The sequence below is a fragment of the Scyliorhinus torazame genome, chromosome 11 (genome assembly GCF_047496885.1).
Source record: "Scyliorhinus torazame isolate Kashiwa2021f chromosome 11, sScyTor2.1, whole genome shotgun sequence".
In the NCBI taxonomy this organism is placed as follows: Eukaryota; Metazoa; Chordata; class Chondrichthyes; order Carcharhiniformes; family Scyliorhinidae; genus Scyliorhinus; species Scyliorhinus torazame.
Window position 1 is genome coordinate 4,170,520 of NC_092717.1, and position 72,089 is coordinate 4,242,608.

At 48.7% G+C, this 72,089-nt stretch overlaps 1 long non-coding RNA gene across 1 annotated transcript; it reads left to right on the plus strand.

The window, feature by feature from the left end:
* The first annotated feature begins 13,521 nt into the window (after nucleotides 1-13,521).
* On the plus strand, nucleotides 13,522-26,428 carry LOC140385971 (uncharacterized). Its single transcript, XR_011933495.1, has 2 exons — nucleotides 13,522-13,651; nucleotides 25,695-26,428. It is a non-coding gene; the product is annotated as an uncharacterized lncRNA (long non-coding RNA).
* The last annotated feature ends 45,661 nt before the right edge of the window (nucleotides 26,429-72,089 follow it).

Here is a 72,089-nt window from a genome sequence, read left to right on the forward strand (position 1 = left end):
CATGGATCCCTGAAAAGGGCCTGCGAAATCTGCATGTAAGCGTGCCCAAGGCCGCCCTGGCCATTCCCAGTGATGTAGGGGCGCGGTCGGCGGAAGCTTCTGATGCTCCTGGCAAATGGAGCAGTTTTGGGCCACCTTCTCAATGTCGGTGTCGAGACCTGGCCACCAGACATAACTCCGGGCCAACATTTTCATCTTGGTCACGCCCGGATGCCCATTGTGCAAGTCTGATAATATCAGCTCCTGGCCTTTTTCCGGGACAATCACACGCGTCCCCCACAAGAGGATGCCGTCTTCCACGCTGAACTCTGACAACTTGGAGGAAAATGCCCGCAACTCGCCTGGGAGCTGTCTATGCTGCCCACTATACAGGACTATGTGCCGAACCTTTGACAAAACTGGCTCCGTCTGGGTCCACTCACGGATCTGTGATGCCGTGACAGGCAAGGTGTCCATAAAATTTAGGGTTGCAACCACCTCACCGGTCGTGGGGGTCGACATGGGGCCGGTCGATAAAGGCAATCGGCTCAGTGCGTCGGCATTTGCTATTTTCCACCTGGTTTATGCTCCAGAGAATACTCATATGCAGCAAGCAACAAAGCCCAGCGCTGGATCCGTGCGGAAGCAATGGGCGGTATCGGCTTATCCTCGCTGAAGAGTCCCAGCAGAGGCTTATGATCAGTCACGATAGTGAAATGGCGGCCATACACGTACTGGTGGAAGCGTTTCACCGCGAAAACCACTGCCAGGCCCTCCTTCTCGACCTGCGCGTACTTCTTCTCCGCTACAGTCAATGTGCGGGAGGCGAAAGCTATCGGTCGCTCGGCCCCGTTCTCCATCTTGTGGGACAGGACGGCCCCAATACCATACGGGGATGCATCACATGTGACGAACAAAGGCTTTCCCGGATCATAGTGGGTTAGTAACCCAGACGACGGCAATTGTTGCTTTACCCGCCGGAAAGCGGTTTCTTGCGGCTGACCCCAAACCCAGGTGTGATTTTTCTTTAGCAGCAGGTGTAAGGGGGCCAGCGTAGTTGCCAGATTGGGGAGGAACTTCCCGTAATAGTTTATGAGACCGAGAAAAGAACGAAGATGCGAAGTGTCAGTCGGGGTGGGGGCATGTTGAATTGCACGCACCTTCTCTGCGACGGGGTGCAAACCCTCGCAGTCCACCCGATAACCTAGGTAGACTTGTTTTGCCTGAAATGCGCACTTTGTGTGACGTAAACGGACTCCAGCCTCCGAAAGGCGTTTAAGGACAGCCTCCAGATTTTCCAAATGCTCTTGCTCCGACGTCCCTGTAATCAACACGTCATCTAGGTAGGCAGCCACACGTGGTAAACCTCTCAAAATGCCCTCCATAACACGTTGAAAAATTGCGCAGGCAGAGGATACTCCAAAGGGCAACCGTGTATATTCATACAGGCCCCGGTGTGTGTTAATTGTTACATATGGTCGGGAGGCATGGTCCAGCTCCAACTGCAGGTAGGCGTGACTCATATCTAATTTTGTGAATGAGAGTCCACCTGCAAGTTTCGCGTAGAGATCCTCTATGCGAGGCATTGGGTATCGATCGAGTCGGGAAACTGTATTCACTGTAAGTTTATAGTCGCCACACAAGCGAACTGTGGCATCTGGCTTCATTACTGGTACAATTGGTGCTGCCCTGTCAGCAAAACGGACGGGCCTGATAATACCCAAACTCTCCAAACGAGTGAGCTCCTCTTCTACCTACTCGAGCAAAGCGTAAGGCACTGGGTGCGCCCGGAAATAGCGCGGCGTGGCTCCTGGTTCAACTTGGATACGGGCTACGGCCCCTTTTATTTTCCCCAAACCAGGCTGGAATACCTCTGGGTATCGTCCTAGCACCTCAGTCAACCCTCCAGAAACTGTTTGGAGGATGTGCTGCCATTGCAACCGCAAATGGCGCAACCAGTCCCGACCCAACAGGCTGGGCCCATAGCCACGCACTACGATAAGTGGGAAACGCCCCTCCTGGCGTCCATAGACAACAGGGGTCATTGTAGTTCCTGCAATGTCCAGTGGTTCCCCCGTGTAGGTGGCCAACCTGGCCTGTGAGTCAGTTAATGTAAGGGTCTGTATACCCTGCTTGATGCGGTTGAATGTCCTCTGGGCGAACACGGAGACCGCTGCGCCAGTGTCCAACTCCATCTCAAGCGGGTGGCCATTGACCTGTACTGTCACCTTAATGGGGGCCACACGGGGAGCTGCCACACAATGCAGCTGCAGGCAGTCGTCCTCCGTCTCCACGTCCTCAGGAGTGGTCGCCGCAGGTTCATCCACATGGAAGGTACGGCCTCTGGGCTGGTCCCAGTTTCTGTTGGAACGACGGCGCCTCTGGCGTCCCCAGGACCGCTGTCCGCGACGGGGTCGGCGCCTACAAGCCTGACACGGACATGGCTCCTCATCCATTGGCTCTGGAGAAGGCTCCCTTCGGGAAGGAATGTCCGACGGCCACTGGCGTCGGTCCGGTCGTTGCCTCGCCCAAGGTACCGCAGGGGTGCGGGGGGACGTTTTTGGGCGGAAAGGGTTGCGCCCCAAGGCATGCACTTCCATTCCCTGTAGCTCCTGTACTCCTCGCTCTGCGCTCTCTCGGGACAAGACTATTTGTATTGCCTGTTGAAAAGTCAATGTTGGCTCCGCTAACAACTTTCTCTGGGTTGCTGCATTGTTAATACCGCAAACCAAACGGTCGCGTAACATTTCTGACAAGGTCTCACCATAGTCACAGTACTCCGCAATCCCGCGTAGCCTGGATAAAAAATCGGCAAGGGATTCTCCAGGGGTCTTCTCAGCGGTATTAAACCGGTAACGCTGGACTATCGTGGACGGGGTTGGGTTAAAGTGTTGCCCCACTATATTCACAAGTTCGTCAAACGTTTTGGTGTCCGGCGCAGCTGGGTACGTAAGGCTCCTAATCACCCCAAACGTATGCGGCCCGCAGGCGGTGAGCAATATGACCACCTGGCGCTCGTTTTCGGTGATATTGTTTGCCCGGAAATAGTAACGCATCCATTGTGTTCCAGCGCAGCATCAAAAACATCCAAACGTCCGTACAGAGGCATGGTATAATAGAAAACAACTTCCAACCTGTATCCAACAAAAATCCAGGGAGGTGGCTTCAGCAGTGTAGACAGCTATTCACTTTTACCTTCATCGCCAGTTTTGTATAGGGCCACGAAGAATCCAGCACGAGTTTTAAGGATACAAAATAATAACGTTTATTTACTATAACAATATATACATAACAGTGGCAGTAACTTCCCTTGCTACCTTCTCCTTCCTGCTGGTTCCTGAACTGGCCAGCTTATTTATACTAGGAGTTTCTCCGCCCCCCTCATTGGGGAAGTTCATACTCCCATAGGATTGTGGGATAGTCATTAGTCCCCAGCCAATCGTAAGTAGGCAGGTTATAACAGTTGGGTAAATGCCACATTCACCACTGAATCATCTCTTGATAGTTTTTAAAAAAAGCCACATTAGATTTCTTGATCGATGTGCTCAATCGCAATTGGAACATGAAAAGTATGAAGAGTGGCCTGCCCGCTCGCTCCTGACTGAAGGACTTCTCTATCTCATTCCTCAATAGACTCTGAATTGAATAATTGGACACGGAAACAGATTTGTCACATATTTGGATACCATGTTCTGCCAAGCCAATGCAATGCAGATTTTGCTAATGGACCTAACCATAGGTCTACATAACTTATTTCTGAGTAATCAGTAGTCATACCCATGTCACTTCTTTTTTTTTTTAAGTATCCCCCTATGGGGTGCTGTCACCATCATTCGCTTCTGTTTCAGCAATTTTACAAATATTTCCTCGTCAAGGAAGTTCAATCAATGTCAATGGTACATTGGTGTTGATGAGCTGTGCAGAAAACTGTACGCTCTGGTAAGGGTCAGATCAGGTTCCTTTTCCAGAACATGGGCATTGTACAACATTTACCGGGGTGGGGTGGTTTGCCAGCGTAGAGGACTCTCAATAAGCAGAGTGCAGTTTAGGCTACTGCACCATTCACAGAGAGTGTAAAATATTGTCAGTGGGGAAGGTGGCAATAGATTTTGCAGATTGACCCATTATTGAAGTTTAAGAACTCCATGGAGAAATAATTGGTATTGATATAGAATCTCTTAATGTGGGAAAACATCACAAGGTGCTTCACGAGAGTGCTGCCAAGCAAAAATGGATTCTGCAACAAATAAAATGACATTGGGAAGAGGTAACTCTAGGCCTGTTCAAAGAGGCGGGTTTTGAGAAAGCTCTTCAAGAAGGAGAGAGAGCTGCAGAGGTTCAGGGAAAGAATTCCTGAAGTCTAGAATGGCCAAAGACACGGCAAGCTGCCAATGGTGCAGCCATTTCCCAGAAATCTGGTTGCCATTTGCTGTGTGTATGCAAGCTGTGTGTTAACATCATGAAACAATAGAGACTGAACCTTTATTTCATGCTGTTCTCTCACTCTGAACATGCCTCCAGTCTCTCATTGCATACTTATTACATATTTCATGAAGTAAGAATCCCGGACATTGCCAAAGCAAGAGTGACCTGTCAGGTATACTGGTCATTACGGTTGTGTCATATTTGGAGAAACCTGGGGTGGGATTCTCCACTCCCGCGCCAAAGTGCCCACTCCGTCGTGAACGCCGTCGAGGTTCACGACGGCGCGAAACGGCCCCTATCCTGACCGATTCAGGCCCCAACAATGGGCTAGGATCGGGGCCGCGTCATCTACCCGCGCCAGGCCTTGTCGCCGTGTAAAGGCAGCGCCGCATAGATGACGCGGCCGGCGCCGCATAACTGGCGTCACCCGCGCATGCGTGGTTGCCGTCCTCTCTGAGTCCGCCCCGCAAGAAGATGGCGGATGGATCTTGCGGGGCTGCGGAAGGAAGGAGGTCCTCCTTCAGAGAGGACGGCCCGACGATCGGTGGGCACCGATCGCAGGCCATGCCACATTTGAGGTACCCCCGGTGCAGGAACCCCCCCCCCCCCCCCCGCAGGCCGCCCCCCCCAGTGTTCTCGCGCTGTTCCCGACGGCAGCGACCAGGTGTGGACGGCGCCAGGGGGAACCCGCCGTTTTGGCCTGGCCGCTCGGCCCATCCGGGCCTGAGAATAGCGGGAGTGCCGGAGAATCGCCATTTTGGGTGTCTCCGGCGATTCTCCGGCCCGCGGCCCGCGGAACTCAACGGGGCCGTTCCCGCCGCTTGGGAGAATCGCGGGAGGGCGTCGGACTGGCGTCCCGGGAAATTTTGGCGGCCAAGGCGATTCTCCCAACCGGTGCGGGAGTGGAGAATCTCGCCCCATGTCTATGATCTCTGGGCCACACAAGATGGGATGGACTATATTTGACGTCTGCAGTCAGATTGCCCAGTTGATGTAAACTCTTCTATTTTAGTTCAAGGCAGCACATGGGATGATGCAAACATCTTGATACTTTCTTTCTCATTTGTTCACTCACTAGTCCAATATCTCAACCTTACTTGGCTAAGGGGAAAGGTCCCACAGTCAGTGGAACCAATGTGGCCTTTTGTACAAGTGGTTTTTACACAGCGGCAATACATTATTTGTAAGTTTGCTCTGTTTTCATTTTGTGGGACTGAACCATTTGCAAAGCACTGTATTCCTTTTGTTAAGGATGAATCCTAAAGCCATATGCCAGGAACTATTGACACTGCATTTAAGTTATATGTAGTTTCCAGGAATATGTAGTTAAACTTTGTATGTGGCCTTAACTCTCCATAGTGCTTTATTGGGTTTTGAAATCTAACCAGTTTGATTGACACATCGACCTTCCATAGTCATGTGACTGTGCCATGCGGCTGCCTCTGGAGGCAGGCATTTTAAGCCCAGGTCAACAGACAAGCAAAGAAAAAAGATGACAGAGATTTTGAAAGGCTTGTGTGCATATTTTGAACACTGAGTGTAAGTTACATATGAATGTTATGTATTCAACACTAGAGTTCAGAGTGAAAACACGATCATTTAAGTTACGTCACACAGTAATGCAGCTGGAATTCAGGTGAATTCAGACAGCTAAAAGATGACCTGATTAAAGATGGATTGCTCTTAGGCATTAGTGACGCCTCAGTGGGAGCAAGCTTACTGAACAATGACAAACTGACACTAAAGAAAGCAATAGACGCATGTGAAAATTGCAGAAGATGTGAAACAACAGGTAGAGCACATGTATGATAGAGCAGACCAGGGGATATATTTTGCAGAGAGACATTCCAAACCAAAAGAGTGCAACAATTGCAGACAAAGGGCAGCATGCTCAGAGTAAAAGGAAAGATTGTCCAACACGTGATTGAAAAGGGAGTGTTGTATCCTTTTGAAATGTAACCAGTCTGATTTACACATTGGCTTTCCATTCTCATGTGACTATGCCAAGAGGCTGCCTCCTGAGGCAGACATTTTCAATTAAGAATCTCACTGAGTATGCACACTGATTAAGACTACAGTTCTTGTACATGAAACAATGACCATTCATCAAGATAAAATGTTAAAGGACAATGGAGGTCAGGATGGTCACTAAAGGACAGTGGGGGTCAGGGCATCACTAAAGGACAGTGGGGGTCAGGGGGTCACAAAAGGACAGTGGGGGTCAGGTAGTCACTAAAGAACAGTGGAGGTCAGGGAGTGGTCACTAAAGGACAATGGGGGTCAAGGAGTGGTCACTAAAGGATAGTAGGGGTCAGGGCATGGTCACTAAAGGATAGTAGGGGTCAGGGCATGGTCACTAAAGGACAGTGGGGGTCAGGGAGTCACCATTAAAGACAATGGGGGTCAGGGAGTGGTCACTAAAGGACAATGGGGGTCAGGGTGGTCACTAAAGGACAATGGCGGTCAGGGAGTGGTCACTAAAGGACAATGGGGGTCAGGGGTGGTCATTAAAGGACAGTGGGGGTCAGGGCGTGGTCACTAAAGGACAATGGGGGTCAGGGGGCCACTAAAGGACAATGGGGGTCAGGGTGGTCACTAAAGGACAATGGGGGTCACGGTGGTCACTAAAGGACAATGGGGGTCAGGGGGCCACTAAAGGACAATGGGGGTCAGGGTGGTCACTAAAGGACAATGGGGGTCACGGTGGTCACTAAAGGACAATGGGGGTCAGGGTGGTCACTAAAGGACAATGGGGGTCAGGGAGTCGTCACTAAAGGACAGTGGAGGTCAGGGTGGTCACTAAAGGACAATGGGGGTCAGGGAGCCGTCACTAAAGGACAATGGGGGTCAGGGTGGTCACTAAAGGACAATGGTTGGTCAGGGTGGTCACTAAAGGACAATGGGGGTCAGGGTGGTCACAAAAGGACAATGGGGGTCAGGGAGTCGTCACTAAAGGACAGTGGAGGTCAGGGTGGTCACTAAAGGACAATGGCGGTCAGGGAGTGGTCACTAAAGGACAATGGGGGTCAGGGGTGGTCATTAAAGGACAGTGGGGGTCAGGGCGTGGTCACTAAAGGACAATGGGGGTCAGGGGGCCACTAGAGGACAATGGGGGTCAGGGTGGTCACTAAAGGACAATGGGGGTCACGGTGGTCACTAAAGGACAATGGGGGTCAGGGGGCCACTAAAGGACAATGGGGGTCAGGGTGGTCACTAAAGGACAATGGGGGTCACGGTGGTCACTAAAGGACAATGGGGGTCAGGGTGGTCACTAAAGGACAATGGGGGTCAGGGAGTCGTCACTAAAGGACAGTGGAGGTCAGGGTGGTCACTAAAGGACAATGGGGGTCAGGGAGCCGTCACTAAAGGACAATGGGGGTCAGGGTGGTCACTAAAGGACAATGGTTGGTCAGGGTGGTCACTAAAGGACAATGGGGGTCAGGGTGGTCACAAAAGGACAATGGGGGTCAGGGAGTCGTCACTAAAGGACAGTGGAGGTCAGGGTGGTCACTAAAGGACAATGGGGGTCAGGGTGGTCACTAAAGGACAATGGGGGTCAGGGAGTGGTCACTAAAGGACAATGGGGGTCAGGGAGTCACTAAAGGACAGTGGAGGCCAGGGTGGTCACTAAAGGACAATGGGGGTCAGGGAGTGGTCACTAAAGGACAATGGGGGTCAGGGAGTCACTAAAGGACAGTGGAGGCCAGGGTGGTCACTAAAGGACAATGGGGGTCAGGGTGGTCACTAAAGGACAATGGAGGTCAGGGCATGGTCACTAAAGGACAGCAGAGGTCAGGGTGGTCACTAAATGACAGTGGAGGTCAGGATGGTCACTAAAGGACAATAGGGGTCAGGGAGTGGTCACTAAAGGACAATGGGGGTCAGGGGGTCACTAAAGGACGATGGGGGTCAGGGTGGTCACTAAAGGACAGTGGGGGTCAGGGTGGTCACTAAAGGACAGTGGAGGTCAGGGTGGTCACTAAAGGACAGTGGGGGTCATGGTGGTCACTAAAGGACAGTGGAGGTCAGGGTGGTCACTAAAGGACACTGGAGGTCAGGGTGGTCACTAAAGGACAATAAGGGTCAGGGAGTGGTCACTAAAGGACAATGGGGGTCAGGGGGTCACTAAAGGACAGTGGGGGTCAGGGTGGTCACTAAAGGACAGTGGAGGTCAGGGTGGTCACTAAAGGACAATGGGGGTCAGGGTGGTTACTAAAGGACAATGGGGGTCAGGGTGGTCACTAAAGGACAATGGGGGTCAGGGAGTGGTCACTAAAGGACTGGAGGTCAGGGTGGTCACTAAAGGACAATGGGGGTCAGGGAGTCGTCACTAAAGGACAATGGGGGTCAGGGTGGTCACTAAAGGACAGTGGAGGTCAGGGTGGTCACTAAAGGACAGTTGGGGTCAGGGCGTCATCACTAAAGGACAATGGGGGTCAGGAAGGTCACTAAAGGACAGTGGGGGTCAGGAAGGTCACTAAAGGACAGTGGGGGTCAGGGTGGTCACTAAAGGACAGTGGGGGTCAGGGTGGTCACTAAAGGACAGTGGGGGTCAGGAAGGTCACTAAAGAACAATTGGGGTCAGGGTGGTCACTAAAGGACAGTGGGGGTCAGGAAGGTCACTAAAGGACAGTGGGGGTCAGGAAGGTCACTAAAGGACAGTGGGGGTCAGGAAGGTCACTAAAGAACAATTGGGGTCAGGGTGGTCACTAAAGGACAGTGGGGGTCAGGAAGGTCACTAAAGGACAGTGGGGGTCAGGAAGGTCACTAAAGGACAGTGGGGGTCAGGAAGGTCACTAAAGGACAGTGGGGGTCAGGGGGGTCACTAAAGGACAGTGGGGGTCAGGAAGGTCACTAAAGGACAGTGGGGGTCAGGGGGGTCAGTAGCCTGACTGATTGCAGGTGGGATCAGTGAAGAAAATCCCAGAACTGAAGTCTGTCTTGATGGTGGGAGCATTGGGGGTTGTGAACATCTGCCGGGGCGTAAGTTGTCGATTTAGTTGCTTGATTGTTTGAAATGATGGAGTCTAGGGCAAAGAATGGCCAACAATTGTGTGAAATTCCCCTAACTGACCATGGCTTAAGGCTTTTCAGATTTTCAGGAATTCCAATATCTTTTCAAAGGTGGGGATTGAAACATTGTCTTGTCCAGTTGATTAGTTCAGCGACTGGGCTTTGATCCATTGGTGGTAGAGATGCACATTGAATTTATTTAATTGTTCCGAACTCCTAACCTCCGTGGGTCTGCGGCATATCAAGTCATGAAAGAAAATTCTGATTTTCAGGTGTTTTTATATGGAAAGCATGAGGCCTTGTCTAGCTCCTGAAGGATGTGATTTAGTTTGGTTAAGGCTGTGCTGATTTCCTGTCCGTACATATGGAAAATCAAATTGTAACAAGCCGAACCCAGGCAGTGCAGAACTCCTGAATGTCACGTGAAGTCTGTCTCATTATCTCCAGCGCAGCCGCCTCCTTTGGTATTTCATGAACGTATTCCTGTCTCTATCAGGATTGGTTTCTCCTGCTGACGACTTTCCTAGCTAAGAACACCAGCCATGGAGTTTTACAGTTTCTGACAAACAGCTAACAACATTTCGAAAAAGCGTTTTCAATTCAGTTACTATTTAACTTTTTATTTTAATTCTTGCAGTCCAGTTCTAACATTGTGTTCATACAAGAATCTTAGAACTCCTGCAGTGCAGAAGGAGGCTATTCTGCCCATTGAGTCTGCACCGACTCTCCGAACCATTACCCTATCCAAGCCCGGTTCTCCCCCCCCCCCCCCTCCCTATCTCCGTTACCTAACCTGCACATCCCTGGACGCTAAGGGGCAATTTAGCACATCCAATTCACTCCTAACCTGCACGTCTTTGGGCTGTGGGAGGAAACCGGAGCACCCGGAGGAAACCCACGCAGACACGGGGAGAACGTGCAGACTCCGCACAGACACTCGCCCAAGGTCGGAATTGTGAGGCAGCAGTGCTAACCACTGTTCCACAGGTTTGTTTTTGAATCTCTTCCACCCTCACTATCCTCTGCAATCTCGCTGCGACGCCCATTCTGGCTTCTTGACTATCTCTGATTTGTAATCGTTCACCAATAGCTTCAGACAGAGATGAGGAGACATTTCTTCACCCAGAGAGTGGTGAGCCTGTGGAATTCATTCCCACCGGAAGTAGTTGATGCTGAAACATTGAATATATTCAAGAGGCGGCTGGATATAGCACTGGGGGAGAATGGGATCAAAGGCTATGGGGAGAAAGCAGGATTAGGCTATTGAGTTGGATGATCAGACATGATGGTGATGAATGGCGGAGCAGGATCGGAGGGCCAAAAGGCCTCCTCCTGCTCCTATCTTCTATGTATCTGTGTGTGTATGTCAACGCCCTGGGATTCCCTCCCTAACCCTTTCTCTTAATGGCCTTAAAATCCACCTCAGCTGACCTGTCCCCTTACGTGGTCCAGTGTCAGATTTGCTTCATCGTGCTGAGGTGGGGCACTTTGGATGTTTACCATGTTAGAATTCTCCATAAATTCAAGCTGTTACTGATCTTAATGCACAAAAATTCACTTTCCCTCACAGTGCCCCCCGATTCAGAAAAACTGCAGTCTGTGTGAGGCGTAGCTGTGCAGATATACTCTCCATAATGTTTTAGTACAGCACAGACACCTATCTTCACACTGTTAGAGCATTGACTCCGCCAGGCTATCACAAGATAGACTAACATTTCTAACATTGCAATCACAACCTCAGGATTTTCTAAAATTCTTTACCGCCAATGAACCATGTTTGAAGTGTTACAATGTGGAAATGTAGCAGCCTATTTGTACATATTGGAATCCTGCAAATGTAAGGCAACGCGATAAATGATCAGATAATCAGTTTTACTGATGTTGGTATTGCGCCCAAGGGAGGCTCCCTGTCCTCCTTCAAAATGGGGCCATGGGATTGTTTACTCCTACCTGAGAGGACAGACAAGGCCTCGGTTTAGCATCTCTGACCATGCAGCACTCCCTCAGTGCTGCAGTGGGAGTGTCAGCCAAAATTTTGTGTCCAAGTGTCTGTAGTCAGACTTGAAGCCACATCCTAGATTCCAAGGTGGGAGCACCACTATTCAACTCCACGACCTGATATTGAAAAACTGTTCAAGAAAGCACGATGGTGCAAGTGATTCTGCCTCACAGAGCTGTGGCAAACTGAGTGGCTGGGGTGCAGCTTTACTGAAATTGTTGGTGTCTCTGCTTCCGTCGGTGCTTGGGTCAAGTTATCTCCTGTTTGTAGCGGCTGTCGGGGCCTCTTCATCCCGATCATCTGCGATGGGTTCAGCCCCAGCCTCGATGGAGTGTGCGATCTCTGGCCGTGGCCAAGACAAAAGACAGGAGGCCCTGCAGGAATGGCCATTTGCATTAGTCTGGGAGATCAGGTGATCCCTACACTGCTCACCATCATGGTGATGTCACCAGTATTGTGATGTCACCATTATTGTGATGTCAACATTATTGTGATGTCACCATCATGGGGATGTCAACTCCTCTCTGTCAGACAGGATTGAGGGGGGTGCTGTAAGTGAAATGTCCACTACTTGTAGGTAATAAATTGAAGTGTTGTGCGATCATACGGTACGATTGATTTTGGAAAATATTGCAATGGATATGATTGTCTAGGATGTGATCTCAAGACGGTATTGAGGACCCTTTCCATGTATGGAGAGGGGGAAGTTTATTTTCCTCTTCTCATTCTCTACAGTGGGCCTCACTGGCTAGGCCAGCATTCATTGCCCAACCCTAATTGCTATTGAGGAGGTGGTGGTGGGCTGCCTTGAAACCACACATGTGGTGCAGATACATCCACAGTGCTGTTAGGAAGTTTAACCTAGCGACAGTGACGGAATAGCGGTATAATTCCGGAAGGTGTGTGCCTCGGAAGGGAATTTCCAAGCGGTGGACATTCTCAAGCATCTGCTGCTCGAGTTGAGTCTTTCTAAGTGGTAGAGGTCGCAGGTTTGGAAGGTACTGTTCAAGGAACCTTGACAGGTTGCTCCAGTGCTTCTTGTAGATGCATACACTGCAAACGCTGGTGGAGGGTGTGAATATTGAAGGTGGCGAATGGAGTTGTTGGTTCAAATTAAGCGGGCTGCTTTGTCCTGGGTTGTGTTAAGTTGCTCTAATGTTATCAGGGCCACGCTCACCCAGACAAGTGGAGAGTATTCCATCACACTCCTGACTTGTGCCCTGTAGATGATGGACAAGCTTTGTTGGGGGGGGGGGGGGGGTAGTCAGAATCTCCAAGTTACCAGAACCCATTCTAGTTTACTCCTGAGTCTCGTAGCTATGGATTGCGTGCGATACGGCTGCAAATGATTTTTCCAATGCTGTTGTGCAAGGCAAATCCATGTGCTCTCCCCTGCTGTGCCTGCTGGCTTCTTGCTTACTTTTTGCTCGACTATTGGGCACATTCTCTCTTTCTCCCTTTCTCAACCACCTTAAACTCCCAGAACTGTATTGCCTTTTCTCTTTCTCTCTCTATCCATTTCCTTATTGTTTCCTGACAGTGTTTCCTCTTGACAGATCCCTACACTGCTTTTATTTTTATGAATCCCAGTGTGATATCAACTCCTGACCCGTAACATTAATGTCGACAGTCTGTCTTTCTCTTTAATACACGCCCTTCCCCAAAAATATGACTGCCGAATATGGGTCGGATTTGCAAAAAATAAAAATCGCGTGACATGACTGCCCAAGCTTACTGAGAGTATTAATAACTCCACACCAAACACTAATGAAATATTCCATGAAGCACATTGGTGTTGAGTTATTGTAACACTAGAAAGTGCAGACATTTCTGCAACTCTAGGGGTCTATTAGCAGACCGAAAGGATGAAGCTATTTTCTTTCTTGTTGGACTATGTGAGCTAAAATTTGAAACTAAAGCCAGGGATAGTATTACCCTTAAAAACATCCATTTGGCACACAGGCACACATCGTCCTTGTAGTGCGTGCCACAAGAGGAGCATGCGGGAGGGGGGCTGGGGGGCCGGGGGGGGGGGGGGGGGGGGCTGCTGGGGGGGGGGGGTTTACTGGATCGCAGTTCTAATCCTTTATAAGGCCACGACTACACTTGAGTCTGTTTATTTGGACGACGATTGATGTGCGTGCGTGTCTGAATCGTGGGAGGAGCAAGCAATTCTCTTTCTCGACGTGTCACATCCCCCTCAGCTGCGGAGTCATCATTTTGTTGTGAGTTTTGGTGAGTTGTCTCTTCGCCGATGAACGATTAACTCTTAAAATGCTACCTTTTTTTGTGGCCCGTTGCTAGTTTATCAACATGGTGGCAATTTGTGGCCATGTTTAAGATCTTAATTCCACATTTTGGCAATTTTGGATCTTGCCCACTCCTGATGTTTGTCAATTTTTTGTGATATTTTTCAAGAAAAATGTAATTATCCAATAGTTTGAATGAAGTAAAATAAATAATGTGTCAAAGTAGAAATGGTCCTTGAAGGAAAAATAACTCTGAGTGAAATAGACTTGGCTGCCTTAACAGAATTCCTTTCCTAATGGAATTGTATATATTTTGAAAAATATACTGAATTTTAAAATGTTATTTTATAAAGTGTTATGTTTCAGTTGGATTTCATTTTGAACGTTATTTATATTGAATAAGTGAGACTTCCCCCTGTACTGAAGCTTCCTGAAGCTTGAAGTCTTTAGTTTGCTACAAACTGATTGTTGCTATTTGGATTTAGACCCTATTGCTCACAGTGCTTGTAAAATGTTTATTTTGATATCATAACTGGTCTCGGCAACCAGTCCAATGAGGAATGGACTTAGCTTCAATTTTTTGATTGGAAATTTTAATATTACCGTAATTTCAAGCAAGAATTCTTAAACATCCTGTGGTTAATGGCCTGTCAAACCTTAAATCGAATCCAGCACTTAGAATCCACTTTAATATCCAGTCCTTGGAAAATGTTCTTTTTTATTTGTGCGCTGGATGAGGGCGTCGATGCGAAGGCAGTTCCCTGATTTCTGTCAGCCTGACCTGGCTGCAGATTTTCAGGATGGAGACTTGAGGCTGAGATATTTCTGCTCCCGGTTGGGGAAGGGCGTCAGGGCGTCAGGGCGGGCGCGAGAGCTAAATCTCGGGGGAAGGCCCAAAACTGGTTTTACGATGACGTGAACCGAGCAAACGTTTGTACGCTTCGATGGTGGGCCACGTCTCTTGCTGGCAAAAGTGGTTAGCATAAATATAGATCTCATAATGATGCCTTTTGCTAGAATCATTCCCCCCCCCCTCCCCCCGCTGGACTAAGAACACACCCAGGTGTGGAAATAAACCAACATGAGCTGGAATCTCCGTCGGCGGGACCCTCCGGCAGCACACTCACGCCCGCGGATGGGCATGCCCACATGGGAAACCCCATTAGCCGACTGCCGGAGAGTCCCACTGCCGGCGGGGCGCGACGTGCCCGAGATCCCCGCCCTATGTACAGCAGGGATTTAACCTGCAGGATCGCAGCACTGTGGCTGGGCCTCCAAGGTTAGTTTGCACACCTGCATCAAGCAGCAGCCATGGGAATCAGATCCAGGCTTCACAGGCCGCAGTGCATCAGTTTCGGGGGGTCTTACGGGCAAAGTCTCTACAGCCACCACACAAGGGCTTTTACTGGGCTGCAGGGTAAGGGCGCCACAGGGAGGTAGGGGCCGGACAGCAGTGAGGGAAGGGAAGAGGGTGCAGAGCAAGGGCTCCGTTGGGTGTTACGAGCGGGGAAGACTGCAGACAGAGACACACTCTGCCGCTGCCGGTGAGCATTCATGCACACCCCCAGTTGTGCACCAGGGCCATGTGGAAAAAGGCACTAAGGTGCAATCAGATGATTCCTTGACTGGGAGTGGACCTTTGGAAAGGTGTCTTCACACTGGAGCCGGCCTCGGCTGAAGAGAAGGTGTACGCCATGGTGCCCAGAGATGGCTGAGGCCCTGGCGGGGCTGGCCAATCAGATGCAGCCTACCTGCGAAACAGCGTGTTCCCCGTAAATGAATAATGAATACAGTTCGAAGCACATGGTGGTGAGGAAATCTGCCATTGCGGCTGGCAAGAGGAATACTTTTTCCTATGCCCGCTAATGCACTTGGAAAACCCTGTGTTTTTTTGTGGGTTAAGGAAATTGAGGGATCTGGAGCAAAGGCAGGTCAATGGAGTTAAGATACAAACCAGCCACAATTTGATTGAATGGCGTGACAGTCTCGATGTTTTAATTGCCGTTTTGTTCCCTTTTTGTCCCTGGCACCATTTCGCCCCAATTTCAAGCTTTGGTACCTTGGCATTTGGGATGGTTTTAAAGTTGGAGTGAATTACTTTGTTGGGCCCTTTTTTAAGATGGAATCGTGGCCAGAATTCTCTGGCTGTTCGGATTCTCAGTTCCCTCTGGCAGCGCACTGAGATCCCCCAGATCAACTGGATTTCACTTGCATGCCCTGTTCTTGTCTCCAGAAGCGCTGTACTTGGCCGTGGCGAGGCCTGGGTGAGGATGGTCTGATTAGTTTATAACATTAACTTTATAACCTTTTTTTTTTTTGCACGATAATTTGAAGCAAAGTGTTGAGACGGTTGTTTGGAGTATTAGAACAACTTGGAAAAGTGAGGATCGTTTGTTTCAACCAGTTCATCAATTTTCAACAACGTTTAAATACAGCACAGAACAAACTATAAACTTATTAATAGATTTATTTTTATTTTGTTTATCAAATTTCCATTTGTTATTTTAATAACCCGATGCTGTGAAACAAACTCTTGTGAGCTGTAATTATGTTCCATGCGCCCAGATTAAAATAGTTTACAGTTGTGTGAAGCATTGCCACTAACTGGTTCAATGTTGAGTTTGGGAGAGATTCCACCTCAATGTGGTGAGGATGTGGAACTCGTTGCCACAGGGATTGGTTGAAGCAGAGAGCATTGGTGTGTACAAGGGGTAGGTTGGCGTTGATGCATACATCAGAGCACATGGGGGGTAGGGAAGAAGGAAGATCATGGGGAGCTTAAATACTGGCAGAGCGAGGTGAGGCTCAATGGTCTGTTTCTGTGCATTGATGAATCACATTCGAGTGCTCAGATACAGGAATCTTGTACCACTGAGCTCAGTCTCAACATGAAATATCAGATGTGGATAATTGAGATTAGCCCTTGTGCCTGACGACCCAACCTAGGCCCTTGACATCTGTCAAAAGATTCATCTGATCCTCAGGGAAGGAGGTGAATTTCAGCTTTGTGCAGAATAGCTTGGTTTGATATTAAAAAGCCAAAGTCTGGTTCACTGCAATTAGCTTCCATTCTGGGCAATCTCGTATATTTCCTTTTTACACGTTCCAGGAGTTGCCCAATTCTCTGTCTGGGATCTGTACCTCTGGAAGGTGGTGAGCAGATGAAATTTCACTGTCTGAATTCCTCAAGGTGTATGCTTCCTGTGGTAAACCACTGTATTGCATTGTGTTGTGTTGTTACAGCCTGGGCTTGTCCCGGCTGGCTCCGCCTGTGGCTCCTCCCCTCGGCTCATGTATAAAAGTGGCTGGTCCCCGCCTCCGACCCAGTTCGGGTCCAGAGGCAGGAGGCTTGCTGTTTAGTGTATTAAAGCCTCAGTTGCGTTCATCACTCGTCATGTGTTTATTGATGGCATATCGCTTCCGTTGCATTGTTACATAGAATTCCTGTAAACCTTACCGGTTGGAGACTGCTACAGTCTGTGCAATGTGGGTTGATTAATGGTTTGTCAGCTTGTGTTTTTGGTGTTAATTAAATACAGCTAATTCACTAATGTCCCTTTTGGTGACGGGGGCTGAGGGGTTGGGGGGGGAGAGGGGGGAGGTGATTGGTGGTGGGGGGAAAGGGGTATGAAAACCCTGCCAATCTTACCCAGTCTGCTCCAGTCACATTAACATGGTTAACTGCCCTCTGATGTTGTCTATCAAAGTCCTCCACTGTATTGGGCAGATCATCATTGTCTTCTCGGGGTGGCTAGGGGGTAGGCAGAAGGTGCTGGTTCCAATGGTAGCCTCATCCCAGGGGTGAATTTTTCTCACAAAGAATCACCAACAGATTTATTCTCTTTCTGAGATTGGGGAGCATCCTGTGAATCACCTGGTGTTGTCAGTCTTCACCCTGAACCCATGTGCTTGAAAAATCTTCCATTCATTTAACTGCCATGGAAACGTGCTCACTGAAGCTGCCCCGGATTACATGGGTCCCACACCACTCACTGTTCTTTCAGTCAATGCAGCAAGTTAGAAATGTGCTGCTGTTTCACAAAAGATCCGAGTTTTGGTCATCCCCCCAGTTGGAAACATTGTCTTTTTCACATTTGTGTCAGTTGCTCACTTTTTTACCGAGAGAAGAGAAGACATAGAACGAATGGCAGAAGGAGGCCATTCGGCCCATCGAGTCTGCACTGACCCACTTAAGCCCTCTTCCACCCTATCCCTGTAACCCAATAACCACTCCTAACCGTTTGGACACTACGGGCAATTTCTCACGGCCAATCCACCTAACCTGCACATCTTTGGACTGTGGGAGGAAACCGGAACACCCGGAGGAAACCCACGCAGACACGGGGAAAACGTGCAGACTCCGCACAGACAGTGACCCAGTGGGGAATCGTACCTGGGACCCTGGCGCTGTGAAGCCACAGTGCTAACCACTGTGCTACCGTGCTGTCCAAGATCCTCGTTTGTCAATTTGACCCTCATGGGAATAAAGACTTGCTGATCAATGTATCCTTCCTTGCAGTTCGCAGATAGATGGCAGCCGTGGCCGTGAGTAGCATATTCTTTTTTTGCAAGTGGCTGCACGCCCCACTGCAGTGACTACAGCACCTACACTGCAGGGCCTGCTGTCATTCAGGGGATGTGGAATGGAGGCCGTGGCTTCTCTCAAGTGGATATAAAAGATTCCATGGCAGAATTAAAAGAGCAGGAATGTGTCGTTGCCACCATTCCTTCCTTGGTCAACTTCTAAAACAGCCTATTGGCTCATTTACCACATTGCTGGTTGTGGGAGCTTGCTGTGCATAATGCCACATGTCCTTGTTTCTCGCCCTTACTGAATTGAATCTTGCTGGCACTCTGACCTGTGTGACAGAGCCTTGGCCTGAGCGATACAGTCTCTACGGCCCTAAATCACTACCATGAAGTTTGCAATTTATCCAATTTGTCACTTCCCAGCATCCAGCTGTCCTCCACTCATACTGAGTGAGTCGAAGGTGCCGTCCCTTGGATGTGAGATTAAGCTCAGGACCCATCTGCGCTCTCGTATGTATAAATCCCATGACACTATTTCTAAGACAAGCAGGAGACTTCTCCCTGGGGCCCTGGCCAATATCTACCCTTCAATCAACATCACAAAACCTGGCCTTTGGATCTTGCTGTGTGCAAATTGGCAGCCCTGCTCCAACATTACTACAACAGCTTGCATTAAGCTTGTGTCTCTGTGCTAAGCCCCTGCATCTATCCTTTCAGACAAGTTAATGGGTCACTCTATGGTAAATGTTAATTGTACTTCGTGCCTCGGTGATGTGCAATCCTCTATGTGTGCAGGGGTTTATTTAAAGTTTGTGCACATGGTTCCAGTTTTGTTGCTTCAGTTTAGTTCAGTTTCTCTGTAATCACAGCCAGGCGCGACTATCAGCACAGCGAACAATCAACAGACATACATAATCAAACATTGAGCAACTGAATACATTACTATTCGAATAGAGGGTGCGAGGGGTGATTTTTTAAAACCATTAATGGCCCCATAAAACACTCACCCTTTGAGGGATGAATTATTCCCATGTACCTTGTCTTTTTAAAGTCTGACTTTTCACAAGTCAGCGTAGGTTTTGACGCAATAGTCTATGAATCCTTAATCATTTGGTGCTGTGCCTTACAACACAACAGCAAAATCTTGCAGGTGCTGGAAATGTGAACTAAAACCATAAGACATAGGAGCAGAATTAGGCCACTCGGCCCATCGAGTCTGCTCCGCCATTCAATCATGGCTGATATTTTTATCATGCCCATTCTCCTGCCTTCTCCCCATAACCGCTGGTCTCCTTATTAATCACGAACCTACCTATCTCTGTCTTAAAGACACTCTGATTTGGCCTCCACAGCCTTCTGCGGCAAAGAGTTCCACAGATTCACCACCCTCTGGCTGAAGAAATTCCTCCTCATCTCTGTTTTAAAGGATCGTCCCTTTAGTCTGAGATTGTGTCCTCGGGTACTAGTTTTTTCGACTAGTGGAAACATCCTCTCCACGTCCACTCTATCCAGGTCTCGCAGATTCCTATAAATTTCAATGAGATCCTCCCTCATCCTTCTAAACTCCGAGTACAGACCCAGACTCCTCAACCATTCCTCATACGACAAGCTCTTTATTCCAGGGATTATACTTGTGAACCTCCCCTGGACCCTTTCCAAGGCCAGCACATCCTTCCTTAGATACAGGGCCCAAAACTACTCACAATACTCCAAATGGGGCTGACCAGAGCCTTGTACAGCCTCAGAAGTGCATCCCTGGTCTTGTATTCTAGCCCTCTCGACATGAATGCTAACATTGCATTTGCCTTCCTAACTGCCGACTGAACCTGCACGTTAACCTTAAGAGAATCCTGAACAAGGTCTCCCAAGTCCCTTTGTGCTTCTGATTTCCGAAGCATTTCCCCATTTAGAAAATAGTCTATGCCTCCATTTCTCCTTCCAAAGTGCATAACCTCACACTTTTCCACATTGTATTCCATCTGCCACTTCGTTGCCCACTCTCCTAGCCTGTCCAAATCCTTCTGCAGCCTGCCTACTTCCTCAATACTACCTATCCTTCTACAGGGACGGGATGCTCCGATAATAGGGCTAAGAGTTGACGCCGTCGTAAACGCTGGAGCGTTTTACTACGGCGTCATCTGGCCGCTAGGAGCAGCGATCCCCCAATGGGCCCCAGCATGGCCGGTGCGGATCCGCGCATGCGCGTGGGTTGCCATCTCCGCGCCGGCCCCCGGGCAATATGGCGGAGCCTTACAGGGCCCATCGCGGAGGAACATAGGCCCCTCCATGGAATAGGCCCGCCCGCCGATCGGTAGCCCCCGATCACGGGCCTGGCCACTGTGTAGGCCCCCCCCTCCCCTGGAGTCAGATACCCGCTTCCCCCTCCCAACCAGGATGGTCTCCGCAAACAAAACGGCGAGGTCCCGCCGGGTAGGACCACATGCGAACAACGCCGGCGGGAGTCGGCGGGCACTCGGCTCGTCAAGCGCGGAGAATCGCGGGGGGGGGGGGGGGTGGGGGGGGGGGGTGTGCATAGTGGCCCCAACCGGCGTCACGGCCTGGCGTCGGAGCATCGGCGGCCTGGCGTTGAAGCGGCGTCGCGGGATTCGCGCCCCCCCCCCGGCGATTCTCCAAACCGGCGCCGGATCGGAGACTCCCGCCCCAGGGCCGGGATTCTCTGCTACCTGGTGGGGCGGGCTGTCCCGGCGGCGAGGAGCGGCGTGAACCACTCTGGCGTCGGGCCGCCCGGAAAGTGCAGAATCCTCCGCACCTTCCGGGGCTAGGCCGGCCCCGGCGGGGCTGGCGCCGTATCAACTCGCAGCGAAGGGCCTCCGCCGGCCGGCTGGAGTTGCCGCATGCGCTGGAGCGCTAGCGTGTACTGGCGTGATCACAGCGCATGCGCAGGGGGTTCTTCTCCGTGCCGGCCATGGCGGACCGTTACAGCGGCCGGCGCGGAGTGAAAGGTTGCCCCCGCGGCACTGGCCCGCCCACAGGTTGGTGGGCCCCGATCGCAGGCCAGGCCATCGTGGGGGCACCCCCAGGGGCCAGATCCCCCCGCGACCCCCCGAGGACCCCACCGGCCGCCCACAGAGCTAGGTCCCGCCAGTAAGAACCAGGTCTAATTTATGCCGGCGGGACTGGTCAAAAACGGGCGCCCACTCGGCCCATTGCGGAGCGGAGAATCGCCGGGGGGGGGGGGGGTCACTGCCTCAGGCCCCCGAGGCGATTCTCCGGCCCGGTGGGGGGGGGTTGTCGGAGAATCCCTCTCCGGACCTTTGTATCATTTGCAAACTTAGCAGGGTTTATCCTTGATTATTAAACATATTCTCCAGCTACGGTTAGTATTCATATTCTCTGAGGCCTCCTCGTTCGAAAGGGGAGCTCCTCCTCGTTCAAAGGTGGGGACCACGCTTCACTGCTCATTAAATCGGTATCAAGATAATCGTCCAATAACTGGGACCGTGCAGTGGGATCCTCATCCTTAAACTAGAAGTCTCTGATCTCTATTTAAAAGTTATTTTAATGGACTGTGTCTGTCTCGCATTCATTCCCAGATATTAAGTTAAATGCAACACACTAATAAGTGTCACTGATGGTGGGGTTCATTGATGCTACTTTGTTCCTGTCCACGCAGTGGTTTGAGTCTGATTGAAAAGCTGTCTGGCTGGTTCATGTATGGGATGATTTAACCGATGTCAGTAATTCAGCTGACCGATTTTGAACTGACTTTTCTGTAAAAAATACAACATCCTGGGAAATTGTCCCCAATTAAAAATTTCACTCGCCTGTCTGAGGGGAAACGTGGAGCTGGATTTCCGTTCCAGCGGCTAAGTGTCGGCTTGAACGGAGAATTCGCAGCTGTTTTACGATGCACAAATCGTCACTGACCCTCTGGGACTGGTGATGGGCGAGCAGCGGCGCCGGGTGAAATCCCTGGCTCCCCTGCCGAAAACGGCTGGACACTGGCCGGGTCTCTGGTCGTGCATGCGCACGGTGACGACCTGCATCGGTTGCGCCGTACAACATGGTGCCAGCCGTGCGCGGACCTGACCCGCCATCCGCGACCCCCAAGGCCACCCCATGGCCACCCCCCCATCAGCTCCCCCAGCCCTCACGGAAGCCCCCCCCCCCCCCCCGGCCAGCGTCATGGATCCTGGCCGAGTGTGGTGGTGCACGACAGTCCGCAGCCGGCAAGCCGGGTACCTGACCGCTGAGACCACACGTGTCCCGCGCCGTCGGGAACTCGGCCCATTGGGGCGGAGCATTGTGGCAGGGCCTGCCGATGACACGCCAACATCATTGCAGCAGCGCGCGACACGATGTTACCATGTAGGAGTGGGAGGAGCAGGGCTGACCGGCGCACAACCGACACGGCCCCGATTTGGGCGTCGGAGTCGATTCTCCGCCCGATCGCCGATTACAAAATCGGCGCTGGCTACGGAGAATCACGCCCATGAAGCGTGATTCAGAGACCGCTGTGCGCCTGGTGCAGATCCGCGAGCTCCGGGTGCAGATCCGGGAGCTCTGGGTGCAGATCCGGGAGCTCCGGGTGCAGATCCGGGAGCTCCGGGTGCAGATCCGCGAGCTTCGGGTGCAGATCCGCGAGCTTCGGGTGCAGATCCGCGAGCTCCGGGTGCAGATCCGGGAGCTCCGGGTGCAGATCCGCGAGCTTCGGGTGCAGATCCGCGAGCTCTGGGTGCAGATCTGCGAGCTCTGGGTGCAGATCCGGGAGCTCCGGGTGCAGATCCGCGAACTCCGGGTGCAGATCCGCGAGCTCTGGGTGCAGATCCGGGAGCTCCGGGGGCAGATCTGCGAGCTCCGGGTGCAGATCCGGGAGCTCTGGGTGCAGATCCGCGAGCTCCGGGGGCAGATCTGCGAGCTCCGGGTGCAGATCCGGGAGCTCCGGGTGCAGATCCGCGAGCTCTGGGTGCAGATCCGGGAGCTCCGGGGGCAGATCTGCGAGCTCCGGGTGCAGATCCGCGAGCTCTGGGTGCAGATCCGCGAGCTCCGGGGGCAGATCTGCGCGCTCCGGGTGCAGATCTGCGAGCTCCGGGTGCAGATCTGCGAACTCTGGGTGCAGATCCGGGAGCTCCGGGTGCAGATCCGGGAGCTCCGGGTGCAGATCCGGGAGCTCCGGGGGCAGATCCGGGAGCTCCGGGTGCAGATCCGGGAGCTCCGGGGGCAGATCCGCGAGCTCCGGGTGCAGATCCGCCAGCTCCGGGTGCAGATCCGCGAGCTCCGGGTGCAGATCCGTGAACTCCGGGTGCAGATCCGCGAGCTCCGGGTGCAGATCCGCGAGCTCCGGGTGTAGATCCGGGAGCTCCGGGTGCAGATCCGCGAGTTCCGGCTGCAGATCCGCGAGCTCCGGGTGCAGATCCGCGAGCTCCGGGTGGAGATCCGCGATCTCCGGGTGCAGATCCGTGAGCTCCGGGTGCAGATCCGCGATCTCCGGGTGCAGATCCGTGAGCTCCGGGTGCAGATCCGCGAGCTCCGGGTGCAGATCCACGAGCTCCGGGTGCAGATCCGCGGACTCCGGGTGCAGATCCGCGATCTCCGGGTGCAGATCCGTGAGCTCCGGGTGCAGATCCGCGAGCTCTGGGTGCAGAACCGCGAGCTCCGGGTGCAGATCCGCGAGCTCCGGGTGCAGATCCGCGAACTCCGGGTTCCAGGATCCCAGGAAGATGAGGGCCTACTCCTCACGTTTCCGTGGAGCTCCATTACAACATTGCAGCAGATGTCAGTGTGAGAGCAAGGTGTAGAATTAGAACGACAGACTGCTGGGAGCTGAGGGTCAGGATTTACTGTAACAAAGATGTTCTGCAAATTGGCCACCCCGGGAGCTAACGGTCAGTCCAGTGCTGTGCCGAGTGCCGGTGACGCTGTTTTAGCCGACACTTAACTCCTGACCTGCCACATCTGGTTTGCCCGTTTACCTAAGGGCTGGAACTGTTGTTTATAACTTCCTGGGGCTGGAGGGGAACGGAATGAGAAAAGAAACGTAAAAAGAGATGGCCAGAGAAAGTGAAACATCTTGTGATGTTGTTACATCAGCAATTTAGTATTGGTGCTAAAGTTATCAGATTTGGTCCATTCCTTGGTTGTGCGTAAAGTTATTCCAATTGGATTGGCCGACTTTTCACCACATATGTGTTCCTAAGCCACTTCGGACTGAAAGGCCGCAGCTTGATTCTCACTAAATAGGCTGATCGTTGTATCAGAAAGTTGCGATGAATGTAGAAATTGATATATATTATATTTCATATTTCATATTCGTGGCAGTAAAGTTATTAAAACCCTAGTTTAAAATACATACAGGCAATGTGTCTACTAAAGCTGTAATTAAGGAGTCATAAAAGGTGAGGTAACGATTGATTTTTTAACCATTTGTTTACAGACAGGCAGCTAATGGGATATTGTTTTGATTGCTGGAGATTCCCTGGAGTGTAGATAATTTATGAGGGATTGGATCTCGTCCTAGCTAGGCCGATGAAGGAACACCTTTAGTGGGATACAGATGATGTAATTAGTGGGAGGAGCCAGGTCTGCTTGTAGTTTGCAGTTTTGCCAAATGCTGTTATGTTGAATAAAAGAGTCTGACCAGACAGAAGGATTTTCAGGCTATTCCTGAAAAGGGTCTCTCTCTCCAAAGATCTGCACAGTTAAGCAAGTAACCTGTTTTCTGAACTTTATTTATAAGTGGCATTTGAACTGGATCGGGTTGCTTCATTGGAATTAGTAATGGTTATAGATAGTATGTTACATTTTTTCTTTTGTTTAAAATTGTTTAATAATTATAAAGTTATTTCTGTACTGATAATGTGGTTAATTCTGTGTTTAAATTCAGTTTGTTTTAACATAAAGGTACCAATTGGTCGGAGTTTCCTGGGGTAAAGTATACTTTCCTCCAGTTTTACAAATAGAAAGTTGTTTGAGGTTTTCACCCGGTATCCTGACAGAAGTTGGGGTCTGGTCCGGTATCCTACCAAAGTGAAAGTTGGCTTTGATTGTCAACCTTCAACATCCAGTGAGTCTGTAGTATTTAGAATAGAACTGATTTCTCTGTAGCTAAGTTCTTCTGAGTGTATTTTGGCTAAGATTTATTATTTTATTGAATTATTATCAGAGTATAGGCAAGGTCAGCATTTATTACCAATCCCTAATTGCTCTCGAGAAGGTGGTGGTGAGCTGTCTTCTTGAACCACTGCAATCCATGTGGTGTAGGTACACCCACTGTGCTGTTAGGGAGGGAGTTCCAGGATGTTGCCCCAGCGACAGTGAAGAAACGGTGATATATTTCCACATCAGGGTGGTGAGTGACTTGGAGGGGAACCTCCAGGTGGTGGGGTTCCCAGGTATCTGCTGCTCTTGTCCTTCTGGATGGTAGAGGTCACGGGTTTGGAAGGTGAAAGGAACACCTTGACTAAATGGTCGGAGATCCACATTTTGCCTGCAAGGAAGTTTAACCCTTCTAATTATTTTTCATTCATCCTTTTATGCAGAGCGAAAGCAGAAGAAAGCAAAAGGCAGGGGTGAGAGGAAACGGAAGCGGGCCAGACCCAGAGATCACAAACAGTACGCCGTCCTTCAAGCTACAGAGAACTCTGACCAGTAAACGGACAGACCCATTTATTTACAAAGTGCATCAAGCCCCTCCACCCTCGTACACACCACACACCTTCGCAGTGCTGCTACTATTGGCCGTATCAGCGGCAAGCAACGAGAGAGCGAGCGAGAGAGAGACAGAGCGTGCACAAGCTTTGTTTTATGTAGACATTTTGTTTTGTCGTTTCCCCCCCGTTTGAGCTGAATGGAATGAGTTTGGCACATCGATGATGTTTACAAAGGTCGGTGGAGACCGATTGGTCCGACAAGCCGCCGTTAAAATGATAACTTCGATAAAACAACCAGGAAGTCCCTGCTTGAACAGGTGGAGAATGGGACTTGTTCCGTCTATTTATATGAAAGAAGACATTCTAACACAGGAAGAGGACTGTTCATTTAAGGCGTTTTTATTTTCTTTTATTATACATTCCAGAAAGACTGTCCCAGATGTGTGACTCCATGCGGAGCTACAATGTATAATCCTCAGCACAACTTTTATTGACAGTCGCTGAAATAAAATGCTTTCAACTGTATAAACCTCAAGCAATGAATATCTCCTCATTGCTTGACTGGCATGTTCACTGTGCTGAGTCTACCCATAATAAACGTATTTACTGTACATGTAAACATCCTATTGTGTCGACAATCTGCTTCATGATAGTTAGCAGTACTATCATCCTCCCCTACCTCCAAATGCAAGTTTGCATTTTGTGGAATTAGACTGGCGCACATCAAGAAATGCTGTAGCGATTCATTTAATAGTTTGAACCCTGATTTAAACCCTAATGAATATTTAATAACCAAACCTGTTGTATATTTCATATCTCAAGGGCTAATGCAGAGATGACACTAGTTTAGTTTGTGTGTGAGTTTAATTGGTTTTATTCAGTGCTTTAAAATGTCTACTCCATGTGTCAGCTCTAGCTTTCATTTTTTTCTCTGTTTACTTTATTCGGAGTCCACACCCAGACCACAATCAGTGAGCATCAATAGTAAACGGACTCACATATTCAAACAAAACAATTGAACACGGCATGATTTCCTCATTGTAAAATTGCCGACGTTATTTTAACCTAAACCATCCTAAACAACAAACATTTGTACATTGAGTCATTTTTCAAGAGAAAACGAACATACAGAAATAGTCTTTGAGATATGACGGTCTCTGATGACTATGCTGAGGGGAAGAAGTGGTCCTGCAAGATCAACTTGATGAAGGGGATGGTCAACATCACAGTCGCTCACTGATGTATCCACATAATTACAGTCTTCAAATTCTCCTGGTCTGCTCGCTATCCAGCATCTTGCATCCCACTCCCACTGAGAAGCGTTGATCTACTTTGGTCCAAATGGAGATGATGTAAATTTGTGGATGTGACTTGGCCATTTTATGTAAACCCAGTTCCCGACTTCAATCGTGGTCTTTACCTCAGTGTCTGTTGAAGTAGCTGTTTCTTTACATCATCACTTTGCGGTTTCTTGTGCTTTTGCTCTCTCATTCGCATTGGTTGGACGTGACAGCCCAAGAATGGTTAGTGTCATGCAAAGGTTACAACCTATCACAGGTTTACTGGTGTCCTTAAGGATAGGGTGTGGGCTGGATCGACTTGTGAGAAGGAGGGTGTGAATGGATTGTTTAAATGTTTTCCCCTCTGCCGTGCTAGTTTTCAGACTGCTCTTTACCGCCCTGTCATGGCGTTCAATGCCACCATTCAGTTACGGATTGTATTGCGATGTCAGATGGTGACGAATTCCATAACTTGCTGGAAACTCTACGAATGGACTGGAAACAAACTGGTCCATTGTCTGCAGTGATCATCTCCGACAAACCCCATTGTGTAAACAACTTGTGTAGAATGTCAATAACTGAAGTGATGGGTATAGAATTTATGGGGATGTCTGCAATCTAGATAGAATCATAGAATTTACAGGGCACAAGGAGGCCATTCAGCCCAGCGAGTCTGCACCGGCCCTTGGAAAGGGCACCCCATTTAAGCCCACACCCCCACCCTATCCCCGTAACCCAGTAACCCCACCTAACCTTTTGGACGCTAAGGGGAAATTTAGCGTGGCCAATCCACCTAACCTGCACGGCTTTGGACTGTGGGAGGAAACCGGAGCACCCGGAAGAAACCCACGCACACACGGGGAGAACATGCAGACTCCGCACAGACAGTCACCTGAGGCGGGAATTGAACCTGGGACCCTGGAGCTGTGAAGCGCCAGTGCTAACCACTGTGCCACCTTGCCGCCCACTAATCACGAAACATCAAGCACTGATTCTGAGGGGTTTTGGTTTAATTAATTAATAACAATAATGGCTTATTATCACAAGTAGTCTTCAACCAAGTTACTGTGAAAAGCCCCAAAATCCTTTCTTGGGGTGTTGGCAGCGCTGGCTAGGTTAGCATTCTTAATGTCCGTCCCTAATTGCCCTTGAGAAGGTGGTGATGACTTACCTTCATGAAGCGATGCAGTCCATGTGGTTAGTACACCCACTGTGCTGTTAGGGAGTGAGATCCAGAATTTTGCCCCAGCGACAGTGAAGGAACGTCCGATATATTCCCAAGTCAGGATGATGAGTGACTTGGAGGGGAACCTCCAGGTGGTGCTGCTCTTGTCCTGATGGATGATAGAGGTCACGGGGTTAGAAGGTGCTGTTGAAGGACTGTTGTCACGGTGTGTTGGTGTTGGAGGGAGTGAATGTTTGTGGAGGGAGTGCAATTAAGCGGATCGCTTTGCCCGAATGGTGTCGAGCTTCGAATGATGTTGGAGCTGCACTTTCTGAGGCAAGGGAGAGTATCCGATCATATCCCTGACTTATGCTTTGTGGATGGTGGACAAGGCTTTTTGGAGTCAGGAGGGGATTTATTCACTGCAGGGTTCCTAGCTTCTGACCTTATTTTGTAGCCACAGTATTTATTTTGCTAGTCCAGTTCAGTTTCGGTCAATGGATGTTGCTACTGGGGGATTCAGTGATGATAATGCCATTGAATGTCATGGGGCGATTTCTTGTCAGAGATGGTCATTGCCTGGCACTTGTGTGGCATGAATATTACTTGCTACTTGTCAACCCAAGCCTGGATATTGTCCTGGTCTTGCTGCATTTGGACATGGACTGCTTCAGTATGTGACGAGTCACAGTCTGGAACCTTGTGCAATCATCAGCGAACATCCCCACTTATGATCTTATGTTGGAGGGAAGATCATTGATGAAGCAGCTGAAGATGGTTGGGGCCCAGGACTGGCACTTCTCAAACCAGGAGTGCCATGATTCTGGGGTCAGTCGTAGAGAAGTGAGACACAGATTAACAGATTTCTCACTGAGTGGTGATCTATTGCTGACCACCAAATTGGTGTTTCACCTGAATAACACTCTGCTGTCCTTCACAGACCAGATGGAAAGGTGTTGCTGTAGAACTTTCCAGATAATTGCTGGAATTCTACGTCAATACAGTCATCCCCAAACAACGTGAGTTCATTCCACACTCTGTAACCTGTCTTCTATTTCAGAAGACCGCTTGATTTTTAGGTATCGTCTTACTTTTCAGTTCCTCTTCATAACAAGATTCATAGCTGTGTGCAAAATCATGTGATCCCATTGTCTTTAATGTTGCAACTTGTTTCACTGTCCCTCACGCTGTCAGTGCTGTTACTGATCAGCATGTCATTGTGTAAACCTGCAAGATGCAGCACCTTGAATGTTCAACTTGTGAAGACTATCTGACCACCTGTGTGTAGAGGTCAATGACTAGATCCTGACGTGGGTTAGCAATCTAGTCAGTGCCTGGTGATCAGTGTACAGATCCATGAGCCAATGTTCACGAGCACAGGGCACGAGGGGCTGGTGGAGATTCTATCCAAACCTTTAAATAACAAACAGTGTTTGCTGTGCGATTGTCCACTCTCATTGGGCATTATTGCGCAGCGGCTTCCAAAGTGGCTCCGTGACATCTGTGCACTTGGGAACGAATTTGTGATACAAGTTGGCAGTGCTGAGGATTAATGTCAACAGGATCGATGCCAACTCTCCCATGTTAGATGTGGTCAGGAGCACATGAATAACTTTGCTGTCCCGTGTCGGGTTTACTCTGGCCGCTGTCACTCTGCACACCAGTTAGGCAAGTTCAGATGCCACGAATGTGCATTGGTCCTTTGAGCATCAAGTTGTGTGGTGAGAGCTGATCATTGTCGATCGCGTTCTGCTTCGTTTCTTTCACGGTCAATGAGGTGATGTTGGAAAGTAGCTGACCTCAGCAGCACAGAATGTCCCTTAGGATGGAATGCAGCCTCACAAGTAGCAAAAGCTGGGAGATGTTCTGCTGGAGCTACCTGAACAGCTCCATTTGCATATCCAGCTCAGTCAGGGCTGGATCCTGAAATGCTGATAGTTCTTGGATCACAGCAAGTGGGTACTTGTCCAGAATGATCGCTTTATTGACCACAGTCTCAGTTTACCGATTTTGTGCTGTGCAATGACCAGGGTAGATATCCGTGGCGAGGGGTTGATTTGTTCAATGATACTGTCTGTTTCTAGTTATTCCAGCTCCTGTGACCCTGGCACAAGCGTTTCCGGAAATGGTGAGATTGACGTGTTGATGCGGGCAGGGTGACTATTCTGTTGGAATTCAGCATCCCCGACAGCACCAATCCACTGTTCATCAGGACTAAATCTAAAACAACGCATTGCTTTTGTGTGATCCTTGTATGTCATTACACAACCCTTTCTTCCAATATCCCACAACTTTACATTGGAGTCCCTGGAGCCAGAGGCCTCAAACCCCCTCAAAAAGATGGAAGTCTGAAATGCAGATGGTGGCTTTGAGTCCTGACAGTGTCCGAGGAATCTCGGCTGCTCCCAAATCCCACATTCTTAATGATCCAGGTTGGAACCCTGCAACAACCAGCTCCTCAGAATCTTTGCACTGAATTCACTCGATTGGCGTGTTGTAAAATTTATCATACAGTTAGGTTTGCTGGAAGGATACCTGTATGGATATACCTGTATGGATAGTCTGTATGGATATACCTGTATGGATAGTCTGTATGGATATACCTGTATGGATAGTCTGTATGGATATACCTGTATGGATATACCTGTATGGATATACCTGTATGGATATACCTGTATGGATAGTCTGTATGGATATAGAAAATACAGCACAGAACAGGCCCTTCGGCCCACGATGTTGTGCCGAACCTTTGTCCTAGATTAATCATAGATTATCATTGAATTTACAGCGCAGAAGGAGGCCATTCTGCCCCCTGAGTCTGCACCGGCTCTTGGAAAGAGCACCCCACCCAAACTCAACACCTCCACCCAACACCAAGGGCAATTTTGGACACTAAGGGCAATTTATCATGGCCAATCCACCTACCCTGCACATCTTTGGACTGTGGGAGGAAACCGGAGCACCCGGAGGAAACCCACGCAGACACGGGGAGAACGTGCAGACTCCGCACAGACAGTGACCCAAGCCGGAATCGAACCTGGGACCCTGGCGCTGTGAAGCAATTGTGCTATTCACAATGCTACCGTGCTGCCCTTAAGAACAAATAAATCTACACTATACCATTTTACCGTAATCCATGTACCTATCCAATAGCTGCTTGAAGGTCCCTAATGTTTCCGACTCAACTACTTCCACAGGTAGTGCATTCCATGCCCCCACTACTCTCTGGGTAAAGAACCTACCTCTGATATCCCTCCTATATCTTCCACCTTTCACCTTAAATTTATGTCCCCTTGTAATGGTTTGTTCCACCCGGGGAAAAAGTCTCTGACTGTCTACTCGATCTATTCCCCTGATCATCTTATAAACCTCTATCAAGTCGCCCCTCATCCTTCTCAGTTCTAATGAGAAAAGGCCTAGCACCCTCAACCTTTCCTCGCATGACCTACTCTCCATTCCAGGTAACATCCTGGTAAATCTTCTTTGCACCTTTTCCAAAGCTTCCACATCCTTCCTAAAATGAGGTGACCAGAACTGTACACAGTACTCCAAATGTGGCCTTACCAAAGTTTTGTACAGCTGCATCATCACCTCACGGCTCTTAAATTCAATCCCTCTGCTAATGAACGCGAGCACACCATAGGCCTTATTCACAGCTCTATCCACTTGAGTGGCAACTTTCAAAGATGTATGAACATAGACCCCAAGATCTCTCTGCTCCTCCACATTGCCAAGAACTCTACCGTTAACCCTGTATTCCGCATTCATATTTGTCCTTCCAAAATGGACAACCTCATACTTTTCAGGGTTAAACTCCATCTGCCACTTCTCAGCCCAGCATCCTATCTATGTCTCTTTGCAGCCGACAACAGCCCTCCTTACTATCCACAACTCCACCAATCTTCGTATCATCTGCAAATTTACTGACCCACCCTTCAACTCCCTCATCCAAGTCATTAATGAAAATCACAAACAGCAGAGGACCCAGAACTGATCCCTGCGGTATGCCACTGGTAACTGGGATCCAGGCTGAATATTTGCCATCCACCACCACTCTCTGACTTCTATCGGTTAGCCAGTTCGTTATCCAACTGGCCAAATTTCCCACTATCCCATGCCTCCTTACTTTGTGCAGAAGCCTACCATGGGGAACCTTATCAAATGCCTTACTAAAATCCATGTACACTACATCCACTGCTTTACCTTCATCCACATGTTTGGTCACCTCCTCAAAGAATTCAATAAGACTTGTAAGGCAAGACCTACCCCTCACAAATCCGTGCTGACTATCCCTAATCAAGCAGTGTCTTTCCAGATGCTCAGAAATCCTATCCTTCGGTACCCTTTCCATTACTTTGCCTACCACCGAAGTAAGACGAACTGGCCTGTAATTCCCAGGGTTATCCCTAGTCCCTTTTTTGAACAGGGGCACGACATTCGCCACTCTCCAATCCTCTGGTACCACCCCTGTTGACAGTGAGGACGAAAAGATAATTGCCAACGGCTCTGCAATTTCATCTCTTGCTTCCCATAGAATCCTTGGATATATCCCGTCAGGCCCGGGGGACCTGTCTATCCTCAAGTTTTTCAAAATGCCCAACACATCTTCCTTCCTAACAAGTATTTCCTCGAGCTTACCAGTCTGTTTCACACTGTCCTCTCCAACAATATCGCCCCTCTCATTTGTAAATACAGAAGAAAAGTATTCGTTCAAGACCTCTCCTATCTCTTCAGACTCAATACACAATCTCCTGCTACTGTCCTTGATCGGACCTACCCTCGCTCTAGTCATTCTCATATTTCTCACATATGTGTAAAAGGCCTTGGGGTTTTCCTTGATCCTACCCGCCAAAGATTGTTCATGCCCTCTCTTAGCTCTCCTAATCCCTTTCTTCAGTTCCCTCCTGGCTATCTTGTATCCCTCCAATGCCCTGTCTGAACCTTGTTTCCTCAGCCTCCTTTTCATAAGTCTCCTTTTTCCTCTTAACAAGACATTCAACCTCTCTTGTCAACCATGGTTCCCTCACTCGACCATCTCTTCCCTGCCTGACAGGGACATACATATCAAGGACACGTAGTACCTGTTCCTTGAACAAGTTCCACATTTCACTTGTGTCCTTCCCTGACAGCCTATGTTCCCAACTTATGCACTTCAATTCTTGTCTGACAACATCGTATTTACCCTTCCCCCAATTGTAAACCTTGCCCTGTTGCACGCACCTATCCCTCTCCATTACTAAAGTGAAAGTCACAGAATTGTGGTCACTATCTCCAAAATGCTCCCCCACTAACAAATCTATCACTTGCCCTGGTTCATTACCAAGTACTAAATCCAATATAGCCCCTCCTCTGGTCGGACAATCTACATACTGTGTTAGAAAAGCTTCCTGGACACACTGCACAAACACACCCCATCCAAACTATTTGATCTAAAGAGTTTCCACTCAATATTTGGGAAGTTAAAGTCACCCATGACTACTACCCTGTGACTTCTGCACCTTTCCAAAATCTGTTTCCCAATCTGTATACCTGTATGGATAGTCTGTATGGATATACCTGTATGGATAGTCTGTATGGATATACCTGTATGGATAGTCTGTATGGATATACCTGTATGGATAGTCTGTATGGATATACCTGTATGGATATACCTGTATGGATATAACTATGGATATACCTGTATGGATATACCTGTATGGATATACCTGTATGGATATACCTGTGTGGATATACCTGTATGGATATACCTGTATGGATATACCTGTATGGATAGTCTGTGTCATCGATTGTGCTCACCTGCCCTCCAGTGGTGGCTTCAAGTTTGAATATAAGCCTATCGAAAAGGTTTGTCCCCATAAAGCTTCTGCATTTACCTCTATAAAACATGAACTTGTCTAGGGTGGTGCTTTTGTAGTGACCGGAACTGTGAACATTGACAAATCGGATTCATTACATCATCAGAAGTTTGATGGTTTGTTGAAGTTTGTTTCTCAGAACAGGTACCTTTGAACCAACATCGATAAGTGACACAGAGCGTCTGCCATCTCGACTGAGAATTCCTTAAACTGACCTGGGCCATTACTGGACATGATGGCACGCGTACGTTTTAAATCTCTCTCAGGAAGACTCCTCCGCTGTTGAACTGGTGAAGTCCTATTCTTTAACCTTCGCACTTCTGCAAAGTGGTTCCATTTTGAGCACGAGTTACACTTCTTCCACCGAGCTGGGTTTGGTGTTGTGAATTGACTTCCACAACACCAAACCCAGCTCGGTGGAAGAAGTGTAACTCGTGACGGGAACATGTTGATGGGACTGTCGAAGTCTTTGTCCACAATCCTTGCGTTTTGTTGTGTTGGGCGCTCTGGATCTGTGGAACACATACACGTCACCAACACTTGAAATAGTGCAACACTATTATTGAGTCATTAACAGTTTAACGTACTCTCACTGTGGGTTAACACAATACTAGCTTTAACTAAAGACCTTTGCCTTGTCCTAACCAGTTGATGCACTCAGCACATGGTGAATGTCTGTGTTACAGGCTGTGAGCTCTGTCCCCCTAGCTAGCTGCTACTCGAATGAGCGGGAACTCTGATGCCCCCTATCTTTATAGTGTGTGTGCTCTCACTGGTGATTGGCTGCGGTGTTGTGTGTGTTGATTGGTCCTGCTGTGTGTCCATCAGTGTGTGTGTCTGCACCATGATATACTGGTGTATATTATGACACATTTGAGTTGGATGGACTTTGTCTGTAACCCTGGATCTGAGGCCATTCTGTGCTTAATCAAGGTGCCACTGATATCAGCATCTGCAGAGTGCCCCAGACAGAATTGAAGAGCTAAATTGTTGGGGCTGTTCTTCGGAATCTTGGTGCACTTCATTCAGGATTCTAATCCCACACTGCGTTTCTTTGGCAAGAACCTTTTTCTTTTAACTTTTCCAACACGGCGCACACAAAGAACCTATCCTAAACTTCCGACTCACTAGAGGAATGTGTTTGGATTGGGGGGGGGGGTTAGCATTTTGTGGCTCCCTGATCTTATCTCAACTTTTAACATCAAGCGATCACGATGCAAAACATTTGAGAAGAGGGCTGACACAATCAGCAGAATGGCCCAGAACCCGCGTGATGCTTCAGTGAGGAACGTTGGAATGGAGGAAGAAAGAATTGCAGGGATCTTGGAAAAGAGCAGGAAAGTGAGATGAACTGGACCAGGAGCTAGCATGGACTCGATGGGTCGAATGGCCATCTTCTGTGCTGTACTATCCACAACCATACTCAATAACTAAATACAGGTCCTGTCACATTCATCTGCATTTAATCCATCCCAGCAGGATGGGTTCAGTTATCCCGAGGAACATCTGCATTTATTGCTGTTCATCCTCCTGAAAATTTAAATCTATTTTGATGTATGTGAACTGATCAAGGGCTCTGTCCACTGGGTTAATAATGACTCTGATAAAAGGCAAGGACATGCAGTCAGATGGGATATTGTACCTGGAAAATGAGATCCAGACTGAAGCAGGCTAAACAATAACACATGGTGAAATTGTTTAGGTCAAACCATCCATGTTTATTCATTCAGAACATTTAAAAACATAATAACATATGATGAACAAAGATCTAATTGAGCTTTATTGCTGAATTCCTATTGACGGCCGATATTCTGATTAGTAATACATTTTTGAATGAAAGTTGTTACACATGGAGAGTATAATAGCGCAATGGTTATATTGCTGGATTTAGTGATGCAAAGGTCTGGATGACTGATCCCGCAATTGTGGTAGCAATTTCCACCATGGCAGTCGGCATATTTGGGTTTACCTTGGGAATAAAGGCACTCGGCCCAAAAGGCCATCAAGCTGCCAGGTTGTGATTCCTGCTGCTTCACTTGCGATTTCTTCAGGAGGAAGGCCTGCCCTCATGGCTGGTCTTAACCGGCCCTCAAACTGGCTGAGCGAGGCAGTGCTTTACACCAGAGCTGCTCTCCATGCTGCGGGAAAGTGACCAAAGTGACCAACTGTCCACATCTCCAGACAGGCCCATGCCCCAACACCGAAAATAAAGTCAACAGAAATTCTGGGGGAAAGGCTCAAGGCGTTAACAGGAAATGTATTTAGTCTCATATGATAGGAATAGGATTTCGCAAGTTTCAGATTGTAACGTAGCCCTTGCTTCTCTAAGTGCTACACTGTCAGAGGGTCAGTACTGAGGGAGTGCTGCACTGTCAGAGGGTCAGTACTGAGGGAGTGCCGCACTGTCAGAGGGTCAGTACTGAGGGAGTGCGCACTGTCAGAGGGTCAGTACTGAGGGAGTGCCGCACTGTCAGAGGGTCAGTACTGAGGGAGTGCCGCACTGTCAGAGGGTCAGTACTGAGGGAGCGCCGCACTGTCAGAGGGTCAGTACTGAGGGAGTGCTGCATTGTCACAGGGTCAGTACTGAGGGAGTACCGCACTGTCAGTGGGTCAGTACTGAGGGAGTGCTGCACTGTCAGAGGGTCGGTACTGAGGGAGTGCCGCACTGTCAGAGGGTCAGTACTGAGGGAGCGCTGCACTGAAAGAGGGTCTGTACTGAGGGAGCGCCGCACTGTCAGAGGGTCAGTACTGAGGGAGTGCCGCACTGTCAGAGGGTCAGTACTGAGGGAGTGCCGCACTGTCAGGGGGTCTGTACTGAGGGAGCGCCGCACTGACAGAGGGTGTGTACTGAGGGAGTGCCGCACTGTCAGAGGGTCAGTACTGAGGGAATGCCGCACTGTCAGTGGGTCAGTACTGAGGGAGTGCTGCACTGTCAGAGGGTCGGTACTGAGGGAGTGCCGCACTGTCAGAGGGTCAGTACTGAGGGAGCATTGCACTGAAAGAGGGTCTGTACTGAGGGAGCGCCGCACTGTCAGAGGGTCAGTACTGAGGGAGTGCCGCACTGTCAGAGGGTCAGTACTGAGGGAGTGCCGCACTGTCAGGGGGTCTGTACTGAGGGAGCGCCGCACTGACAGAGGGTCTGTACTGAGGGAGCGCCGCACTGTCAGAGGGTCAGTACTGAGGGAGTGCCGCACTGTCAGAGGGTCAGTACTGAGGGAGTGCCGCACTGTCAGGGGGTCAGTGGGAGTGTTGCACTGTCAGAGGGTCAGTACTGAGGGAGTGCTGCACTGTCAGAGGGTCAGTACTGAGGGAGTGCTGCACTGTCAGAGGGTCAGTACTGAGGGAGTACTGCACTGTCAGAGGGTCAGTACTGAGGGAGTGCCGCACTGTCAGAGGGTCAGTACTGAGGGAGTGCTGCACTGTCAGAGGGTCAGTACTGAGGGAGTGCCGCACTGTCAGAGGGTCAGTACTGAGGGAGTGCCGCACTGTCAGAGGGTCAGCACTGAGGGAGTGTTGCACTGTCAGAGGGTCAGTAGTGAGGGAGTGCCACACTGTCAGAGGGTCAGTACTGAGGGAGTGCTGCACTGTCAGAGGGTCAGTACTGAGGGAGTGCCGCACTGTCAGAGGGTCAGTACTGAGGGAGTGCCGCACTGTCAGAGGGTCAGCACTGAGGGAGTGTTGCACTGTCAGAGGGTCAGTAGTGAGGGAGTGCCAAACTGTCACAGGTTCAGCACTGAGGGAGTGCTGCACTGTCAGAGGGTCAGCACTGAGGGAGTGCTGCACTGTCAGAGGGTCAGTAGTGAGGGAGTGCCGCACTGTCAGACGGTCAGTACTGAGGGAGTGCTGCACTGTCAGAGGGTCAGTACTGAGGGAGTGCCGCACTGTCAGAGGGTCAGTGCTGAGGGAGTGGTGCACTGTCAGAGGATCTGTACTGAGGAAGTGCTGCACTGTCAGAGGGTCAGTACTGAGGGAGTGCTGCACTGTCAGAGGGTCAGTACTGAGGGAGCGCCGCACTGTCGGAGGGTCAGTACTGAGGGAGTGCCGCACTGTCAGAGGGTCAGTACTGAGGGAGTGCCGCTCTGTCAGACGGTCAGTACTGAGGGAGTGCCGCACTGTCAGAGGGTCAGTACTGAGGGAGTGCCGCACTGTCAGAGGGTCAGTACTGAGGGAGTGCCGCAGTGTCAGAGGGTCAGTACTGAGGGAGTGCCGCACTGTCAGAGGGTCAGTACTGAGGGAGTGCCGCACTGTCAGAGGGTCAGTACTGAGGGAGTGCCGCACTGTCAGAGGGTCAGTACTGAGGGAGTGCTGCACTGTCAGAGGGTCAGTACTGAGGGAGTGCTGCACTGTCGGAGGGTCAGTACTGAGGGAGCGCTGCACCGTCAGAGGGTCAGTACTGAGGGAGTGCTGCACTGTCAGGGGTCAGTACTGAGGGAGTGCTGCACTGTCGGAGGGTCAGTACTGAGGGAGTGCTGCACTGTCAAGAGGGTCAGTACTGAGGGAGTGCTGCACTGTCAGAGCGTCAGTACTGAGGGAGTGCTGCACTGTCAGAGGGTCAGTACTGAGGAAGTGCTGCACTGTCGGAAGGTCAGTACTGAGGGAGCGCCGCACTGTCAGAGGGTCAGTACTGAGGGAGTGCTGCACTCTCAGAGGGTCAGTACTGAGGGAGTGCCGCACTGTCGGAGGGTCAGTACTGAGGGAGTGCCGCACTGTCAGAGGGTCAGTACTGAGGGAGCGCTGCACTGTCAAGAGGGTCAGTACTGAGGGAGTGCTGCACTGTCAGAGGGTCAGTACTGAGGGAGTGCAGCACTGTCAGAGGGTCAGTACTGAGAGAGTGCCGCACTGTCAGAGGGTCAGTACTGAGGGAGTAGGGGTGATGTTTGTGAAGGGGGGGGTGGTGTCTGTGAAGAGGGGGTGATGTCTGTGAAGGGGGGTGATGTCTGTGAAGAGGGATTATGTCTGTGAAGAGGGATTATGTCTGTGAAGAGGGGTGGGGTCTCTTATTTTACCTTCTAATAAGAATCAGTCACCCGAGGCCGGAATTGAACCCAGGTCCCTGGTGCTGTGAGGCAGCAGTGCTAACCACTGTGCCACCCATCAACTTTGTAATATGTGTTGAGCGGCATGGAGGAGCAGTGGTTAGCACTGCTGCCTCACGGCGCCGAGGTCCCAGGTTCGATCCCGGCTCTGGGTCACTGTCCGTGTGGAGTTTGCACATTCTCCCCGTGTCTGCGTGGGTTTCGCCCCCACAACCCAAAGGTGTGCCGGTTAGGTGGATTGGCCGCGCTAAATTGCCCCTTAATTGGAAAAAAATTAATTGGGTACTCTAAATTTATTTTAAAAACTCTGTATGATGGGCTAATCGGTTCCCTCTACCACTAAAAGAAGATCATTTTGCCGGCCCCCTGGCGGCCAAAATATTTAGCACAATTGAACTCTCCCAAGCCGATCTACAAATGCCTACCTAGGGGCTTTTCACAGCAACTTCATACTTGTGACAATAAAAGGTTATTATTATTAAATGAGCATTGCTATTGAGTCTCAACTGTTATTGACCACAGTAACACACAAGGGTCTGTTTCAGTATCGGAGGCTTCCGTTTGGGATGTCAGCACCGACTCTCTTCCACCGATCTAGGGATCAAATCTTGAGTTGCTATCGGGTGTGCAGTGCTACCTGGGTGACATTTTGATGACAGGTTTGAATGATGGAAGCTCCTCTCGCGAGGCTGCAACTGCATAATCTGTATAGGGTCAAGAAAGAGAAGTGCCAATTTTTAAAATCTTCTATTCTCTATTTTGGGCTCATCATTGACTAAGACGGTCTTCACAAAGAACCTAAGATAATGTCACAGATCCACCACTGCAGAAGGTGACTCGGTCTTTTCTTGGATTATTAAATTACTATGGAAGGTTTGCATTTAGCCACAAGGCTGTATGTATGAGGATGCTTACCAAAGTGTCAAAACAAAATACAGAAATCAAAGTAATTGGTCCATTATAACCCAAAACTGAGGCTGCAACTTGCTTGCGATGCAAGACGCTATGGGGTTCTCTCGTATATAATGCCTCCAGGCAAAGAGCGATCAATAGCATTTACTTCCAGGACATTGAGTAGCGCTGAGTCCAGCTATGCTCAACTTGAGAAAGAAGCTCTCAGCATCATTTTGGGTATTCAAAGGTTCCTCCATTATTTAGTTGGCAATGATTTACTCCATGGACCAACCATCGTCCCTTAACAACCACATTTGGGCCGCATGAGGGTATCCCGCATAAGGGTATCCCTTCGCTCGCTGCTAGTTGATTACAATGTTTGCCATTAATCAAGTCGGCACTCAATGCCATTGAATATCGTAGGTCTGAACAGCGCGTGAACATGGACACTTTGTATAAACTGCCATTGTTAGATCAACAAGACCAAAAAGATAAACACGAATCTGATGAACATTTCAACAATATATTCTATCTGTCTCATGTGGAAAATGTTCGAGTAACATCTTCACAGGTGTGAAAACTTACCCGAACAGATCTGGTGACAGGCGGCTCAGTAGCTCAGTGGTTAGCATGGCTGCCTCACAGCTCCAGGGTCCCGGGTTCAATCCCAGCCTTGGGTGACTGTGTGAAGTTTGCACTTTCTCCGCTTGGCTGGGTGGGTTTCCTCCGGGTGCTCCGGTTTCCTCCCACAGTCCAAAGATGTGCAGGTTAGGTGGATTGGCCACATTATATTACCCCTTAGTGTCCAAAGGTAGGTGTGGTTACTGGGTTATGGGGATAGCGTGGAGGTGTGGGCTTGGGTAGGGTGCTCTTTCCAAGGGCCGGTGCAGACTCGATGGGCCGAATGGCCTCAATCTGCACTGGACATTCTATGATAAGGTGTTGGACAAGATTCAAAAAGGCACTCTACCGCCAGGGAACAGAAAGAATCCAGACCTTAAACCCTGTCTTACCAGGCATCTTGAGTTGACAGTACAAAATGGAGTATTGTTGTGGGATATTAGAGTAATCGTTCCGCCGTGTCTATGAAGTAGAATCCTGGAACAGCTGTATGAGTGTCATCCCAGTGTGGTTAGAATGAAGGAGTTGGGAGAAGCTACTTCTGGTAGCCAGGGTTGGATGCCCAAATAGAGAAGAAGGTGGGGTCGTGGCAATCCTTTGCATCCGTGGGAATGGCCTTCCAGGCCTTGGCAAAGAATCCATGTTGATTATGTGGGACCTGTCGAAGGACACATGTTTTTATTCGTGGTTGGTGACATTCGAAGTGACGGAGTTTGCCATCATGAAATCGGCATCTATGGAACAGACGATAGAAAGGCTTGGTGAGGTATTTGCACTATTTGGGCGACCTGAACGACTCTTCAGCAATAACGGTGCTCAGTTCACATCAGCCCAATTCGAGGACTACCTAAAGGGGTGTGGCACCCACCATATCAAACCTGCCCCCTACAATCCAGTCATCATCACTCAAGCATTTATCTTCCAATTAAGGGGCAATCCACCTATCCTGCACATCTTTTTGGGTTGTGGGGGTGAGACCCACGCAGACGCGGGGAGAATGTGCATTCAGTGACCCGGGGCTGGGATCGAACTCGGTTCCTCAGCGCCGTGAGGCAGCAGTGCTAACCACTGCACCACCGTGCCGCCCACAATCACTCAAACATGTAGTGAAGGTTTAGAGGGATAAATGCTCTCTACTTAAATGTGTCAATAGCTTTCTAATGACATACAGAAACAGTGCGCATTCAGCAACACAAAACTCCCCAGCTATACTGATGTTCAAAAGGTAACTACGCACACAGTGCCAGCTTTTAATTCACCTCCAACTTCAGAGATAGTCTGGAAACAACATTAGATGCAAGTGGCTGGAAGGGTCTTTGGGAAACATGTCCTCACAACTAATTACACCTCAGGCGAAAAATAGATTCCAGCAATTGTATTCAGCAAAACAGGTCCGAATTCATATACTGTTCAATCTGAGGATGAATGGGTTTGGGGTTGGCACGCTGACCAATTATTGTCTGCACATAATGAGAGTACAGAATCTGTACCAGATCTTTACACCGTGAAGTATGGACAGTGACATACTCGACTTGAGGACTACAACTGCTGAAATGACCGAATCTGTTACAACAGAATCAACCAGAGACAGTTCCTGAGTTGGTTTCACCAGGTGAAACACTGAACAGTGTACAGGAAGACATTCCCAGTACCCCTGAGAGCAAAGATCCTGAACATCGTGTTCTGCAAAAACAAGAACGACATCCACCCAAGAGATTGTCTAACTAATGTACATATGTATCTGTAACATAAGAAGGCTAGTTATGATATAATGTGTCAGATCTGTGTTAAAGTGTTTGATTAAGTAAAAATGCCAGGGTCACTAAAGGAGTAAAGAGGGAGGAGTGATATGTATCAGAGTAACGCCATTGGCTGGGTGCAATGTCAGGTGTTATGCAATGATATCGTTGGATCATTTCACTGGCTTTCGTGGAGTTCACCATTGTCCCCTCTTTGAGCAGCACCTTGTGAATAACCCCCTTGCAGCATGTTATACAAACTCAACATGGGCAACCTCTGATTCTTTCTCTTTGTAGCTACAACAAAGAACATAACAGAAAAGCTTTCGAGTCAGGCACACATTCCCTATCTCTGTACATAGTCTCCAGCTCTTACAGACCAGGAGGACCTCCTTAGATTTATTGGACCGCCTGTGCCTCAGAAGGCTTACCAGGAGGTAATTGGGCAAATGTGCCAACTGCTCACTGGAGGCCTTAAATGCCTGGATCCTTCCAGGTGCATCAGGTAACCTGTACCGCAATAGTCAACACCTATTGCTCTCACTGTCAGGCGGCTGTACAATTCATTTGCTTCCAAAAAGAAGCAAAGTGGAAGAGAGAGAATTGCCCACATCTGTGGGCTGGTTGCCTTCCCATTGATGCAACAATCAATGAAGCGAGCTCATGCACCTTTTCAAAGCACAGAAGCAAATCTCCCCAATGTTTTTAAGATGGAGGGTTTATTTTCCATTCGTGTCATTCCCATTAGTGGTTGAGGATAATCTCCTGACTCTGCATTATAACCTTCCAGGTACTCAGGAGTTTCTATCATGTGACAATCCACCATTGCAGTCGTCACGGGGAATTGTATTGGGATGGGACCATTGATACCTTCAGTCAATCTGCAAATAGTCCAACTCTGTCCAATCTTTCTCTTTGTTTCATTCTAGTAAATACCTGGGACGGGATTCTCCGACCCTCCGCCCGCGATGGGCTGAAGTCCCGCTGCTGTCATGCCAGTCCCGCCGACATGAATCAAACCACCTCCCGTACCGGTGGGACTGGCGGTGCGGGCGGCTTCCGGGGTCCTGGGGGGGGGGTGCGGGGTGATCTGGCCCCAGGGGGTGCCCCCACGGTGGCCTGGCCTGCGATCGGGGCCCACCGATCCGCGGGCGGGCCTATGCCGTGGGGGCACTCTTTTCCTTCCACCTCGGCCACAGCCTCCGCGATGGCCGATGCGGAAGTGACCCCACCCCCCCCTGCGCACGCGCGGGGATGACGTCAGCAGCCGCTGACGCTCCCGCCGGACTTCCACCGCCCGGCGAGGTCCTTTCGGCCCCGGCTGGCGTGGCGCCAAAGGCCTTTCCCACCGGCCGGCGGCGCTGACCACTCCGGCGCGGGGCCTAGCCCCTCACGGTGACGGCTTGGCCCCTAAAGGTGGGGAGAAATCCGCACCTTTGGGGCGGCCCGACGCCGGAGTGGTTCCCACCACTCCATCCCGCCGGGACCCCCCGCCCCGCCGGGTAGGGAGAATCCCGGCCCAGGTCAGGACCAATTGGGACTTGGCAACAGCACCTGGCATTGCCACATCTCAGGAATGAACACAAAGAAACACCTTTAGCATACTGGCCCATAAACTTCATTATTCAAATAAAGATAGATCCAATCTTCATGTTTTTCTCCATATTAATTGCGTCTGAAGTCTAGTTGTGAAATTTGATGTGAAGGCGTTGCCCTTTCTCTCCACTGCCTATTGCAAATCTTTGTTTGGCTAAAAATACTCACTTAATGGAAATAAAAAGCACATTTAAAATGGTGACTGCGCATTGAATTCCCATATGGTCAACATTAAAAAAAATGTTTTCTTTTTGTCCTGGTTTAGTGATAATTATTTGTTTCATCTTTCTTGATCTAATGAAACACGCTGGGGTAAGGTGGTGAATTTAATTTTTATTCCTGTTTTGGATGTTTTTAAAAATGTTCCTCACCACCAGCGAATTCCAGAGAAGAAAGAATGACTTGGATTTCTACAGCACCTTTAACGGCCCCGAAATGCCCCAACGCCCTTTACAGCCAATTAAGTGCGCAGGAGAGACAGGAGTTAATTTGTGCAGAGCAAGTCACATTAACAGCAATACAACCACAAGATCATCTGATTTTGGTGATCTTGGTTGGGGGATAGAGATTGCCCAGGACACCAGGTACAATTCCCCTGCCCATGGGATCTTTTAGGACAACCAAAAACGGCAGGTAGGGCCCGGCTTTCAATTCTTACTGCACTCCGAGTGTCAGCCTCTGACAGTGCAGCACTCCCTCTGTACTGCACTCGGAGTGTCAGCCTGACAGTGCAGCTCTCCCTCTGTACTGCACTCGGAGTGTCAGCCTCTGACAGTGCAGCACTCCCTCTGTACTGCACTCGGAGTGTCAGCCTGACAGTGCAGCACTCCCTCTGTACTGCACTCGGAGTGTCAGCCTGACAGTGCAGCTCTCCCTCTGTACTGCACTCGGAGTGTCAGCCTCTGACAATGCAGCTCTCCCTCTGTTCTGCACTCGGAGTGTCAGCCTCTGACAGTGCAGCACTCCCTCATTACTGCACTCGGAGTGTCAGCCTCTGACAGTGCAGCACTCCCTCTGGACTGCACTCGGAGTGTCAGCCTCTGACAGTGCAGCTCGCCCTCTGTACTGCACTCGGAGTGTCAGCCTCTGAAAATGCAGCACTCCCTCTGTACTGCACTCGGAGTGTCAGCCTCTGACAGTGCAGCACTCCCTCTGTACTGCATTCGGAGTGTACACACATTGTCCTAATGAAATCCCAGTGTACACACATTGTCCTAATGTAATCCCAGTATACACACGTTGCCCTAATGTAATCCCAGAATAAACACACGTCCTAATGTAATCCCAGTGTACACACATTTTCCTAATGTAATCCCAGAAGAAACACATATCCTAATGTAATCCAAGTGTACACACATTGTCGTAATGTAATCCCAGAGTACACACATTGTCCTAATGTAATCCCAGTGTACACACATTGTCGTAATGTAATCCCAGAGTACACATATTGACCTAATGTATTCCCAGTATACACACATTGTCCTAATGTAATCCCAGAGTACACACACTGTCCTAATGTAATCCCAGTGTACACACATTGTCCCAATGTAATCCCAGTGTACACACATTGTCCTAATGTAATCCCAGTGTACACACATTGTCCTAATGTAATCCCAGAATACACACAATGTCCTAATGTAATCCCAGTGTACAGACATTGTCCTAATGTAATGCCAGAATACACACTTTGTCCTAATGTAATCCCAGAGTACACACATTGTCTTAATGTAATCCCAGAATACACACAATGTCCTAATGTAATCGCAGAATACACACATTGTCCTAATGTAATCCCAGAATACACACATTGTCCTAATGTAATCCCAGTGTACACACATTGTCCCAATGTAATCCCAGAATACACACAATGTCCTAATGTAATCCCACTGTACACACAGTGTCCTATTGTAATCCCATAGTACACGCATTGTCGTAATGTAATCCCAGAGTACACACATTGTCCTAATGTAATCCCACTGTACACACAGTGTCCTAATGTAATCCCAGAGTACACACATTGTCGTAATGTAATCGCAGAATACACACATTGTCCTAATGTAATCCCACTGTACACACAGTGTCCTAATGTAATCCCAGAGTACACACATTGTCGTAATGTAATCCCAGAGTACACACATTATCCTAATGTAATCTCAGAATACACACATTGTCCTAATGTAATCCCAGAGTACACACATTGTTCTAATGTAATCGGAGAATACACACATTGTCCTAATGTAATCCCAGTGTACACACATTGTCCTAATGTAATACCAGTGTACACACATTGTCCTAATGTAATCCCAGTGTACACACATTGTCCTAATGTAATCCCACTGTACACACATTGTCCTAATGTAATCCCAGAGTACACACATTGTCCTAATGTAATCCCAGTATACACACATTGTCCTAATGTAATCCCAGAGTACACACATTGTCCTAATGTAATCCCAGAGTACACACATTGTTCTAATGTAATCCCAGTGTGCACACATTGTCCTAATGTAATCCCAGAGTAAACACACGTCATAATGTAATCCCAGTGTACACACATTGTCCTAATGTGATCCCAGAATACACACAATGTCCTAATGTAATCCCAGTGTACACACATTGCCCTAATGTAATCCCAGAATACACACATTGTCCTAATGTAATCCCAGTGTACACACATTGTCCTAATGTAATCCCAGTGTACACACATTGTCCTAATGTAATCCCAGTGTACACACATTATCGTAATGTAATCCCAGAGTACACACCTTGTCCTAATGTAATCCCAGTGTACACACATTGTCCTAATGTAATCCCAGTTACACACATTGTCCTAATGTGATCCCAGAGCACACACATTGTCCTAATGTAATCCCAGTGTACACACATTGTCCTAATGTAATTCCAGTGTACACTGTAATCACCTAAATTGGCCAACTCCTGATTTTAAATGGCGAACGGCAAAGGCTGATGGGAAAGTCAGCCAATAAAGATAGAAACCGGCAGGTGCAGGTTTGCTGTGTATTAAAACTCTGCAAGAGGCCAGACAACATCGATACCAGCGACCATCACCATAACAATGTAGCAGCCATCTACATACCGATGAGCAATCCCCGGGAACAATAAGTAACATTTTGGACACACAAAGCAAAGCCAGACTCCTCGGCACCAGCAGGAGCCAACACAAAGGAGGTGAATGAGCACCTCAAGACCGCCCATCGATCAGGGAACTGCTCCAGTATTGGAGAAAATCGAACCAAACGATTGGGACAAAGTCCAATCACTTGGGACCAGGTACAGGGTCCGCCCCGAAAGGCGGGAAGCCCCTGGGGACTATAAGAGTTAAGACCCAAGTTCAAATCGCGCTCTTCACCTCTTCGTCCTGCCCAGTTCACCCAGCAACACGAACCAACATTGACCGTGACCAGTGCAGTGACCACCGAACGAAGTAAGTCTTAATTCAACGCTCGCTACGAGATAGGCGCTCCTAGCTACCAATCCGTACCAACTTCGAATCCCGCAGACTCAGAACACGAACGAAACGCCATTTGTTCCCCTGACCCGGTGGGCCAGTCCGAAGTTAAGTATAGGCCTGTTAGTTGTAGAAGTAGCTTAGACGTAGAATTTGTGCATGAGTAGCGATTACTGTGTATAATAAATGTGCTTTGATTTGAATCGTACTAATCGGTGTATTGGGTCATTGATCATTACTCGGACTTGAACATCGTGGCGGTATCATAAAGATACCTGGCGAATCGAGATCAAAGGTAATAAAACAGAGCAATTGAACCTACGGAAAGTTAGCAACAACACACATTGTCCTACTGTAATCCCAGAGTACACACATCGTCCTAATATATTCCCGGTGTACACACATCGTCCTAATGTAATCCCAGAGTACACACATTGTCCTAATGTGATCCCAGAGTACACCCATCGTCCTAATATATTCCCGGTGTACACACATCGTCCTAATGTAATCCCAGAGTATACACGTTGTCCTAATGTAATCCCAGAGTACACACATTGTCCTAATGTAATCCCAGAGTACACACATTGTCCTAATGTAATCCCAGAGTACACACATTGTCCTAATGAAATCCCAGAGTACACACATTGTCCTAATGTAATCCCAGTGTACACACATTGTCCGAATGTAATCCCAGTGTATACACATTGTCCTAATGTAATCCCAGTGTATACACATTGTCCTAATGTAATCCCAGAGTACACACAATTTCCCAGTGTACACACATTGTCCTAATGTAATCCCAGTGTACACACATTGTCCTAATGTAATCCCAGAATACACACATTGTCCTAATGTAATCCCAGTGTACACACATTGTCCTAATGTAATCCCAGTGTACACACATTGTCCTAATGTAATCCTAGAATACACACATTGTCCTAATGTAATCCCAGTGTACAGACATTGTCCTAATGTAATGCCAGAATACACACTTTGTCCTAATGTAATCCCAGAGTACACACATTGTCTTAATGTAATCCCAGAATACACACAATGCCCTAATGTAATCGCAGAATACACACATTGTCCTAATGTAATCCCAGAATACACACATTGTCCTAATGTAATCCCAGTGTACACACATTGTCCCAATGTAATCCCAGAATACACACAATGCCCTAATGTAATCCCACTGTACACACAGTGTCCTAATGTAATCCCAGAGTACACACATTGTCGTAATGTAATCCCTGAGTACACACATTGTCCTAATGTAATCCCACTGTACACACAGTGTCCTAATGTAATCCCAGAGTACACACATTGTCGTAATGAAATTGCAGAATACACACATTGTCCTAATGTAATCCCACTGTACACACAGTGTCCTAATGTAATCCCAGAGTACACACATTGTCGTAATGTAATCCCAGAGTACACACATTATCCTAATGTAATCTCAGAATACACACATTGTCCTAATGTAATCCCAGAGTACACACATTGTTCTAATGTAATCGCAGAATACACACATTGTCCTAATGTAATCCCAGTGTACACACATTGTCCTAATGTAATCCCAGTGTACACACATTGTCCTAATGTAATCCCAGTGTACACACATTGTCCTAATGTAATCCCACTGTACACACATTGTCCTAATGTAATCCCAGAGTACACACATTGTCCTAATGTAATCCCAGTATACACACATTGTCCTAATGTAATCCCAGAGTACACACATTGTCCTAATGTAATCCCAGAGTACACACATTGTTCTAATGTAATCCCAGTGTGCACACATTGTCCTAATGTAATCCCAGAGTAAACACACGTCATAATGAAATCCCAGTGTACACACATTGTCCTAATGTAAATCCAGAATACACCCATTGTCCTAATGTAATCCCACTGTTCATACAGTGTCCTAATGTAATCCCATAATACGCAAAATGTCCTAATGTAATCCCAGTGTACACACATTGTCCTAATGTGATCCCAGAATACACACAATGTCCTAATGTAATCCCAGTGTACACACATTGCCCTAATGTAATCCCAGAATACACACATTGTCCTAATGTAATCCCAGTGTACACACATTGTCCTAATGTAATCCCACAATACACATATTGTCCTAATGTAATCCCAGAATACACCCATTGTCCTAATGTAATCCCAGAGTACACACATTGTCCTAATGAAATCCCAGAGTACACACATTGTCCTAATGTAATCCCAGTGTACACACATTGTCCGAATGTAATCCCAGTGTATACACATTGTCCTAATGTAATCCCAGTGTATACACATTGTCCTAATGTAATCCCAGAGTACACACAATTTCCCAGTGTACACACATTGTCCTAATGTAATCCCAGTGTACACACATTGTCCTAATGTAATCCCAGAATACACACATTGTCCTAATGTAATCCCAGTGTACACACATTGTCCTAATGTAATCCCAGTGTACACACATTGTCCTAATGTAATCCTAGAATACACACATTGTCCTAATGTAATCCCAGTGTACAGACATTGTCCTAATGTAATGCCAGAATACACACTTTGTCCTAATGTAATCCCAGAGTACACACATTGTCTTAATGTAATCCCAGAATACACACAATGTCCTAATGTAATCGCAGAATACACACATTGTCCTAATGTAATCCCAGAATACACACATTGTCCTAATGTAATCCCAGTGTACACACATTGTCCCAATGTAATCCCAGAATACACACAATGCCCTAATGTAATCCCACTGTACACACAGTGTCCTAATGTAATCCCAGAGTACACACATTGTCGTAATGTAATCCCTGAGTACACACATTGTCCTAATGTAATCCCACTGTACACACAGTGTCCTAATGTAATCCCAGAGTACACACATTGTCGTAATGAAATTGCAGAATACACACATTGTCCTAATGTAATCCCACTGTACACACATTGTCCTAATGTAATCCCAGAGTACACACATTGTCCTAATGTAATCCCAGTATACACACATTGTCCTAATGTAATCCCAGTGTACACACATTGTCCTAATGTAATCCCAGTGTACACACATTGTCCTAATGTAATCCCAGAATACACACATTGTCCTAATGTAATCCCAGTGTACACACATTGTCCTAATGTAATCCCAGTGTACACACATTGTCCTAATGTAATCCTAGAATACACACATTGTCCTAATGTAATCCCAGTGTACAGACATTGTCCTAATGTAATGCCAGAATACACACTTTGTCCTAATGTAATCCCAGAGTACACACATTGTCTTAATGTAATCCCAGAATACACACAATGTCCTAATGTAATCGCAGAATACACACATTGTCCTAATGTAATCCCAGAATACACACATTGTCCTAATGTAATCCCAGTGTACACACATTGTAATCCCAGAATACACACAATGCCCTAATGTAATCCCACTGTACACACAGTGTCCTAATGTAATCCCAGAGTACACACATTGTCGTAATGTAATCCCTGAGTACACACATTGTCCTAATGTAATCCCACTGTACACACAGTGTCCTAATGTAATCCCAGAGTACACACATTGTCGTAATGAAATTGCAGAATACACACATTGTCCTAATGTAATCCCACTGTACACACATTGTCCTAATGTAATCCCAGAGTACACACATTGTCCTAATGTAATCCCAGTATACACACATTGTCCTAATGTAATCCCAGAGTACACACATTGTCCTAATGTAATCCCAGAGTACACACATTGTTCTAATGTAATCCCAGTGTGCACACATTGTCTTAATGTAATCCCAGAGTAAACACACGTCATAATGAAATCCCAGTGTACACACATTGTCCTAATGTAAATCCAGAATACACCCATTGTCCTAATGTAATCCCACTGTTCATACAGTGTCCTAATGTAATCCCACAATACACAAAATGTCCTAATGTAATCCCAGTGTACACACATTGTCCTAATGTGATCCCAGAATACACACAATGTCCTAATGTAATCCCAGTGTACACACATTGCCCTAATGTAATCCCAGAATACACACATTGTCCTAATGTAATCCCAGTGTACACACATTGTCCTAATGTAATCCCACAATACACATATTGTCCTAATGTAATCCCATAATACACCCATTGTCCTAATGTAATCCCAGAGTACACACATTGTCCTAATGAAATCCCAGAGTACACACATTGTCCTAATGTAATCCCAGTGTACACACATTGTCCGAATGTAATCCCAGTGTATACACATTGTCCTAATGTAATCCCAGTGTATACACATTGTCCTAATGTAATCCCAGAGTACACACAATTTCCCAGTGTACACACATTGTCCTAATGTAATCCCAGTGTACACACATTGTCCTAATGTAATCCCAGAATACACACATTGTCCTAATGTAATCCCAGTGTACACACATTGTCCTAATGTAATCCCAGTGTACACACATTGTCCTAATGTAATCCTAGAATACACACATTGTCCTAATGTAATCCCAGTGTACAGACATTGTCCTAATGTAATGCCAGAATACACACTTTGTCCTAATGTAATCCCAGAGTACACACATTGTCTTAATGTAATCCCAGAATACACACAATGTCCTAATGTAATCGCAGAATACACCAATTGTCCTAATGTAATCCCAGAATACACACATTGTCCTAATGTAATCCCAGTGTACACACATTGTCCCAATGTAATCCCAGAATACACACAATGCCCTAATGTAATCCCACTGTACACACAGTGTCCTAATGTAATCCCAGAGTACACACATTGTCGTAATGTAATCCCTGAGTACACACATTGTCCTAATGTGATCCCACTGTACACACAGTGTCCTAATGTAATCCCAGAGTACACACATTGTCGTAATGAAATTGCAGAATACACACATTGTCCTAATGTAATCCCACTGTACACACAGTGTCCTAATGTAATCCCAGAGTACACACATTGTCGTAATGTAATCTCAGAGTACACACATTATCCTAATGTAATCTCAGAATACACACATTGTCCTAATGTAATCCCAGAGTACACACATTGTTCTAATGTAATCGCAGAATACACACATTGCCCTAATGTAATCCCAGTGTACACACATTGCCCTAATGTAATCCCAGTGTACACACATTGTCCTAATGTAATCCCAGTGTACACACATTGTCCTAATGTAATCCCACTGTACACACATTGTCCTAATGTAATCCCAGAGTACACACATTGTCCTAATGTAATCCCAGTATACACACATTGTCCTAATGTAATCCCAGAGTACACACATTGTCCTAATGTAATCCCAGAGTACACACATTGTTCTAATGTAATCCCAGTGTGCACACATTGTCCTAATGTAATCCCAGAGTAAACACACGTCATAATGTAATCCCAGTGAACACACATTGTCCTAATGTAAATCCAGAATACACCCATTGTCCTAATGTAATCCCACTGTACATACAGTGTCCTAATGTAATCCCAGAATACACAAAATGTCCTAATGTAATCCCAGTGTACACACATTGTCCTAATGTGATCCCAGAATACACACAATGTCCTAATGTAATCCCAGTGTACACACATTGCCCTAATGTAATCCCAGAATACACACATTGTCCTAATGTAATCCCAGTGTACACACATTGTCCTAATGTAATCCCACAATACACATATTGTCCTAATGTAATCCCAGAATACACCCATTGTCCTAATGTAATCCCAGAGTACGCACATTGTCCTAATGTAATCCCAGAGTACACACATCGTCCTAATGTAATCCCAGTGTACACACATTGTCCTAATGTAATCCCAGTGTACACACATTGTCCTAATGTAATCCCAGAGTACACACCTTGTCCTAATGTAATCCCAGTGTACACACATTGTCCTAATGTAATCCCAGTGTACACACATTGTCCTAATGTAATCCCAGTGTACACACATTGTCCTAATGTAATCCCAGTGTACACACATTGTCCTAATGTAATCCCAGAGTACACACATTGTCCTAATGTGATCCCAGTGTACACACATTGTCCTAATGTAATCCCAGTGTACACACATTGTCCTAATGTAATCCCAGTGTACACACATTGTCCTAATGTAATCCCAGAGTACACACCTTGTCCTAATGTAATCCCAGTGTACACACATTGTCCTAATGTAATCCCAGTGTACACACATTTTCCCAATGTAATCCCAGTGTACACACATTGTCCTAATGTAATCCCAGTGTACACACATTGTCCTAATGTAATCCCAGTGTACACACATTGTCCTAATGTAATTCCAGTGTACACACATTGTCCTAATGTAATCCCAGTGTACACACATTGTCCTAATGTAATTCCAGTGTACACTGTAGTCACCTAAATTGGCCAACTCCTGATTTAAAATGGCGAACGGCAAAGGCTGATAGGAAAGTCAGCCAATAAAGATAGAAACCGGCAGGTGCAGGTTTGCTGTGTATTAAAACTCTGCAAGAGGCCAGACAACATCGATACCAGCGACCATCACCATAACAACGTAGCAGCCATCTACATACTGATGAGCAATCCCCGGGAACAATAAGTAACATTTTGGACACACAAAGCAAAGCCAGACTCCTCGGCGCCAGCAGGAGCCAACACAAAGGAGGTGAACGAGCACCTCAAGACCATCCATCGATCAGGGAACCGCTCCAGTATTGGAGAAAATCGAACCAAACGATTGGGACAAAGTCCAATCACTTGGGACCAGGTACAGGGTCCGCCCCGAAAGGCGGGAAGCCCCTGGGGACTATAAGAGTTAAGACCCAAGTTCAAATCGCTCTCTTCACCTCTTCGTCCTGCCCAGTTCACCCAGCAACACGAACCAACATTGACCGTGACCAGTGCAGTGACCACCGAACGAATTAAGTCTTAATTCAACGCTTGCTACGAGATACGCGCTCCTAGCTTTCAATCCATACCAACTTCGAATCCCGCAGACTCAGAACCCGAACGAAAGGCCATTTGTTCCCCTGACCCGGTGGGCCAGTCCGAAGTTAAGTATAGGCCTGTTAGTTGTAGAAGTAGCTTAGACGTAGAATTTGTGCATGAGTAGCGATTACTGTGTATAATAAATGTGCTTTGATTTGAATCGTACTAATCGGTGTATTGGGTCATTGATCATTACTCGGACTTGAACATCGTGGTGGTATCATAAAGATACCTGGCGACTCGAGAACAAAGGTAATAAAACAGAGCAATTGAACCTACGGAAAGTTAGCAACAACACACATTGTCCTACTGTAATCCCAGAGTACACACATCGTCCTAATATATTCCCAGAGTACACACATTGTCCTAATGAAATCCCAGAGTACACACATTGTCCTAATGTAATCCCAGTGTACACACATTGTCCTAATGTGATCCCAGAGTACACACATTGTCCTAATGTAATCCCAGTGTACACACATTGTCCGAATGTAATCCCAGTGTACACACATTGTCCTAATGTAATCCCAGTGTACACACATTGTCCTAATGTAATCCCAGAGTACACACATTGTCCTAATGTAATCCCAGTGTACACACATTGTCCGAATGTAATCCCAGTGTACACACATTGTCCTAATGTAATCCCAGTGTACACACATTGTCCTAATGTAATCCCAGAGTACACACATTGTCCTAATGTAATCCCAGTGTACACACATTGTCCGAATGTAATCCCAGTGTACACACATTGTCCTAATGTAATCCCAGTGTACACACATTGTCCTAATGTAATCCCAGAGTACACACATTGTCCTAATGTAATCCCAGTGTACACACATTGTCCGAATGTAATCCCAGTGTACACACATTGTCCTAATGTAATCCCAGTGTACACACATTGTCCGAATGTAATCCCAGTGTACACACATTGTCCTAATGTAATCCCAGTGTACACACATTGTCCTAATGTAATCCCAGTGTACACACATTGTCCTAATGTGATCCCAGAGTACAGACAAGGGGCTGGATTCCTTGGCCCCGCCCGCCACCAGAACATGATGGGCGAGACGCTGACAATGGAGAACTCCACTGAGCTCGGGCCGGAATCTCCGATCACCCGGCGGACGTCCGTGGAGCGCAATTCTCCACCAAAATGTTCTCAGTAAATTTGTGTCGGCTTTTTCAGGTAGTTGCCTGATTGCTCTGCCGGTGAGGTTCCCACCCCTATGCCATGACACTTAAGGCATGATTCTCTGGAAAGATTTCTAAGTGTGGTAGTGAGCAGGAATTGCCACAAGCTTCCTGGCCCAATGAGGTCGGCAACGCTATTCAATGTTAATTGGTCCACTTAACAAATACCCACGGGCTTCTCGCCGCAAATGAAGGCTCGCCAGCTGATTCACCGGGACTGCATTCGCCAGCCCCTCGCTAACAAGGTCGAGCAGCACTTAAGATCCCCTTGGGGACTCACGCGAGTGCTGTACCGTCTGGCTTCCATTTGTGTGGACCAGTACTGATCGGCGCCCGTCTGTAGCCTCCCTGGGGAGCCTGGATAATCAACGGAGGCCAGTGGACCCCGGGCAGGTAGATCGTAAGTAGCTTTAAGACCTACATCCGTGTGTGCCTTTTAGTCCTGTCCCTTTTGGACGGAACTCCGCCTCTGACATCTCGCGGGACTTGGGTGATTGCTCTGGCGGGTGGACGCAGTTGGGTGGCCCGTTGGAGGACTCTGCCCCGGGATTCTCCGGCTACGTTGTGCTCTCGCTTGAGCGATACGTGGCACGAGAATGGTGCCCACAGTCTGAATGTAATCCCAGAATACACACTCTTGATATAAAGCAGAATATGGGCGGATTCTCCGGCCCCCAGCCGGTTCTCGGCCTCGCACTGTTCGCTGGCACAAGGATTCTCTCTTCCCGCCGCTTGTCAATGAGATTTCCCGTTGAAGCCCCCCCACGCCGCAGGAAATTCGGAGGCGGGAGTGTGCTGCCAGCGGGAAAAGAGAATCCCAATGGCTGCAGAATTCCGGGTGTATAATCCTGTCGACCGCCGACAGCGCACAAGTCAGAAGTGTGATGGAATATTCTCCAATTGTGAAATCTCTTGGAGGGGCTGCTCGATGGGCAGAATCTTCTCTTGAAACATTTTCAGGAAGAGGGACCGAGTTGGGATCCTCACTCCGCACGAGTCCGAAAGGCACAGGGTGGGAGTTCTGGAGGAAGCCAATTAAAGTGGACGATTGGCTTCCTTCCCAAGGTGGGAGTGCCTGATGTCCCTGGTTAGAGGGGGTGGGTGGGCAGCTGTTGCCACGGGGTGGGGAGGGGGGTGCGGAGGGTGGGGGTGCTGTCTGAACCATCCCCTGTGGGTGGTAACCTGTCAAGGAGCTGTCGGTGCACACAACCTACCAAATCTCTGTGCCCATTCACCTCCAAAGCATCTTTCATAGCCCCACTCCCCCTGCTCTTTCCCCACAGCCCTGCAAACCTTTTCTCTTCAACTATTTACCCAATTCCTTTTTGAAAGTTCCTAATTGAATCTGCATCCATCGCCCTTTCAGGCAGCACCTGGAAGAGGTCACAACAGCCCGTGGTGTGAAAAAAAAACCCTCTTGCCCCTTCTGGATCTTTCACCAACAATCTTAAATTTGTGCCTTCCGCTTCCCAACCCTTACCGTCAGTGTAATCGTCCTCTCTGTGTTAACTCCATCAACTTTGAACGTCTCAATTACATCTCCCCTTAACCTCCTCAGCTCTCGGAGAACAATCCCATCATCGCTCATCGCTCTCTCAATTAGAAAACCCTTCTGCCAAGATTTCCCCCAGTTTCTTTTGACAGACGGTATGTCATTCACCGGTTGGAAACCCAGCCTTTGTCTTTCTTTGTTCCTCCGCTATCGCCTGTTCCAAAACCAATTGTAACAGTTTGGGCCTCTCCCTCTGTCTCACACTTAACTCTAGTTTCACCCTATTGTTGATCAGCAGCAAGGTTAAATGAGTCCACGCGCACTCGTACCGTCTTATTGGATCGAGATTAAACCTCCATCAAAACACACAGTGAACAGTGGCTCCTTGTAAAGGCAGCAAGCTCACAGCTCCTGAAACATCTGGCCGACCCAATGGATTGAAGAGCTGGTACTGAAGTTTTGCAAAACATCACACGGTCTTGAAACAGAAAGAAAATAATAAAAGGGTTAGCAGCCTGTCTTTGAATACATTTGGCAATAAATTCACCTCAAGCAAGCCCGCTAACTGTCCCCGCACAGTGCCACAGCGTAATTATTACTGCAGTGTTTCCAAACGGTAGTTTGACTGTCTGATGTGAGGTTTCTCATGACGCCTTTGGTTTTATTATTAGAGCTATGAAGCTTTCACATCTTTCCGTCCTTTCTATTTCCCTCCCTCACAACATCTGCCATTCGGAGAAAATTATTAAACGTTGCAAGATCCTGAATAAAAATACCACCCCTCCCCCAGGAATCCAACCCTAGCTCTGAACCCAACAAGACATTGCGGGTGGACTTCAGTTTAACTAAACGAAAACGTAGAAAATGAAATCAAACATTAAAAAGGGTGATATGGGTCCCAATAGCTGGTGCAATTCGAATCTTTAGGGCTAATGTTCCCTGGGGGTCCCTTGCTGCTGGTCCTGTGTGGACCGTTCAATGGAATGGTTAAGATCAAGAACCTGTCAGCCTTGGCTTTAATAAGCTGGTCATTCTGTGGAGAGGGTGGGTGGTGGCACTGACTGGCGCTGCCAGTGGGGCACAGGGGTGATGCCTTCTCACCCAGGGGTCAGGCACAGCAGGTTGCTAAAACCTGCACCGTTGCCACCTGAGCCAAAGCCGCAACTTATAACCCAACAGCTGGAACAAGGGAGAGGTTATCTCATAGGTTCCTGGAGAGGTCCACTCATACAGAGAGCCATTTATTCATCATGCTCTCTGAGGGCCAAGTCATCCCAACCCCCCCCTGCTCTCCTCACCCCCCCCCCCCCTGCCTTCCATTGCCTGCAATGATTTCCTTTTGAATTATTTGTGCAATCCCCTTTTGAAAATTGCTACTGAATCTGTTTCCATCACCTTTCACTCAGGCGAGTTATGTATGAGAACTTCAATTTAGAGAGTTAGGACACGTGGGCTAAATTTTAACTTGCATCTTTATGAAATGAATCATCCCTTTGACCCGAAATCATCTGTGAAGTAAACAACGTTCAGGCAATTTCCTTTGCTGAAGTATTTTTTCTGACTCCATTCAAACGACTGTTGGCACATGTGAACAGTTAGCAGCGACTTTTGTTAATTGCACAGTGCTTTTTAATTTATGTCAGAATTGGTACTCGTGAAAGCAGCCTGTAGGTATTTTATTGAAGTCCAGACGAATGTTGGGATACAATCATCTTCTCTAAGTACACCAGCTACAGTTCCAGTCTTCCCGCTTTTACGTGACATTTTGAATTACGGTTTCTACCTCTGATCCCAAGCAGTCTACAGAGGAAATAAATTAGCAACGAATAAACTGCAAAAATACGTTTCAAGCAGCAAAGTACTGATCTTGGGGTGAGCACTTATAAGTTGTGCCTTAAGTTGGGGCACTGGGCTGCACCTGACCATTGTACATATTGTCAGATCCAGAAAGCAAGATTGGTCCAACCGATGTGCTAATTTGCAGAAGCATTCATTCATTGGTCACCATTCTAACCACAGCAATGAAGGCATCCATTTGTTTCAGGTATTAACCTTTAGGAGTTAAAGTTTCCAACTGGGAGTCCCATTATTGGATGTGTTTATTGTCACGTGTACCGAGGTACAGTGAAAAGTATTTTTCTGCGAGCAGCTCAACAGATCATTTAGTACATGGAAAGAAAATACATAATAGGGCAACACAAGATATACAATGTAACTACATAACACCGGCATCGGATGAAGCACACAGGGTGTAGTGTTAATGAGATCAGTCCATAAGAGGGTCATTTAGGAGTCTGGTAACAGCGGGGAAGAAGCTGTTTTTGAGTCTGTTCGTGCGTGTTCTCAGACTTTTGTATCTCCTGCCCGATGGAAGAAGTTGGAAGAGTGAGTAAGCCGGGTGGGAGGGATCTTTCCCCAGGCAGCGGGAGGTGTAGATGGAGTCAATGGATGGGAGGCAGGTTCGTGTGATGGACTGGGCGGTGTTCACGACTCTCTGAAGTTTCTTGCGGTCTTGGGCCGAGCAGTTGCCATACCAGGCTGTGATGCAGCCTGATAGGATGCTTTCTATGGTGCACCTGTGAAAATTGGTAAGAGTCAGTGTGGACATGCCGAATTTCCTTAGTTTCCTGAGGAGGTATAGGCGCTAGCTATGAACACGATTGACAGATTGGCACTTATAGTGTTATATCCCAAACCTGCTCCCAATGTGGGTACAGAGTGAGACGCTTTAGAGTAACCAGCTCCAGTGGCAGCAGCCTGGCCTGAGTCAGGAAGTTCTGGGTTCAAATCCGACTCCAGTTCTTGAGCATAAAGACCCAGGCTGACAATCCATGTACTGGATGAGGGATTACCTCGAGGTCTCGTTTTCCTGCTCAGGGCGGACGTGGAAGACCCCAAGTCATTATTTCAAAGGTGCGCAGGCCAGTTAACCCCCAGTCCACATCCGTCCTGGCCAATACTGACACCTAAACCCACATCACTAAAGCACATTGTCTGGTCAACATCGCATGGCTGTGTGTGGGATCTTGCTGTGTGCCGGCTACCACATTTCCGACATTACAGCAGTGGCTTCCCTTCGCAATGATTTCATTGGCTGTAAAACACCTCCAGACTGGTGGTCATGAACAGAACAACTAAAATACAAGCCTGTCTTCCTCTACAATGTCCTGCTCTGTCCCACTCCCAGTGTGGGTGTGGAATGCCGCCTATTTTGTCCAGGAGACGTTTCGGCAATTTTAAATAGGGAGGCAAAATTGCCCCAAGTCGCTTGGAGAGGAGTGTGTCCAACAAGGAAGCTACACATGCACACAATCTCTTCCCCAGAATCTTCCCCAGCAATGGTTTGCAGCTTCAGGCATCGAGACAGCTCCATGGTGCCACCCAGTGTACATAGCCAGCAATTACACATCAACACAGTTATCTGCCAGAAAAAGGCCAGATATTCTTCCATTGGTTTCAAATTGAATCTGGCCACCTCCTGGAGTCTGTGCACATGTTAATGTGACTTGCCCTGCATTGATTGTTTTACCAAATTATCTGTTGGCGTAGGATCTTACAACGCCATCGTTAAAAGACAACAAGAATTTGCATTTAGATATAACCTTAAAGTTGGTCAAATATCTCACTGAAGCGTTGTCAAGTTGGGTGGCAGAGTGGCACAGTGGTTAGCACTTCTGCCTAGGGCGCTGAGGCCCTGGGTTCGGTCACGGCCGCGGGTCACTGTCCGTGTGGAGTTTGCACATTCTCCCCGTGACTGCGTGGGTCTCACCCCCACAACCCAAAGATGTGCAGGTTAGGTGGATCGCCATGCTAAATTGCCCCTTAATTGGAAAAAAATAATTAGGTACTCTGAATTTATTTTTAAAAAAGAAGCATTGAAAAGTGACACCGCCACTCCATCAGGAGGTATTATGTCAGGTGACCAAAGGGTTGGCTAAAGAGATGGGTTTTAAGGAGGAGGGAGCAAGGTGGAGACCTTTAGGGAGGGTGTGGTGAATGGATTCACCTGAATATGAGCTGTCTGTATAGTATCATAGATTATCATAGAATGTACAGTGCAGAAGGAGGCCATTCGGCCCATCGAGTCTGCACCAGCTCTTGGAACGAGCACCCTACCCAAGGTCAACACCTCCACCCAATCCCATAACCCAGTAACCCCGCCCAACACTAAGGGCAATTTTGGACACTAAGGGCAATTTATCATGGCCAATCCACCTAACCTGCACATCTTTGGACTGTGGGAGGAAACCGGAGCACCCGGAGGAAACCCACGCAGGCACTGGGAGATTGTGCAGACTCCACACAGACAGTGACCAAAGCCGGAATCGAACCTGGGACCCTGGAGCTGTGAAGCAATTGTGCTATCCACAATGCTACCGTGCTGCCCTCATAGTACTGTGACCTATGGCCAGGAAATGGTAATACGATCTACTTCCAGGTATTGTACTAGAACCTCGGGGCAATATATAGGCCTGCCACCTGTGGGCGGCACTCATTTGTACAGCAGACACTGGCAGGCAAGTTCCTGGATAATAAAGCCTTATGTTCACTCGTTCTCATAGTCTCGCAGTGAATTGATGGTATATCAGAGGGAATACCAGAGCTTATGGCCCCAGGCAGCTGAAGGCATGGCTGCCGTTGATAATGCCTTGAAAAGCAGGGAATTCTGAGAGTTACAATTTTCCAAAGATCTCATCAAAACTGATCATTTAACAGGGCTGTTATTTAAAAACGAACAAGTGATTCATCGAACCAAAACTTTAATTGGTTTAACACAACTATCTCTCAGAGTATGGTTCCCTTGGCGCATTGACCCAGCTAACGAGGGGATAGCTGCTGTCCTCAGTGTTGCGCACTTGGCTTCTCCTGAACAGTGCAGACCCAGAGGCTGGGAAAAAGAAAGAAACATTGAGCTTTTTCCCCACTTTGACAGCCTGTAAATGGCACACTTTAACCTGGGGTATTGGTAGTTGAGACCAACTCAAGAACAGCAAAGCTGCATAATTGCTCTCTCCGAACATAGAATTTGCAGTGCAGAGGAGGCCCATTGAGTCTACTCCGGCCCTTGGAAAGAGCACTCGACCTGAGACCACACCTTCACCCTATCCCCGCAATCCGGCAATCCCGCCTAACTCTGGGTAAATTTATCATGACCAATCCACCTAACCCGCACATCTTTGGGCTGTGGGAGGAAACTGGAGCACCCAGAGGAAACCCACGCAGACACGGGGAGAACATGCAGACTCCACACAGACAGTGACCCAAGCTGGAATCAAACCTGGATCCCTGGCGCTGTGAAGCAACAATGCTAACCACTGTGCTACCGTGCCGCATTTACATCGTGGAAACCATGTGAGATCCACTGTGCCCAGGTGACATGCAAGGCCAGATATGTTGTTAGTTCAAGCTGCAGTCAGTCGCAACTGAACATTTTCTGAAACTTGCGAGTGTGAGGCTTTTGTCCAACAGGAGTCTTGTATGGGAAAATGGGACTGTGTCATCTGGTAACAAAGTTGGAAATTTAAAGTTGCTTCCACCCATCCCCAAATCCCAATATCTTCAACTTCTGATCAGGTGACCAATGTTGTAATTGTTTGCAACAATAAAACATTGAGATGGCAAACAATGATCCTTCTCTTATGGCTGGCTCTGCCTGTCCATCTCTACTCTACCATCGCTCTATTAGGACTTAACTTCATTTTAAGGAGGAGCTGAATGAAGTCACAAGAGGAGGAAAAGGAACAAGAGGGTTTACTGATAGGATGAGATAAAAGGTGGGGGGGGGGGGGGGGTGATGATAGGTAGACAATCATCTGTATATAATATGAGTAGATCATCATGTGTATTATAAGTTGTATGTTTTACTGTTGTAGTTCTAGCATGTGACCAGGAGGTGATGCGAGTGTGCAGACATGTGACCCGGATGCACCATGGCCGGGATTCTCCGATATCCGGCGGGCGGGCCGTGTCGGTGCCAAGGAGCGGCGTGAACCACTCCGGCGTTGGGCCGCCCGGAAGGTGCGGAATCCTCCGCACCTTCGGGGGCTAGGCCGGCGCTGGAGTGGTTGGCGCCGCGCCAATCGGCGGCGAAGGGCCTCCGCCGGCTGGCGCGAGTTGCCGCATGCGCAGGAGCGCCAGCGTGTTCCCAGAACCGCTGGTGTGTTTCTTGCACATGCGCAGGGGGGGGTTTCTTCTCCGCGCAGGCCATGGCGGAGCTTTACGGAGGCCGGCGCGGAGGGAAAGAGTCCCCCCACGGCACAGGCCCGGCCGCAGATCGGTGGGCCCCGATCACGGGCCAGGCCACCGTGCCCCCCCCCCCCCCCCCCCCCACACCCACACCGGGGCTGGATCCCCTTGCGCCTCCCCGAGGACTCCGCAGGCTGCCCTCAGAGCCAGGTCCCGCCGGTACGGACCTGGCCTAATGCACGCCGGCGGGACTGGCCCAAAATGGGTGGCCGCTCAGCCCATCGGGGACCGGAGAATCGCCGGGGGGGGGGGCCACTGCCAATGGCCCCCGACCGGCGTGCCGCGATCCCCGCCCCTCCAGAAAACCGGCAGCTGTGCGGGACTCACGTCGCCCCTATGACCCGGCGGGGGGTCAGGGAATCCTGCCCCATGTGTTCCAGAATAAGTGTTAGTCAGGAGTTGAGAGCAGTCGCATTTTAGAGTAGCTGTGTAGTATCTTAGTGTAAGTTAGTGTTAGACCATTATTTCCAACTGTATTAATCTTAGACATTGTAGTAATCATTTAGTGTAGTGTTAATAATAAATAGTTTTGTTGTAAAACAAAGTCTAATGTTCTTTGTTGACACTACCACGTCAAGATTCAAAACATAATCAAAGAACATTATAGGAGCAAGTTCATGTCAAGCAGCGATACCAGCACAGGGTGGTTGGGCTGAATGGCCTGTTTCTGTGATGTAAATACTGTGCAATGTTACAAATGTCACCTGCATCTCAGCCGCCAGGGCGACATCCACCTGAAACCAAACGTTGAGGGTTCGAGACCCACTCCAGGTTCTGGAGCACAAAGTCCAGGTGGACACTTTGCTTCCGGATTTTCTGATGGGATTCACAGGGAATGAAGTACTTTCTGAAGTGTAGTCCCTCTTGTAATGTGGGAAATGCGGCAGCCAACATGTGCACAGCAAGATCCCACAGAACAGCAATGGGGAATGAACAGGTAATATGTTTTGTTGCTTGTTGGCCCAGCCCACTGAGAAGATCGCCCCTGCTCTCGTTCCCAAAATGCTGTGGGATCTTTCACATGCACCACATAATACCGGGACCTGGGTTAATGTCTCATTGAAGGAGTGGTGCATCTCTGACAGTGCAGCACTCCCAGAGTGACATATGCCCACAGTGTTGCAATGTGTCCCACGTTAACCTGTCACTATATTGCAGTTCAATGTGCATCATCTCACGTTGGGTTGGAAAGGCAAAATGGTGCAGATCCTCCCACCTTACCCCAATCACCCCAGCCCCGGGTATCGAGGAGGTCAAGCTCTCAATGTTGCAGGGGGAAGAGAAGCTTGACTAGAGACAATGAGATTGGCGGCTCATTGAGATCCAGGGGCCCTGAATGAACGTGTGCCAGTGCCTGGGGCTGTCACGAGTGGCTCAGGGTTTCTCAGTGAACAGTGAATCACAAATTGTCAAAGGCTTTGCTCTGAAGATAACCCGTTCTCCTCGCTCTCATCCTCCAGTGAATCCTTTACGAGCTATGTACCCAGAGCAGCTAAGATCATCGAAACACATTAATGGACATCAATTCGACAGACTTTCAAAAACTTACAAAACCGTGGCTCAGGAACCCAGCAGGGAAGGGCAGACATTTCACAGAAGCTTGAAGCACTCAGCTGCAGTTGGTTTACATGTTAAAATCAGTTCCAATAAAATTTCAATCATATGGAAGGATCTGCATGTGATTATTTTCTAGAACCTTCTCTTGTCATTTCTCTATTCCACTTTTGAGGGAAGCCAGCAGTTTATTTTTTGAACACATTGTTGGGCTGACGTGTGTTTTCGCTTGTTTCAAATAGTAAAATTTAACTCGGAGTCGGTGTCCAGTCAGCCCTGATGGGTGCCACAGATGTTCCATATGGTGCAGGCTAAAGGCCCTGTGATCGCAGGTCTACCTGCAGGTTGTGAACTCGCCCTAGTGACAATCCACGGAATGAGTCAGACCAACATCAGAAGCTACTATCGCCTCAGTCCATGACCTAACATCAAAATATCTAGAATGTGTCAACAAAATTGCAGTTGCAAGGGAGCTGCAACATTACGCTTGCAGGAGAGTGCAAGTCTATCAATTGATCTGACACATTTATAATGATAATAACAATCTTTATTAGTGTCACAAGTAGGCTTACATTAACACTGCAATGAAGTTACTGTGAAAATGCCCTCGTCACCACACTCCGGCGCCTGTTCAGGTACACGGAGGGAGAATTCAGAATGTCCAATTCACCTAACAGCACGTCTTTCGGGACTTGTGGGAGGAAACCGAAGCACCCGGAGGAAACCCACGCAGACACGGGGAGAACGTGCAGACTCCGCACAGACAGTGACCCAAGCTGGGAATCGAAGCTGGACCCCTGGCGCTGTGAAGCAACAGCGCTAACCACTGTGCTACTGTGCCGACCATATTTTGTGCAACGGAATTGCTACAAGAAGAAATGCCGAAAGAATCTTCACTGCAGAAACTCATTGAAGGATGGCCACAAACACATGAGACCATTTTGGCTTCACAGGGAGAAGTCAGGCATCTCCTGGGGAGCCATTTTGAAAGACAAACAGGTAATCATACCAGAATCTTTGTGACCTGATGTTCTTCAACAATGGCATCACTCACACATGGCATAGATCAGACGATACGTCTCGCTAGAGATGACGTTGAAGTCATTGTCAAGAAATGTGACGCATGTCAAGAGCATTTATCAAGTCAGCACAAAGCACCATCGATTTCACGCAAAGACCCTACCCATCCTTTTCCAAAGTCACATCCAACCTCCTTCAAGTGCACGACACTGATTTTGCCATTGACTACTTTCCCAAGTACCCCATTATTCTGTAACTGCAAAATACATAAAGACCAACTGTCGTGCAATTTTCAGTTTATTTGATTGCCTGGAAAGATCATCACATATAACGGTCCATAATTTATTGGGAAGCCATTTCTGGATATGTTTGAGAAGTGGAATATCGATCAGACTACTTCTTCTCCTCATTACCCTAGATCTAACGGTCTAATTGAACAAATGATTTGCACAGTGAAATTCCAATTCTGAAATGGAGACAGACTAAGCAATATCTACACATTGCAATGTTATAACTGAGAATGACACCTTGAAGTGCAACTATTCCATCACCAGCAGAGCTCACGTTTGGCATCCCAATTTACCTACTCTTACCCATTCTACTCTCTCAAACCAGAGAGAAACTTTAAAAAAAAATTAGAGTGCCCAATAATTTTTCTCCAATTAAGGGGCAATTTAGCGTGGCCAATCCACCTAACCTGCACATCATTGGGTTGTGGAGGTGAAATCCATGCAGACATGGGGAGAATGTGCAAACTCCACACGGACAGTGACCCAGGGCCAGGATGGGCTTGAGTAGGGCCCCTCAGTACTGAGCCTCAGATGGTGCCACACTCCCTCAGTACTGACACTCTGACAGTGCGGCACTCCCTCAGTACTGACCCTCTGACAGTGCAGCACTCCCTCAGTACTGACCCTCTGACAGTGCAGCACTCCCTCAGTACTGACCCTTTGATAGTGCGACCCTCCCTCAGTACTGACCCTCTGACAGTGCGCCACTCCCTCAGTACTGACCCTCTGACAGTGCAGCACTCCCTCAGTACTGACCCTCTGACAGTGCGGCACTCCCTCAGTACTGACCCTCTGACAGTGGAGCACTCCCTCAGTACTGACCCTCTGACAGTGCAGCACTCCCTCAGTACTGACCCTCTGACAGTGCGGCACTCCATCAGTACTGACCCTCTGACAGTGGAGCACTCCCTCGGTACTGACCCCCTGACAGTGCAGCACTCCCTCAGTGCTGACCCTCTGACAGTGCAGCACTCCCTCAGTACTGACCCTCTGACAGTGCAGCACCCCCTCAGTACTGACCCTTTCACAGTGCAGCACTCCCTCAGAACTGACCCTCTGACATTGCAGCACTCCCTCAGTACTGACCCTCCGACAGTGCGGCACTCCCTCAGTACTGACCCTCTGACAGTGCAGCACTCCCTCAGTGCTGACCCTCTGACAGTGTGGCACTCCCTCAGTGCTGACCCTCTGACAGTGCAGCACTCCCTCAGTACTAACCCTCTGACAGTGCAGCAATCCCTCAGTACTGACCCTCTGACAGTGCAGCACTCCCTCAGTACTGACCCTCTGACAGCACAGCACTCCCTCAGTACTGACCCTCTGACATTGCAGCACTCCCTCAGTACTGGCCCTCTGACAGCGCAGCACTCCCTCAGTACTGACCCTCTGACACTGCAGCACTCCCTCAGTACTGACCCTCTGACAGTGCAGCACTCCCTCAGTACTGACCCTCTGACAGTGCACCACTCCCTCAGTACTGACCCTCTGACAGTGCAGCACTCCCTCAGTACTGGCCCTCTGACAGTGCGGCACTCCCTCAGTACTGCCCCTCTGACAGTGCAGCACTCCCTCAGTACTGGCCCTCTGACAGTGCGGCACTCCCTCAGTACTGACCCTCTGACAGTGCGGCACTCCCTCAGTGCTGACGCTCTGACAGTGCAGCACTCCCTCAGTACTGACCCTCTGACAGTACGGCACTCCCGCAGTGCTGACGCTCTGACAGTGCAGCACTCCCTCAGTACTGACCCTCTGACAGTGCAGCACTCCCTCAGTACTGACCCTCTGACAGTGCGGCACTCCCTCAGTGCTGACCCTCTGACAGTGCAGCACTCCCTCAGTACCGGCCCTCTGAGAGTGCAGCACTCCCTCAGTACTGACCCTCTGACAGTGCAGCACTCCCTCAGTACTGACCCTCTGACAGTGCGGCACTCCCTCAGTGCTGACCCTCTGACAGTGCGGCACTCCCTCAGTACTGACCCTCTGACAGTGCAGCACTCCCTCAGTACTGACCCTCTGACAGTGCGGCACTCCCTCAGTGCTGACCCTCTGACAGTGCGGCACTCCCTCAGTACTGACCCTCTGACAGTGCAGCACTCCCTCAGTACTGACCCTCTGACAGTGCAGCTCTCCCTCAGTACTGACCCTCTGACAGTGCGGCACTCCCTCAGTACTGACCCTCTGACAGTGCAGCACTCCCTCAGTGCTGACCCTCACAGTGCAGCACTCCCTCTGTACTGGCCCTCTGACAGTGCGGCACTCCCTCAGTGCTGACCCTCACAGTGCAGCACTCCCTCTGTACTGGCCCTCTGACAATGCGGCAGTCCCTCGGTACTGACCCTCTGACAGTGCAGCACTCCCTCAGTACTGACCCTCTGACAGTGCGGCACTCCCTCAGTACTGACCCTCTGCCAGTGCAACATTCCCTGAGTACTGACATTCAGGATTGTGTGCTGAACTCTGCATTGAAGGGTCCTCTCGCCCGGAATCAGCCACATTTTTTGATAACCCTGCAGGAGTCTAGCCCTGCTGCCTAACGAGATCAGACCATAACTGCAGTCCCATAGTTATAATGAAAGAAAGCTGTCCACATGAAGAAGCTTATTATGCGCTTCCAGAGAACGAAGATATTTCTTGACAATCATTTGACCAACAAAGAACATCAGTTTTTCCAGCAGTGTAATGTGTTTTATTCACGCTGGGCTGCGATGCCTGTAATGCAGGAGATGGATTGAGTGCCAACCACGAACGAGAAATGGGCTCTCTTGAGGAAAGGGATCACTGTGGAGAAGGTGGTTTAGGGTTTTTGCCTTATTGAAAAATCAATGTCCATTTGTCTCAGTGACATGTGACGGTCAGACAGACTGTGGATTGCTTGGAATATGTCTGCAGCCACCATGTGATGTCTGACCATTTCACATGACGCTGCGCTGACTGTGTATGGAATTGAGTTTGTTATTCAGACATTTTTCTTACTCCTCCCAACACTTCAACCTCTCGCTTCTTTGAATTCGGCGCTTTAACTGACACAGTTCATGTTAATAACTGCATTGGCAGCACCGCAACGTCACCACTAGGCCGTCAGTGCCAGAAACAAAGAAAACCACATTGCCTCGCTCCTGAAAATGGGCCGAGAGATCACGATGCAGGATTGGCCCACAAACACAAGCTTGGTGTACCTGCTAATTATCATCAACGCGCAGACTCTGTGCTGAGTGCAATCAGGAGGCAGCGTAGGTTAATCTTCTCCAGACGTGACATTGTACCCTACCAGCTGACCTCCTGTGCCATTGCTCCTGCCGAATCAGCTGGCACGCCATCCTGTCGGGGCACTGACTTACCCCCTACAATGCACAAAGTCGTATTCGAGTGAGGCAGAATTACTGCATGCTCATATTGCCATGTCCATTTGAGTTTCATCACTGCAAACGCACAGCTGGTTAATTCCTCTGGGGTTGTTCTAACTGTTGGTGAGATATCAGATACCCTTAAACATCTTGTTCCCGGTTCCTGGAAACGAAGGCCGGGTCTGACGCTTAATGGATAGCTGATCCGGGATCACCAAAGGTTCAAGTGTCTTCCTCTGGCTGAAGAAGGTTTGGAGTTTGCTAATTGCATGTAAATGTTTGACTCCAAGACTAAGAAAACCAGCATAACGTGAATGTCTTTCTCCATTTTTAAATACTTCTGGTCTTTGGAGTAAAACAGACAGTGAATTCTGGGGCGTCATTCTCCGCCGGCGGGAGTCTCCGTTTTGCCGGCAGCCCGGGGGCTTCCCGACGGCGTGGGGCTGCCCCACAATGGGAAACCCCATTGACCGGCCGGTGTAACGGAGACTCCCGCCGGCCGGTCGGGGCAGAAATGTGGCGGGGCGGGTTGGAGAATTTCGCCCAAGATGTTTTTAGTACATTTCCATTGTTAATGTGCAATTTGTGAAAAGTCACCATCCAGTTTTGATTGTATGCTGATGATCGATGTCTTTCAAGGGAACCTACTTAGAATCCGAGATGAAACATTATTTGTTTTATTTCAGGGACAGTTGTCCTCAGGACCTTATTGGTGTCTCAATTCCTTGAGAAGTGAATGTCCTTTAAATTGGGCAACAGCCCTCACAGTATGGAGCAGGCTGATCGGGAGCACTGCTTGCAACATTGGAGATCTTGGGCCGGGATTCTCCCGCAATTGGCGGGCGGGCGGTACCGGCGCCAAAGAGTAGCGTGGACCACTCCTGCGTCGGGCCGCCCGGAAGGTGCGGAATCCTCCACATATCCGGGGGCGAGGCCGCGCCAACCGGCGGCGAAGGGCCTCCGCCGGCCGATGCATGCATGAGGAACGCCAGCATGTTCTGGCGCATGCATAGGAGTGCCAGCGTGGTCTGGCGCATGCGCATAACCGCTGGCGTGATTCCTGCGCATGCGCAGGGGGTGTCTTCCCCGCGCCGGCCATCGCGGAGCCTTACACAGGCCGGCGCGGAGGGAAAGAGTGCCCCCACGGCACAGGCACGCCCGCAGATCGTTGGGCCCCGATCGCGGGCCAGGCCACCGTGGGAGCCTCCCCCGGGGCCGGATCCCCCCGCACCCCCCTGAGGACTCCGCAAGCCACCCTCAAACCAGGTCCCGCCGGTATGGACCTTGTCTAATCCAGGCCGGCGGGACCTGGCCGAAAACAGGTGGCCGCTCGGCCCAACGGGGCCCGGAGAATCGCCGGGGGGGGGGGGGCACTGCCAACGTCCCCCGACCGGCGCGGCGCAATCCCCGCGCCCACCCGGAAACCGGCGCCAATTCGGCCGCCGGCGTCAGAGAGGCGGGGCAGGATTCACGCCACCCACCCAGCGATTCTCCGACCCGGCGGGGTGGGGGGTCAGAGAATCCCGTCCCTTGTTTAACATCTTGTTCTCCTGATGAAGGCAGCAGGAAAGTTAAATCAGGGAAATTAATCCACTGTGGCAGGAAATACTCACCCCAACATACCGCAAGGATAAGGTCCATGAAGTGTTACCGAACTTCGTGAGAGAGTCATCGAATTGAGGGGAGATTCTGCTGAGTTCATAAAGTCGGCTGACTCTCAGAGAAAGGTGATGAATCTGTTCTGGGAAATTCTGGACCCATTAGCCCTGCATCGGTGATGGTTGGAATAATGACATCCATTATCAGGGGCTAGCAGTGTGATTATGCAATGGTCCAATAGATGGGGGAGGCCCTGCCTGAATAAGAGTGTTGATTATATTCAGGAGTTGATGTTGCCAGTCGACTGTGCAGCCCCCAACTCCCAAAAAACCATGTCAGTGTTCTTCATGAAAGACTTAACAGGACAGATGACAGTGCATCATTGATAGGTGCAGCTTGTAAATGAGAACAATCCACTTACCAGTGCATTTTAAATAATTTAGAAATTATTGGAATATTGAATGAAAATGCATCAATGGAACTATCGGGCGAGTTTCTCCCATAAGGAAACAAAGTTCCCTAGCGAGTGCATTTAGCCATGTGCTTCCCAGCACGTCCCGATCTCTGAGGCCCCCAAAGCGATCTCTGGCCCCCCAAGCCTCAACAAACTATGGGAGGGGTCCCTCCCCCATGGGAGGGGAGGGGTCCCCCCCTGCAACCCCCTCCACAGCAACCCCCCCAATACCCACATTGGGCACCCCTTGCCCAATCACACGTGCAGAAAATGCCAACTTGGCAGTACCAGGGCACCACACTGTCCGAAGGGCTTGCAGCTGGGGACCTCCAATCCACTCTGAGACCCCCACAAGTGCAGTTCCATCTGGTCCTCATTTGTGGAGACCAGCACTGAACGGGGCTCGCCCCAGGTCTGCGAGGCGAAGTGAGATAGATCCCCAAGCTTCA